The following is a 71897-nucleotide window of genomic DNA, read 5'->3' on the forward strand; positions in this document are numbered from 1 at the left end:
TTTCCCCTATCTTCCCTCCCTTTTATCACACCTCTCCTTTCACTCATCCTCTTCCCATGTATTTTCTTGTAGGTCATGATAGATTCCTATACTCCATTGTGTGTATTTCATTTTCCCAGTTGCATGTAAAAGCGACTTCTAACATGCATTTTTAAAACTTTGAGTTCCTACATCTCTCTCTTTCTCCCTCCCTCCCCATCCTCACTGAGAAGGCAAGCAATTTGATATAGGTATACATGTTTAGTCATGTATAAACACTTTAGTCATGCAAAACACTTTCGTAACAGTCATGAAAGAGTGTATTTTCCTCCATCCTATTCTGCCCCCCACCTTTTTTTCTATTCTCGCTTTTGACCCTGTCTCTCCTCAAAGGTATTTACTTCCATTTATCCCTTCCTCCCATTTGCCCTCCCTTATATCATTACCCCATTCTCTATTTATCCCATTTCCCCCTACTTTCTTCTAGTTTAAGATATGTTTGCATACACATTTTGAGTATGCGTGTTATTCACTCCTTACGACATATCTGAAGAGAGTAAGGTGCATTCTTTTCCACTCACCTCTCCCCTATTCCCTTCCACTGAAAAAACTATTTCTTGCCTATTTCATGAGAGATAATTTTCTCCACTCTATTTCTCCCTTTCTCTCTCAAATATATCCCTATCTCAACTCTTCATTTTATTTATTTTAGATATTACCCTTCATATCCAAGTCACTTTGTGCCCTCTGTCTATATGTGCACAATCCCTCAAACTACCCTAAAACTGAGAAAAATCTCAAGCATGACAAATATTATCTTTTCATATAGGAATGCTAACAGTTCAACTTTAGTTATTCCCTTATGATTTATCTTTCCTATTTACCTTTTCATCCTTCTCTTGAGTCTTGTATTTGAAAGTCAAATTTTCTCGTCAGCTTTGTTCTTTTCATCACGACTGTTTGAAAGTTCTCTCCTTCATTGAATGACCATTTTTTCCCTAAAGTACGATACTCTGTTTTGCTTAGTATGTGATTCGGGGTTTTAATCCTATCTCCTTTGGCATCTAGAATACCACATTCCAAGCCCTCTGATCCCTTAATGCAAAACTGTTAGATCTTGTGTTAACCTGAATGTTTTTCCGTAATACTCAAATTCTTTCTTTCTAGCTGCCTGCAATATTTTCTTCTTGATCCGAGAACTCAGGAATTTGGCTACCATATTACTAGGAGTTTTCCTTTTGGAATTTCTGTCAGCAAGTGATTGCTGGATTCTTTCAATATCTATTTTACTGTTTGGTTCTGGAATACCAGCACAGTTTTCCTTGATAATTCTGTGAAAGATGGTGTCTGGGCTCTTTTTTTTTTTGATGATGGTTTTCAGCTAGTCCAGTAATTTTTAAATTTTCTCTCCTGGATCTCTTTCCCAGATCATTCCCCCTCCCCCCCCAATGATATATTTCACATTGTCTGCTATTTTTTTTCATTCTTTAGGTTTTGTTTTGTAATTATTTTTGATCTTTCATAAAGTAATTAGCTTCCATGTGCTCCATTCTAATTTTTATAGAATTATTTACTTGAGTGAGCTTTTAGAACTCCTTTTCCATCTGGCCAATTCTACTTTTAAAGGCATGTTTTTCCTCATTGGCTTTTTCTATCTCTTTTGCCATTTGACATAGTCTGTTTTTAATATGGTATTTTCTTAAGCATTTCTGAAGTTCCTTTAAAAAACAATTGACTCATTTTTAATTATTTTCTTGCTTCAATCTCATTTCTCTTCCCAATTTTTGCTGTACTTCTCCTACTTGATTTTCAAAATCCTTTTTGAGTTCCTCCATAGCCTGTGATCAATTCATATTTTTCTTGAAGGCTTTGAATGTATGAGTTTTAACTTTCTTACCTTCTGTTTCTATATTTTGGTCTTCCTTGTCATGAAAGTAAAATTCTACAGTCTGATTCTTTTTCCATTTTTTGCTCATTTCCATAGTCACTTACTTGACCTTTGAGCCTTTTCTCACAGTAGTTCTCTGGTTGCTATGGGGGTGGAGGGTGGTGTACTCTCAGCCACTCAATCATCCCACAATCTGTAGGCCTAGAGCTCCAGAAACAGCCACTGTCCTTTCTGCTTCTGTGGCTGATGCAGCCTCTAACCTTCCCACTACCCTTTTACTGTGCCTGGAGCACTCTGTTCTAACAGTTCCAACAGGTTTTTCCTACTGATTTTCGAATCTGTCCTTGGCATTTTGGGGGTTGTGAAATCTGGAAACGGCCCCATGTTACAGAAGAGTCAATCCCCCACCTCCTTCGAGACCTGATTGTGTCCCTTCTGTGCCGCCATAGACTACTTTGGACTTTCCTCTGTTCCCAGTGCAGCGTGATAAACATTCTGTCAACCTTTCAGGCTATCTTGGGCTGGAGATTTGCTTCTGTGCATTCGGTAGCTCCAAAATTTGTCTAGAGTCATTTTCTACAAGTATTTGGCTGGATATGGGGGGAGAATTCTACCAAGCCTCTGCTTCTACTCTGCCACCTTGGCTCCACAGCCATACTTGGATTGCTGTATCACCCAGGTAATATTCGCAGCACTGGTTGTTACTGTGAATATGCACTGATGGAGACTATGAATATGCCAGCATAGTTCTCAAATACAAAATATAAAAGACTCTTCATATAGAAGGTCGATGAAAAACATTTATTTAAACACCACAAAACCAGATCCTAGAATCAGAAAGTAAAATACATCATGGTGACCAAGAAGTTAATAAACATGATCACGACATAGGGCTAAATCATTCTCAAACCTCCTCTCCCTCAGTCAGGACCTTCTTACTATCAATTGTCATAATATTTCACTCTCAAACTTCCTCTCCCTCAGCGAGGGTCATCTCACCATCAATTGTAACAATGTGTCAGTTGGGCCTGTGTCAGGTGGCCTGTAGTATTTCCCCTCTTACTTGACCCCATTCATTCACTTCTTCCCAGTTCCACTCCATCCTTCCTGTTTTGCTTTTTCAGCAAGATCCTCCCACCACACATGACCCAGGCTTCCAGATCATATGAGCCTATTAATGAGAAAGATTTTTCCATTTAAATTACTATTACAATTGTTTCTTCCTGTCTGCTTGCAGTATTTTCTACTTGATCTGATAGCTCTGGAATTTGACAGAAATATTGCTTGGCATTTTCAATTTGATCTCTTTCAGGAGGTGATTGGTGAATTCTTTAAATGACTGTTTTGTTCTCTGGATCAAGGACAAAAGGGCAGTTTTCCGTGTTGATTTCTTTTTGGATGATATTGTCCAGGCTCTTTGTTTCCTCTTGGCTTTCCTGTAGACCAGTCAATCTTAGATTTTCTCTCCTGGATCTATTTTTCAGGTGAATTGTTGTTACAATGAGATATTTTACATTTTCTTTTATTTTTTTTCATTCTTTAGATTTTGTTTAACTGATTCTTGATGTCTCATAGAGTCATTAGCTTCTACTTACCAATTCTAATTTTGAAGAAATTGCTTTCTTCAGTTATTTTTTATGCTTCTTTTTTTCATTTATCCAGTTTTCCCAGTTAAGTTTTGTACTTCGTTATTCATTTGTCCAATTTTACTTTTTAAGTAGCTGTTCTCTTTAGTGAATTCTTTTCATTTTGTCATTTTGTCAACTGTATTTGTAAAATCATTGGACAATTTTTCTTCTACCCCTCTAACTTGGCTTTTAAAATCCTTCTTGAACTCTTTCAGGAATGCTTTTTGGGTTTGAGGTCACTTCATATTCCATTTTGAGGTTTCAGATGTGGATATATTGTCAGTGCTGTCCTGTTCTGAATTCTTGTTTTTATCTCCCCTGTTCCCTAGTAAGATTCTATGGTCTTTACTTTTCTGATTTGCTTCTTACTCATGGTGATTGACTTTTTCCTGGCTTTTAAAATGGATCTCTCCTTCTGGGGCACAGGGGTATCTGTCTCACTTTTTTTATGCAGTGAGTTTGTGGTCTAGTTTTGTGTGTTGTGTCCTCTGATTCTTTCAGCTACAAGCTTTGTAATGCTGCAGTTTACCTGGTGCTGAGCTGACTGGTGTGTGCCAAGACCAAGGCCAGATAAAATCTCTTTGAGTTACTCCTAGGGTTACACTGAAGCTCCAGGAGTTAGGTGTGGGGGAATGGTCAGTCGTCTGCCCATGGGAGGTCTCCTTCTCCACTAAAACTGAGCTGGGGCATAGGCAGGCTGCACAGCTGCCGAACCCTCTCTGTGCTGGTGTCTGGTCCATTCTCCTGGCTGTCCTAAGACACTTGGGACATCCTAGTGTTGGTACTTAACAGCTCCACACCCCACCCCGCCCTTGGGTTCAACCTCTTCTGCTCATCCACTGAGGTATTGTTTGTTAGGATGCTTTTGGTCCTGCACTGGCCCCTTTCAATCACAGCAAGACCTTCCCATCCATCTCTCTAGCCTCCCAAGCTGAAATACTGCTATTCTACTTTTGCTGGTTCCACTTTTCCAAGATTTTTCCTGGAGAAATATTTTCCAGGTTTTTCAAGGTCAACAAGGGGAGGATGAGAGCACTTATTCCAACCATCTTGGATCTTGGAAGTTAAAGTAACTTCTCTTTCTTTAGATGAAAGTTAACAAGGTGAAATTTCTTAAGGTCATAAATGTGAACGTTGATGTAAAATTTCTTGAGGCTTAATCTGTCTCCCTTAAGAATCACTGTTTGTTGATTCAGTGGAGCCAGTCTGGAGGTATCTGCACTTCACTCAGGCCAAACCTCGAGTCATGGACTCTTTCTGAGGTCCTCTTTTAGTAGGAGGACTATGTCTTTACCTATTTGTTTTTGCTGGTTTACATTCATTTTTTGGTAATATTTTATCTGTTTGTGGAGGAAATCTGGAGAGCCTTGACACTTCTGACATACTCCACTATTTTCAAAGAATTTTTACACCATTTTCTACAATTATTAAGGTTACCAAAGCCAACCACTAAGAGTAACAGATTTTTTCAGCAATATGGGATTAATGAGATCTATAGGTCTTATATAGAACTGCTTATATTCCTTCTTTCAAGGTTTTTTTTAGTATGTTCATTCTCCTCTAGACCTGTTCACAGGGGTAAAAAGTATGACCAAGGGTTTATGAGTCTCATCATATTTTCCTGAAGAAAGGATACATTTTGTTCTTGTAATTCTCATATCTGTTTTAATTCTCTAAATAATAGTGTGCTATGGCTACATGTTCTCCTCACATCCCACATGGTACTCTGTCTCATCAGATATTGGATTAATTTCCCATCTTTTGCAATATTCTAGATGCTTATACTTTCCCCTAGATCTGGAGGTCTTTTTCTTTCTGCTGTTAATGTTCACCTTTTGGTTATGTGCTTGTATTCATGGTCTTCAAGATTTCTTTTTGCGATCTTTGGAGATTTTAAATTTTTCCATTTATTCCCTCCTATTATTAATTGTTTAACTTCATCTCCTCTTATCATGGTTTCCTAGAAAGCTGGATCTCCAAGCATGTCGACCTCCTTGCATCCTGGGCAGCTCATGTATCACCAGCATAGATTTTTACCTTAAATGACTTTTGGGTGAACAGAATTGACCTCAGCATCATGCTGAGCTCTTTACTTCAGCTGTTGTGGATTTCTATTCATCTTCCCTGTGCCCCTCCATCCACAGTAGTCTGTTGACATATTTTGTCCTTCTCCCAGTGTTCCTCAATTTTCTGACCCTGCACCATCAGGCAGAGAGCTGCTGCCTCAAATGTTATGGAGTTTATTTCTGTAATTTGATTCTCCAAGGCTCTGGGAAGAGGTGAGGAGTGCAATGTGGCACTGAGTTCTATTTAAAGCCCAGACCAGTATCTTGCCTCTTTCTGGTTCTCCTGAAGAGATCTTTTGCATCCCTAGGGAGATTCGACTCCTGAAATGCATGTGTGACCCTGACTTTGTGGTATCAAAACACTCTGTCCCTGGAAAACATTCTATAGCGGCCTGAGCAAATGTTCATAGCTTGGAAACAGGATCTCCATAGCACTGGAAAGAGGGGTGGGGAATGGGGTGTGTGGTTGGATTTTGTTGTGAATGTTTGTGTCAAGTCCTTGGGTCAGATTCTTGGGTTGGCTCAGTAGGTAATCTCACTGCCTGTAGCATGGGATATGGGGAAAGAAAATGAATGAACTTCGGATAGAAATCAGTTAAGGTTATTTTTGTTGTTTGTTTGTTTTAGACTTTTTTTACCATAAGTTTCCTGAGTCATGGAAACTCCTGAACCTGCTTTTATCTCTGATTTATAATTTTTATTTTTGGGAGATTTGAGTGGATGAAAGTGTTAGGAAAAATATCCAATCTTCTATGTTGTTGGTCACGTGACCCATAGTATTATAATTTCATTATTTTTGTTTTTGTCTTCTTCTAGTGACTGCAGGTCATTCCTGCTTTTCTTTAGGTTATTTAGTAAATGTTCGGTATTTAAGAGAAGATGGTGTCAGCAACACTTTTTGTAGTAGTGAAGAATTGTAAACAAAGCAGGTGTCCATCATTTAGGAAATGGCTGAAAAAATCAGGGTTCATGGAAATAATGGAATTTTACAGTGGTTAAGAAAAAATGAAGGTGATGAATTTGGAGAAAAATGGTAACATTCACACAGTCCCATACACAGTGAAGTAACCCAAATCAAAGGAACACTCTATTAACCGAATAAAAGAATGCGCAATGAAAGAACACTCAGAAAAGAAAATAATGAAGACAGTGTCTCTGATAAAAGCTTCGTTTCTAAAACACATGAAAAACTGAATCCAATTTTAAGAATAAAAGTCATTCCCCTATGAATAAATAGTCAAATGATATGAAGAGAAAGTTTTCAGATAAAGAAATTGAAGGTTAGTCATGTTAAAAATGGTTCAAGTCACTACTGATTAGAGACATGTAAATGAAAACAATTCTGAGGCACCAAGTAGTATCTAACAGATTGAATCGTATGACAAAAAAAGGAAAATGATAAATGTTGGAGAAATTGTGGAAAAACTGGAACACTAATGCATTGTTGGCGGAGTTGTGAAAAGATCCAAACATTCTGGAGAGCAATTTGGAACTATCCCCAGAAGGCAGCCAAATTGCGCCTACTCTTTGATACACCAATAACATTACTAGGTGTGTATCCCAAAGAGATTGTTTAAAGAAAGGCAAAAGGATCCATATATGCGAAAATATTTATAGTATATCTTTTTGTGTTGAAAAAGAATGGGAAATTGAGAGGATACTCTTTAACTGGGGAAAGGTTGAACAAGATGTGTATTTGAATGTAATGGATTACCATTGTTCTGTAAGTAGTGATGATGGGGATTTCAGAAAAAACCTGGAAATACTCACATGAAATGATGCTCATTGAAGTGAGTAGAATCAGGAGAACATTGCATACAATAACAGCAGTATTGTACAATGATTAGCTAGGAATGACTTAACTCTTCTCAGCAATACAATGATCTAAGATCATTCCACAAGATTTATGATGCAAATGCTTTCCACATAAAGAGAAAGATTATGTGTTCACTTGCTCTATTCAGCAATACAAACAACTAACTTCTTCCTCACAAAAATAATTTTTCCCATCCTTTGCTCACTGAGTGAAAATCTATTGATAAAGATGATAATTATATTAATGGTAATCCCATACTATAACATACATATGGTAATTTACAGTGTCAAAAAACTGTGCATATATTACCTCATTTAATCCTCACATCACTTCTGGGGGGCAGATGATATAATTATGTCCAAGGACGTCATAATACCTAGAAACCTGGGCTGCTTTGAATGTTGCCAACATAGTCCTAACTGTCTACATTGCCATAACTGTACAAAATCTCTCTCCTGTGCAGAGTGATTTGGGAGTCAGTGGTGTGGAAGTAATATCTGACTTCCCTTAAACCTCTTTCACTAGGTTACCTGCCAAATACTGGGTCTTCTCTTCTTTACATTTTCTCTATGTTGTTAATATGCAAATCTACCTGCCTATTCCAATATCAATCCTGGGATAGTGAGTCCTACACAACTTTGATGACAATGACTTTTTGACAAATGAACTGGGTAACAAATGGGCATCTGAAACTCAACATGTCTAAACTTGAGATCTTCCCCAAATCCGTACCTTTTCTGAAATTTCCATTTCTTCCTCAGGCATCTCCATGCTTCTAATCACCCAGGTTCAAGCCTCTGAAGTCATCCTTGACTCTTCTCTCTATCAATCCCCCCACCAATCCAATGGTTCACCAAATCTCATTGCTTCTAAATCCATAAGAAATTCTAACATCTAGACCTTTATATGTTAAACAGGGAAACAATTTAGTTTTGGCTTTCACTCTCTTATCTTAACCACTGCAGTGACCTCCTTAACTCTTGATTTCCTCTCCATCACTCCATCCTCCCCACAACCACCAAAGAGATTTTCTAAAAGTACCGAACTTGGCAGACCAGCACGATGAGTGCAGACCAGCACAATGAGCACAGATCAGCACGGAGCAACAGGGACAGGATGCAGAAGAGTATTGAATATTGGGAACTGGCAGCAGTTCCCAAATTCCTCAACCCACAAATACCACAGACAGCTTCAAAGGTCATTGGGAGGGCTCCAGCAGCTGCCATTTTCCAAGCCCTCCACCTAGAGTCCCTGGGGGAATTGAAGGAATGATATAATCAGCCCTGAGCTCCACTCAGGGGTGAGGAGGAACACTACTTGTGGAGCTGGAGGCTGCTGTGATGAGGAAATTCAATTGAAAATTCTGGGAAGAAAAGTTTTTGGTTGCTCCCAGACCAGTGTGCAGGTCAGGAGAGGAAAAAACACCTGTCCCTTGATTGTGCCACTTGGAGGAACTCTTGAAATAGGATTCAAAAATCAAGTAACTGGCAGGGAAAATGCCCCCCAAAAAGAGAGGAAAAATTAAGACTACAGAATGTCACTTTCTTGGTGAACAGGTATCTTCTTCCACCCTTTCCAAAGAAGAAGAACAAAGTATAACATCAGAGGAAATCAAGGCTTTTGCCTTCAAAACCTCCAAAATAAATATGCTATGGTCTCAGGCCATGGAAGAGCCCAAAAAGGATTTTGAAAATCAAGTAAGAGAGGTGGAGGAAAAAGTGGGAAGAGAAATGAGAGTGATGCAAGAAAATCATGAAAAGTAAGTCAACAGCCTGCTGAAAGAGACCCAAAAAATGCTGAAGAAAATAATACATATGAAATTAGGCTAGCCCAATTGGCAGAAGAGGTCCAAAAAGCCAATGAGGAGAAGAATGCTTTAAAAAGCAAAATTAGCCAAGTGGAAAAGGATATTCAAAAGCTCCTTGAAGAAAATAGTCGTTTAAAAATTAGAATAGAACAGATGGAAGCTAGTGACTTTATGAGGAATCAAGAAATTAAAAAACAAAACCAAAATGTGAAAAAATAAAAGATAATGTGAAATATCACATTGAAAAAGCAACTGATCTGGAAATAAATCCAAGAGAGACGATTTAAAAATTATGGAACAACCTGAAGGCCATGATGAAAAAAAGAGCCTGGACATCATCTTTCATGAAATTATCAAGGAAAACTGCCCTGATATTCTAGAACTAGAGGGCAAAATAAATATTGAAAGAATCCACCAATCACTTCCTGAAAGAGATTCAAAAAGAGAAACTCTTAGGAATATTGTAGCCAAATTCCAAAGTTCTCAAATCATGGAGAAAATATTGCAAGCAGATAGAAAGAAACAGTTTGAATATTGTGAAAATACAATCAGGATAACACAATATCTGACAGCTTCTACATTAAGGGCTTGAAGGACTTGGAATATGACATCCCAGAAATCAAAGGAACTGGGATTAAAACCCAGCAAAACTAAGTATAATTCTTCAGTGGAAAGAATGGTCATTCAGTGATATAGAGAACTTTCAAGCATTCATGATGACAAGACCAGAACTGAATAAAAAATTTGACTTTCAAACACTAGAATAAAGAGAAGCATGAAAAGGTAAACAGGAAAGAGAAAATATAAAGGACCTTCTAAAGTCGAATTGTATACATTCCTACATGGAAAGATGATATTTGTAACTCTTGAGACTTTTTTGAATACTTGAGTAGTTGGAGGGATTATACACCCCCCACACACACACACACACAGAACACAGGGTAAGTTGAATAAGAAGGGATGATACCTACAATAAAATAAAATTGAGGGGTGAGAGAGGAATATATTAAGAAGAGAAAGAGAGAAATGAAATGGAATAAATTAACATGCATCATGGAGGCAAGAAAAAGCTTCATCAGTGGAGGAGAAAAGAGAGGATGTGAGAGGGCAAAAGGGAACCTTACTCTCTTCATATTTGGCTTGAGGGAATGGCATGCTCACTCAGTTTGTCATGAAAGTATATGTTGCACTACAGAAGTGAAAGGGAGAAAGGGACAAGTGAGGTGAGGGGGATGATAGAAGGGAGGGCAAATGGGAGAAGGGAGCAATCACAAGTTAACACTTTTGGGGAGTGAAAAGATCAAAAAAGAGAACAGAATAAAAGAGGGGCAAGTTAGGATGGAAGGAAAGACAGTTAGTCTTACACAATATAACTATTATGGAAGTCTTTTGTAAAACTGCAATTGCATAGACTATACTGAATTGCTTGCCTTCCAGGTGGGAATGGATGGGGAGGGAGGAAGGAGAAGTTGGAATTCAAAGTACTTGGAATGGATGTTGAGAATTGTTTTTGCATACAATTGTGAAATAAGAAATACAGGTAATGGGGTATAGAAACCTATCTTGCCCTACAAGAAAATAGAGAAGAAGGGGATAAGGGAAGGGAGGGGGGTGATAGAAGGGAGGGCTTATTGAAGGAAGGGGTAATCAGAATGAAAGGCAATATGGGATGGGGGAGGGGAGAGACAAGGAAAAATTTGGGACTCAAAATTTTATGGAAATGGAAATTGAAAATTAAAAATAAATAAATAAACATAAAATAAAATAAAAAAGTACTGGTTTTGAAAATCTACTTGCCAATAAACTGCAATAGCTCTCCATGAGGGGAATCAAATACAACTTCCTCCACTTAGCATTTAAAGCCCTTAATTATCCTGATTCCAACCTTCCTTTCTAGCTTTGTGGGGATTAAGTATGAATTCTAGGTACTCTGTGGCAGAAGTGAAATAGCTACCTTGTTCTTCCTTCCACCTGAGATATGTGTTATCTCCATTTTCTAACATTTTTTACCAGCTGCTTGCCGTCCTTGGAATATGCTTCTCCTCACCTCTAACTCTGTGTGTGTGTGTGTGTGTGTGTGTGTGTGTGTGTGTGTGTGTATGTATGTATGTACTTCAAATCTGACCTGGGCTTGATTCTCCGTACTTAATTCCTTTCTTTTCTCTCTCTCCCTGCTTTTCTTTGTCTGTCTCTTTTCTTTTCCATGTAACTATCTCTATCTTATTCATAAAATGGCATGTCCTCAGGGACTGGAGAAGAGGAATAAGGCAAAAAATAGCTTTGGCCCTAGTTACATGAAGGCTAGAGACAAGTCTGAAGATTGGCGACCTGAGTGTGAGTCCCAGCTATAGCCTGTTTTTTGAGACTGTGTGATGTTGGCCAAATCACTTCCCCTCCATGTTCCTTAATTTCCCATTCCTAGAACTCAAGTCTGATCATTCACTCCCCCACCTACTCAGTAAACTCTAGTGCTTCTTTGTAGTTTCCAGAATTAAAAACAGAATGTTCTGTTTGGCATTCCAAGCCCTTCACAAATTGGCCCCCTCTAATCTGTCCAATTTTACTTTTCTGACACACACTCTTTGATCCAGGGACATTGGCCTCCTGGTTGCTCCACAAGCAACACATTCCATCTCTTTTCTTTGAGTATTTTATCTAACCATCCCCCATGCCTGGAATGTTCTCCCTCCTCCACACTGACCACTGTCCTCCTAACTACTGGGGGTTCTTTCTTCTTGAGGGGCACCAGTTACTTACATTGACACCCTTCAACTTACTGATGTTCATGAATAAATCTGTGAGTCCTATCAAGCTAACCTTCCAACTCCATTAAACCATTCCTAACAAAAACAACTAAAGCTAGATAATTCATGTTGCAGAAACATAGCTCTCTTGCTTATTTACTAGTCAGCCAATTAAGTGCTTTTATCTTAGTACAAACAATTTTGTATCTGATCAAATTTCTAATGTTACTTATTATCTGAGATATTATAAAAATTCCTTCATATACAGTTCTTTGAACCTCAGATATACAGGTAACCTTAACCCTGGGAAGTAGAGATAAAAGAAGAAATTCGGGGACCCTGAGTGAGACTAAGCAGGGATGATCACCTCACTCACAATTGCAAGAAGGCACAGAGCCTGGCCTGACCCAGAGTCTTAAGTCAGCAAATCATGTAGGAGACATCAGCAAACCAAAAAAGCCACTGATGAATATTACAAACACACACATATGCATATATGTATATATATACATATACATATATGCACTCATATTGTTTATGTAGATATGTGTGCATATATATGTATGTATATATATATGTATGTATATATATATATGTATGTGTATATATATATATGTATGTGTATATATATATATATATACACATAGATAAATAAATCCGTGTGTGTGTGTCTGAATGTAACAGTAATAGAGACCACCAAAGAAAACTTTTCTTTAACTACTATAAGGAAAGTATCAGAAGAAAATTTGGATTTCCTAAAAATATTCAGCTAAAATATATGGAATAGAAATCAGTGATTCAATAGCACAGCAAGAAATTTTAAAGAAAAACAACTGAAAAAAGAAATAGAATATCTGATATGGAAGAGAATGTATATGGACAAAAGTTCAAGAAGAGCCACTTTAAAAATGTCTGCGTTTCTTCAAATCCATCACCAAAAAATTCCCTGGTACCCTTTGTGTGAAGAAATCATAAAAATGATCCGCTTGTATTAGAACCAGAGGGCAAAATTAATTTCAAAAGAACACACCAACCATTTATGAAAGAGACACCCAAAAGAAAATCAGAGGAATTTCATACCCAAAATTCCTGATCTCTCACAGTAAAGAACAATAATCTGGCAAGCCTTTGAAAGAAGAATTTCAAATACCAAGGAGTTATTGTCAGGGTCACAAAAGACTTTGGAGCCTTACCTCTAAATTAGTGTAGATTTTGGAATAAAATATTCAGAAAGTGTGAACTCAGAATTACTTACAATGTAAAGTTGAGCAAATGCCTATAAAGGAGCAATAACAGAAAACTTTCAAGTGTTTCTGACAGATTGATTAACAAGAGGAACAAAATAACAGTTGAGTAGCAAAAAAAAAAAAAGTTCAGAGAATACTGGAAAGGTTAATTTACTTGAATAAATGGTAATGGGCTGTATGATGGTGAAGTGCTAACATTTCATGCTTCCTGTATAAAAAAAAAAAATGACTCACTGTGACTTTTTCTTGGTTTTTCTTCTCGGAAATCGCTTTGACACATTTTCTAGGTGAAGGAGGTTTTGGAGGAGCTGAGGCAAAGTTTCTGCCTCTCACTCTGGCATCTTGAATCTTTCTTTGCTGACATTTAATAAAGAGGAAAGAAAGAAGTTCCCTCTCAGAAGCTTAGAACTTCAATATCAGATGAACCTCACCTTTATATAAAATGTACTGAGAAAAGTTAAATACACACATACAAGTAATTTGGTGTAGAAATAAATCAAACTCAATAAGAAAATAAGCAGGAATTGGGGTAACATGGTTAGGGGGAAAGATGATAGTAAGAAGGGAATATTTGTTAGTAAATCTACCTTTACTAATGTTGAAGAAGTAATGATAAAGGGGAAAAGGAAAAGAAGACCCAAGTGAATATTCTTGTTTGCCCTCCAAAAATTGAGGAATAGATGCACCAGCAGGAAATGAAAATGAAGGAGTAACATTGCACCACGTGAAAGTGAAAATGACATGATTTAAGAGAACCTTGGGTAATAGGAACTGAGTATAATTTATGCAAGGACAATAATATTGAAAAGGGAGAAAACTTTGAGAGGTTGAAGAGTTCTGAAAAATGCAAACAGTATCTATGCCTGCCAGGACTAGAGGCCTGAGGGCTACCCGAGTCTTACCTTACCTATCACAGGTCTTCGGCTGGCCAAACCGGATAAACGTATGAGAGAAGAGACTTTCCGGAGTCGAACATGGGTTAGGCTTTATTCAGGGTCCTGGTTACATGTGCAGGGGGAGCTCTTCCTTAGGAGGGAGAGAGAAGTCTCCCAAGGAGGCAAAGATCTTGCAGTAAGAGATTGGAAGTAGAAGTGGAAGTGGGAAGAGAGGGGGAAGGGAGAGCGGAGAGAGGAAAAAGGGAAGAGGCGCCTTCTGTCTTGTAAGGGCCCCTCCCGCGCTAAGAGCGCCTTCAGGCTTTCTTGACCCTAATTAAGCTCTCCGGCCGCATAGTTTGCACCTGAATACCATGCCTGTTAGATAACAATAGGTGTGCCCAGATCCGGGTCAGTCTCAAGGGCAGGGATGCTCCTCCCATCACGTTTCTCACGGGAAGAGGCGGAAATACACCAGATAGCTCGGTCTCACTCCTCTATTCCCTGCTGTTTTCTGGGGGGCCTCATGAGAACTCTAAGATTTAGAAGTTCCCACCTTTACCCGCTCGAGACTGTCCACATGGAATTGAGCTTCCACCCCCAACATATGCCTCTAGAGGACCTCTGATGAAGCGTGTTGTCCAACACTTGACTGAAAGTGATACACACAGATCACAAAAATATATGTTTTCGCTAGGAGCATTAATCATCTGGATTAATTTTACTTAACTCTCTTTATTTGTCATAAGGATTTTTTCCTTTATAAAAATAATTGAGAATTTTTTTCTATTCTAGTTAGGGTTAACAAAAGGAATGCCAAAAAACAGAAAGCATTTATACATTTAAAAAAAGGAGTTGAGAATAGAAGAAAATGTAATAGGATGATTTTGAAGCAACACATTTAAGTTATGTGTGTATGTGTGTGTATGAAACAGAAATTCAGAGACACATGTGCTGTCTGCTTTTATGTTTCATTGGACATGAAGAAATGCTTTGGTTTTTCGTTCATCTTAAATTTAAAATAATTCAAAAGTGCAAAGAATCTTGCCTTGAAGCCATAATAAAACAAACAGGTAACAGCACAAAGGAAACCACTTAGTACCCAGCAGGGAAGTATGTGAAAAGTTATAGGCAGTATAAAATTGAAAGGGACGCCAGATGATTCTCAGCAATCTGCCCATTTGTATACAAGAACTGAGGTGAACTTGGAAGTTCTTTTTTTTGTCTGTGCCCCATTATTCCTTGATCCCTCGCTGACTTCTCCATCTAGCCTCTACTCTAAAAGAGTTCTACTTTTGTATGAGTCTCTAATCTTTCACTTCAATTTAACTCAATTTGTAAAAGACTTCCAACCTCTGAGGAGAGCATATGTAAAAGTTCCTTCAGATCTGAAATCTGTCTTCATAAACTGTCTGGGCCTGGTCTGACAAAGTTTGTTCCCAATACAATTCTACAATAATCTATAAAGCACTCCCTCTGCATGAGACGTTGTAGATAATGATAATAAAAATATGAGTGGAATACAAGAGGGCTGATCATGGAAATTCCCAGATTAATTTTATGGACTTTGTTGGGGATTTTGATTGTCTAGGCCACCAAGATTCTGTGAGAATACATTAGGTGTAAAGCAACTTGAAAGGTCTTGGGGAAGATACATTCAAAACAAATGAGTTTTAAATGACATCGGATTTTATTTTTAATCCTAGAACTGATAGGGAGCAAATGGAGATTATGAACTAGAAGGCTGACATAGTCACACCTGCACCTTACAAACATGAATTTGATGGCTGATTGCATGGTGGATTGGAGGGGAGAGACTGGTGGTAGGCAGACCCACCAGGAGGTGATTGCAATAATCTAGATGTGAGGTGAGTTCCAGGGAAGTCGTTGGGTGATTGGAGAGAAGGGGGCATGTATGACATGGAATCATGATGGAAAACATGAGACTTGATACCAGACGTGAATATATTGGATGAGAACGTGAGATCAATGAAGAGTGGCAGTGAGTGGATGAGACTTAGTGGCTGACTCCTTTTCCAATCTTCTTGCACATGATTTCCCTCTAATCACTCTATAAGCTATTTTTTTTTTCCTGGCACATAATAGTCTACTAACTTCATGTCTCCCCGGTGGCTGTCCTTTATATATGGTTTTTAATCCTTCCTTCCTTAGTTTGCCTGGTTTCCATTAAAGCTGAGCTCCAATTCCAGCTAGTGAAGAAAGTCCTTCCTGGTCCCCAGGGCTGGTATTGACTTCTCCCCTGAGGTGTTCACCCCGCTTTTACTGTGTGTGTATCTGTGTGTGTATCATCATTGTAGACCAATGCCCAACTCTAGATCCCAGTGGATATGCCTAATAGCTATCCTGGTTCCAGTAATGGGAACCTGTGGAACATTCCTGGAGAGCAGATGAAATGAGGGTAAGAGGAGAGGAGATGGGAGAAGAGAAGGGAAAGAATTCTTCTAGGAAATTTGCCAAAATCATTACTTCAAGGCCAAAGTGGCATAGAGGGTGGGCTCTCTGTGTGTCTCTTTGGGATTGGCTTTCCTCTTATTCAAGTTTCTTACGTTCAGCTGAGTGTAGGTTACTCTCTGTAGGTCTTCAGCCAAGGTAACCTGAAGGGAAATAGAAGGTAAAGGGGACAATGAGTGATTTTGGAGCAGCCTTTCTGGTGAAAACAATGGATACGTATTTAGAATTATTGCTTTAATTGTATGAAATAAACTCCATAGGATTAAAAGAAGATCAATGATTCTGAAGTACAGTTATTGAAATAGGAAAAAAAAAAAAAAACAACAACAATTTCAGGAAAGCCCAGGTCAAATGTATGCTATTTGAGAGGAGAAGAAAGAATATGTAAGTGACTAAGAATTGGTTCAACCTTTGGTAAAAGCCTATCAGGAAAAGTTAAGGTAAAGGATGAAACAGGCTTGTCCAGGGGAAGGACAGGATGGAACTAACTCACCGATGGTTCCCTTGGTCTCTCTGTGGCCATTCCTGTATCTGAGAAGACAGAAGTTTTTATCATCCTCCAATTTTTAGGAACAGAGATCCCCTTCACCTGTTCTCTCCCTGTCCCAGGATCATGCACCTTTCTGCTCAGATAATGTACATAGGATTTCTCCTCTGGAGGCCTCAGGGTGATGTGAAAGGTAGGTGCTCCAAGGACGACAAGGGCAGCAGAAGCATCTGTTGGTAGAGAGAGGTAAGAAGTAGGACATAGGCCACATGTTCATGATGGGCGGCTCTATGAGTATCCTATCCCCACCAAGGCCTCTTTCCTATGCAGTGGATCTGTGGTTGCCTGAGGAGGAAGGAACAAGGGACAATGGGAAGAAATGATGAGATTCCTTACCTCCTTGGGCTCTCAACTTCTAAAGACCCTGGTAAAAAAGACATGGGAAGGGAATAAGTAAGGTCAGGGAAGTCTCAAATGAGGTGACAAAAGTTCCAGTCCTGACCCACTTCTTTATTCCTTTAGACACTGAGGGGCTTCACTATGTCTTTGCCACACTCACCCACAGGGATGGATCCTTGGCAGAGGACTGCCAGTAAGAGAAGGCAGAGAAGGAGCAGGATGAAGGAAACACAGCTCAGGATGATGAGGAGGGTGTTACTGAACTCCGAACCTGTGGTGGAGGAAGAGAGAAGAATCTTCATCTATCACTGCTCTAAGGCATCTTTGCTCCTGAAATTGTCCCTGTATTTTCTGTCCTTATCCCCCTGCACAGCACCACATTACAAGAATCCAGCACTTAAACAGAAACCCTGCTGAGAGAGGTCTTATCCCTTGGAATGAGAAACTCAGAAATCAGGATAAAGATGTGTGGGTCACCAGGAAGTACAACACGGGGAAGCCTTATGACCCATGTCACATCCTTGGTCTGCAAAGTCTTGAAATTGAGCAAAGTGTCAGTCTCTGTTTTCTCTTATACTGTATCTCTTGGCCAGAACCAATAACTAGGATTCATTTCTTTGTAGGAGCAGAGGGAGAGAGTGGTGATTGATTACCTTCAGTGCTCCTGTGGTCTTATTTGTCTCACCTGTCACTATGAGCTGCAAAGAGTCACTGTGTTGTGTCCAGAGACTTCCATTGATGCTGAGTTGGTATGTGCAACTGTAATTGCCAGAGTAATTGGGGGTCACATGATTCAGGAAGTACAGGGCTCCATGCTGAGTGGTATTCATGCTTAACAGGTTTTTCTCATCTTCCTCCTTGTACAGAACAAACCTAGTACCTCTTGAGGGGCCCCAGCAGAAGAAGGTCACATCAGATCCTGAGGCCACTTCAGCGCCAGGCCAGGCTGAGAGGGAAGGCTTAGAAAGTGCATCTGGAAACACAAATAAAGATCAGAGAATTTTAGGGTAATTTCCACAGTTTAAATGGGGGAAGAAAAAGCTTCCACGGATAAGGGTGGATACTAAGCCTCTCATGTTCTCTTGGGCTGCTAGGAACAGAAAGGTTTTTTCCTCCTTCCATCCCTGTCTCTAGAGTTTGGAGTAGCACGTAAGCTGGCCCATTCTTCCACTTTGCTTTACCCTTCCATAGACAGCAGCAGCTCTTATACAAACCTCTACTCTGTGATGCTCAAAACAGCCCTCTGATCAATGTGCCTTTTGAGACTTCCTGGGATACCTCTTAAGCTTGGATACTTCCAATTTTTTATTTCACTCTCTGGAAATCTGAAAAAAAAGCTCACCTATCACCCAGATCTCTAGGACCTCACTGGGCTGAGACACCTGGTATGGAGCTGTCCTCTCCTGGTAGACACAGCTGTAGTTGCCAGCATCCTGGGCACTCACAGAGAGGAGGGGGAAGATAGCCAAGGTCCCAGTTGGGCTCTGGCTCTTCAAGGGCTGAGAAGTCCCCATCTTCAGCAGAGTGAATGTTACCCCTCGAAGGGATATGTGAGGGGGCTTTCGGCACTGGAGAGTCACATGCATCCCAGGCTTCACCACAAGGCCTGGCAGAACTGAGAGGGAAGGCTTGGGGAGAGATCCTGTGAGAGGGAGAACACGGGGTGGAAGTCAGTACACCTGGGTCAAGGCATGCTCTGCACATCAGTCCCTATGTAACCTTGGCCCAGTCATTGACCCTGTCCAATCCTCAGTTTTCTTCTCTGTAAATGAGGGGCTTGAACAGAAGATCATTCGTATATTTCTAGCTGCAGATTGCTTAGTATCTAGGGAACTTTCACACTTGAGGAAGGTCATCCAACCTATGGACTGAGGTACCTGATGACTCACAAGAGGGAAGGTCATGACCCTTGGCCTTTCATCTTGGCTGTCAGAGACAGACCCAGGGCTCACTTTCAAACAGAGCTCAGATCATGGTCCTGAACTGGGAAGGCTCACGTTCATTTCTCAGCTCAGTCACTCACTTGCTGTGCAACATTGGACAAGTCCTTCCCTCTCTCTGAGTCATATTTGCTAATTTCCAAGGCCTCCTTCAGCTCTGGATCTCTGTAACTTTTCTTCTAAGCCTCAAATCAGTGCTCACCAAGATCTTTCTTCCCCAGATTCCAGATCACAAGAAAAATGCCTCATGTCTTGCAGGGACTCTGAAACCTGTCAGACCCCAGGGCAGAGTTGGCTGTGTAGACACCAGGCCTTTTCTCTGTGAGTTCCCTCTCTGAGCAGAGAGCAGAGGGATCCTCAGAGTTAATCTGGGGCCCACATCCCCCCACCCCCATTCCTCACCTGGTACTATCAGCTGCAGGGCCTCACTGGCCTCTGATTCTCTACCAGGTTCCTTCTGTTCCCTGTAAGTACAGCTGTGGCGCCCATGGTCCTCAGGTTGCACAGAAGGGAGGGAGAAGCTAGTCCACAGATGTGCTGAGATCTGCTGCTGCAAAAGTTTTTGGGTTCCAACATTCCTCAGAGTGAAAGTTACTTCTTCATGGGAAGACAGCTTAGGCCTTGAGCACCAGAGAGTGATATTGTCCCCTGGGGCCACCAAAAGTCCAGGTTGTGGCCACAATGTGGGCCTGGGGAGTTTTCCTGAGGGTAAAGGGAAATATCAAATGTCAGATTTAGAAGGTGATTAAAGGCCTCCTTCCCTATCCCTTCAGTGAGAGGAAAAATAACAATCTTACTTCAGTTCTCACTTTCTAATCTTGAGTTGTGAACACCCCATTATCCTGGGGCCCAAAGCTGAGTCCATGTAGGACAGAACAGTGTTTCAGGATCTCTTCCTGCCTCCCCCCAAACCATCCCTTCAGAATTCCCTGGATTTTGTGATGTCTCCATAGCTCTGTGGGCTCCTAAGTGTCAGATGTATTTGGGTGTTTGAGGGGTATCCATCTCCAATCACCAGAAACAGTCAGCTCCAGCGTCTTGCTGAGATACGACCCCACATAGGGGACTGTCTTCCTGTAGTAAATACAGCTGTAACTCCCGGTGTCCTCAGGTCTCACAGACAAAAGTGAGAAATCAACCCAGCTCCTTCCAGGGTTCTGTAGCTGTAAGGGCTCCAGGCTCTTTGTCTCTAGCAGGGCAAAACTGTAATCTAGATTTGATTTCTCTTCTGACATGCTACACCTGAAGGTGCATGTTGTCCCTGGGGATAATGTGGAGCCAGACAAAGCTGAAATGTGGGGTCTGGGGAGTTTTCCTGTGAAAGGGGGAAAGAAGAAAGTAAGCGACCAATCTCTCCTCCCAATCCCCACAAATCATTCCCTGAACCAGAGCTGAGGATGGGGAGGGTTGGCTGAGGGTTCCTGTCCAGACCCTTTTGTCAGTTCTCACTAGGCCTATTCATGGCTCAATTACTTGTTCCTGGGCCCCAGATATTCTAGTCTCACAAAAATTCTTTTTTTTTTTTTTTATTTTTTTTTTATTTTTTATTTTTTTTTATTTTTTTAATGTTTAACAATCACTGCCATACAATTGCGATTTTATCCCTCCCCACCCACCCCGCACTACCTCCCTCCCTCCCCACGACTGCATACAATTCTGTATAGATTCTACATATACTTTCCTATTGAGTATATTTTCACTATAGTCATGCTATGTAGTCAGACTAAGATAGATGAAAGAATCCGTATAACAAATCAGAACATGATACACAAACAGATACACATACACAAACATGATCTGCTACATTATGTGAGTGACTTCCATATTTCTCTCTCTGAGTGTGGAAGGCATTTTGCCTTGAGGTCCACCACTGGGATTTTTTTTTTTTCAGAAGTTCTTGTGTTATTACAAAAATCTAAGTCTACCAGAAAAAACTCTCACACACTGTGGTTGTTGCTGTGCATAAAGTTCTCCTGGTTCTGCTCCTTTCACTGAGCATCAGGTCATATAAGTCCTTCCAGGTCTCTCTGAAGTCTTCTTGTTCATCATTTCTTATGGCACAATAGTACTCCATTACATTCATATACCATAATTTATTCAGCCATTCCCCAATTGATGGACACCCCCCTGACTTCCAGTTTTTCGCAACTACATAGAGTGCTGCTATAAATATTTTTGTACATGTGGGACCCTTTCCCATTTTTATGATCTCTTGGGGATATAGTCCTAGTAGCGATATTGCTGGGTCAAAGGGTATGCACATTTTTGTAGCCCTTTGGGCATAGTTCCAAATTGCTCTCCAGAATGGTTGGATGCGCTCACAGCTCCACCAACAATGAATTAGTGTTCCAACTCTCCCACATCCTCTCCAGCATTTATCATTTTCTTGTTCTGTCATGTTTGCCAATCTTATAGGTGTGATGTGGTACCTCAGAGTTGTTTTGATTTGCATCTCTCTAACCAATAGTGATTTAGAGCATTTTTTCATATGATTATAGATAGCTTTAATTTCTTCCTCTGAAAATTGCCTGTTCATATCCTTTGACCATTTATCAATTGGGGAATGACTTGTATGATTATACATTTGGGTCAGTTCTCTGTATATTCTAGAAATGAGGCCTTTATCCCTGAGCTTAGCTGTAAAAATTTTTTCCCAATTTACTACATCCCTCCGGATTTTGGTTGCATTGGGTTTGGTTGTGCAAAAACTTCTCAGTTTAATGTACTCAAAGTTATCCATTTTGCATTTCATAATGCATTCTATCAATCCTTTAGTAAAGAATTCTTCCCTTCTCCATAGATCTGATAAATACACTATTCCTTGCTTCTCCAGTTTATTCATGGTATCAATCTTTATACCTAAATCATGTACCCATTTGGACTTTATTCTTGTGTACGGTGTCAGGTATGGGTCTATGCCTAATTTCTGCCACACTGTTATCCAGTTTTCCCAGCAATTTTTATCAAACAATGAGTTCTTATCCCAGAAGCTGGGGTCCTTGGGTTTATCAAACAGAAGGTTGCTATATTCCTTGCCTACTGCATCTTGAGTGCCAAGTCTATTCCACTTGTCTACCTCTCTGTTTCTTAGCCAATACCAAGTGGTTTTGATAATTGCTGCTTTATAGTACAGTTTAAGGTCTGGTAGCGCTAGGCCACCTTCCCAGGCATTTCTTTTCATTAGTCCCTTTGATATTCTGGACCTTTTGTTTTTCCAAATGAATTTTGATATTATTTTATCCAGCTCTACAAAATAATTGTCTGATAGTTTAATTGGTATGGCACTAAATAAGTATATTAATTTGGGTAGAATTGTCATTTTTATTATATTAGCACGGCCTACCCATGAGCAACTAATGTTTTTCCACTTACTTAAATCTGACTTTATTTGTGCAAAAAGTGTCTTGTAATTGTGTTCATATAGTCCCTGGGTTTGTTTTGGCAGGTAGACTCCTAAGTATTTTATACTGTCTACCCTAACTTTAAATGGGATTTCTCTTTCTATCTCTTGCTGTTGAACTTTGTTGCTAATATATAGGAATGCAGAAGATTTGTGTGGGTTTATTTTGTACCCTGCAACTTTGCCAAAGTTGTTTATTAATTCAAGTAATTTTTTACTTGAATCTCTGGGATTCTCTAGGTAAATCATCATATCATCTGCAAAGAGTGATAACTTAGTTTCTTCTTTGGCTATTCTAATGCCTTGAATATCTTTATCTTGTCTAATTGCTACAGCTAACATTTCTAGTACCATATTGAATAATAGTGGTGATAATGGACAACCTTGTTTCACCCCTGATCTTATTGGGAATGCATCTAGCTTATCCCCATTGCATATAATGCTTGCTGAAGGTTTTAGATAGATACTGCTTATTATTTTATGGAAAGTTCCCTTTATTCCTACGTTCTCCAATGTTTTTAGTAGGAATGGATGTTGTATTTTGTCAAAAGCTTTTTCTGCATCTATTGAGATAATCATGTGGTTTTTGTTAGCTTTGTTGTTGATGTGATCGATAATGCTAATAGTTTTCCTAATATTGAACCAGCCCTGTAGTCCTGGTATGAATCCTACCTGATCATAATGTATTAATCTCGTGATAAGATGCTGTATTCGTTTTGCTAAAATCTTATTTAAAATTTTTGCATCTATATTCATTAGGGAAATTGGTCTATAATTTTCTTTCTCTGTTTTGTCTCTTCCTGGTTTGGGTATCAAAACCATATTTGTATCATAGAAAGAATTTGGGAGGACTCCTTCTTCCCCAATTTTCAAGAATAGTGTATGTAGTATTGGAATTAACTGTTCTTTAAATGTTTGATAGAATTCACTTGTGAATCCATCTGGCCCTGGAGATTTTTTCCTAGGGAGTTCATTGATGGCTTGTTCAATTTCTTTTTCTGAGATGGGGTTGTTTAAGTATTCAACTTCCTCTTCTGTTAATCTGGGCAATTTGTATTTTTTAAAATATTCATCCATCTCGTTTAGATTGTCGAATTTGTGGGCATAAAGTTGGGCAAAGTAGTTTCTAATTATTGTTTTAATTTCCTCCTCATTGGAGGTGAGTTCACCCCTTTCATTTTTAATGTTAGTAATTTGGTTTTCTTCTTTCTTTTTTTTGATCAGATTAACCAAAGGTTTATCAATTTTATTAGTTTTTTCATAAAACCAACTATTGGTTTTATTTATTAATTCAATAGTTTTCTTTATTTCAATTTTATTAATCTCTCCTTTGGTTTTCAGTATTTCTAATTTGGTGTTTACTTGGGGATTTTCAATTTGTTCTTTTTCTAGCTTTTTCAACTGCAAGCCTAAGTCATTGATCTCCTCTTTCTCTATTTTATTTATGTAAGCATTCAGAGATATAAAACTTCCCCTAATAACTGCTTTTGCAGTATCCCATAAGTTTTGGTATGTTGTCTCACTATTGTCATTCTCTTGAATGAAGTTGTTGATTGTTTCTATGATTTCTTCTTTGACCCAATCCTTCTTTAGAATTAGATTATTTAGTTTCCAATTGATTTTTGGTTTCTCTTTCCATTTCCTTTTATTACATGTAATTTTTAATGCATTATGATCTGAAAAGGATGCATTGATTATCTCTACCTTTCTGCACTGGATTGTGAGATTTTTATGTCCTAGTACATGGTCAATTTTTGTAAATGTTCCATCTACCGCTGAGAAAAAGGTATATTCCTTTCTATTCCCATTTAATTTTCTCCAAAGATCTATCATATCTACCTTATCCAGAGTTTTATTTACCTCCTTAACCTCTTTCTTGTTTATTTTGAGGTTGGATTTATCTAGTTCAGAGAGGGGGAGGTTGAGGTCCCCCACTAGTATAGTTTTGCTATCAATTTCTTCCTTCAACTCCCCCAACCTCTCCTCTAAGAATCTGGATGCTATACCACTTGGAGCATACATGTTTAGTAATGATATTGCTTCATTGTCTATGGTGCCTTTTAGTAGGATATAGTTTCCATCCTTATCCCTTTTTATTAGATCTATTTCTGTTTTTGCTTTGTCTGAGATTAGGATTGCTACTCCTGCCTTTCTTACATGAGCTGAGGCACAATATATTCTGCTCCATCCTTTGACCTTTATCCTATGTGTATCCCCCCGTTTCAAATGTGTTTCTTGTAAGCAGCATATCGTTGGATTATGGCTTTTAATCCATTCTGCTATCCGTCTCCGTTTTATGGGAGAGTTCATCCCATTCACATTCACAGTTATGATTACAATCTGTGTATTTCCCTCCACCCTCTTTCCCACCATTTGTGCTTTTAACTCTCCCGTCTCCCTTCCCCTCCTCAATAGTATTCACTTTTCTCCCCCTCCTCCTGCAGCCTTCCCCTCCTTCTTTTAGCCCCCCTCCCTTTTAGTCCCCTTTACTCTTATTGCTTCTTTCCTCCCTTTTAGCCTCCCTCCCCTTTCTTCCCCCTTCCCCTCCTACTACCTATAGAGCTAGTTAGGATTATCTGCTTAAGATTATTGTTCCCTCCTTTGAACAAATCAGATGAGAGTACCTCTCAAACAATGCTCATCTCCCTCCCCTCCTTCCCTCTACTATAGTTTTGTACTTCTTCCTGCGATATAATTTGCCATTTTCTGCTTCCCCCTTTCCACACCTCCTATTACATTCCCTTCTCATACTTAAATCATATTTTTGACATGACATCATTTACTTTATGCCCGTTCCCTCTACATATATCCCTTTTATCATAATAGCTGCACAGTTCTCAAGATTGACAGGTATCATCTTCCCTTATAAGGAGGTAAACAGATTGCCCTAATTGAGTTGCAAGTTTTTGTTTTTGTTTTTTCCCCTCTGTTTACCTTTTTATGATTCTCTGGAGACCTGCATTTGAAGATCAAATTGTCTATTGAGTTCTGGTGTTTTGGTAAGGAAGCTCTGGAAATCCCTTATTTCGTTGAATGACTTTCTCCTTGCCTGAAATGTTATGCTGAACTTTGCTGGGTAGTTGATCCTTGGTTGGAGTCCCAACTCCTTTGCCTTACGGAATATTGGGTTCCAATTCTTTCGATCTTTTAATGTAGAAGCTGCAAGGTCCTGTGTGATCCTGACTGTGTGACCTTGATATTTAAATTGTTTCTTTCTGGCTGCTTGTAGTATTTTCTCCTTCACTTGATAGCTCTGGAATTTGGCAACTATATTTCTTGGGGTTTTGAGTTTGGGATCCCTTTCCGGTGGGGAACGGTGGATTCTTTCGATGACTATTTTGCCCTCTGAGTCTAGTACTTCTGGGCAGTTTTCCTTGATGATTTCCTGGAAGATATTGTCCAGACTCTTTTCTTCATCATGGGTTTCTGGCAGGCCAATAATTCTTAGATTTTCTCTCCTGGATCTATTTTCCAGGTCAGTTGTTTTTCCAATTAAATATTTTAGATTTTCTTCTATCTTTTCATTCTTTAGATTTTGTTTGACTGATTTTTGTTGCCTCATTGAGTCATTAGTTTCTACTTGCCCAATTCTAATCTTGATCGTATTGTTTTCTTCAGTTAGCTTTCGCATCTCCTTTTCCATCTGGCCAATTTTTCCCTTTAAGGAGCTATTTTCTCCATTTAATTTTTGTACTTCTTTTTCCATTCGACCAATTTTCCCAGTTAGGTTTTGGGTTTCCTTTTCCATCTGATCAATTTTCCCTATTAGGTTTTGAGTTTCCTTTTCCGTTTGATTAACTCTTCCTTTTAGGGAATTATTCTCTCCAGTTAATTTTTGAACTTCCTTTTCCATTTCTTCAATTTTCTTTTTCAGATTGATGTTCTCATCAGTGAATTCTTTTTTTATAGTTTTAAAATCATTGGTCAGTTTTTCTTTTATATCCTTCTTCAGACGTTCCAGGTAATCTAGTTGTGCTTGCGAGAAATTCATAGTCCCCTCTGAGGTTTCAGATGGAAGTACAGTCTCAGCTCTGACCTCTTTGGTGTTTGTGTTTTGGTCCTTATCCCCATAGAAAGATTCTATGGTTTTTTCACTTTTTGTCTGCTTTTTCCGAATCATGATGTTGGCTGAGTGTTGTAGCTTTTGGTTCTTTCAGTCAGAAGGTAGAGATCTTTTAAGTTGAGTTGATGTTTGTCTAGGCTAAAAGCAGGCTTTTTTTTTTTTTTGTTGTTGTTGTTGTTGTTGTTTCCCAGGTCAACCCTGGAGTTAGCTTGATAGGTGTGTGGGAGGTGTGGTCTGTTCTCAGGATATCTCCTCAGCTGGCCTGAGGCAAAGGCAAGGTCCGGGGATGGTGATCTCAGCTTCCCTATTGTCTTCCCTTTCCCCTGTAGGGCTGGGGCACGCCTAGAGGCTAATGCGTGTTCCCGCCCCTCCTGGGGCTCGTCTCCCGGGCTGAGGCTTGCTTGGGTCTCAGTGTGAATTTTCTCTGCCCTGGGTCGTCTGTCCCTCCAGATAGCCTCCACCACGGTGGGAAGAATCCCCCTTTGCCACTTTTCCAGCCTCTGGTGTTATGAGACCACCCGCCCCCTTCTGCTGTTCCCACTGATCCAGGATTAATCTGGGGAAGAATTTTATGGTTCCCTCACGGTCATGGGGGGGGGGGAGGGGAGAGCACTTACTGATCACTCCGGCATCTCAGCTCCTGGATGTTCAAGTAGTGACCCACTGAAGTCCCGTCTTTAGGCTGAAGATTTCAAAGGCTGTTGCGCTGATATCGTTGGCTCGGCCTGGCTTATCTCCTGCTCCGCTGGTCTCGCCCGCCACTCTCGGGCCCCTCGGGTCGCCTCCGCCCTGCCGCGCCGACCGCGCTGCGCTGTGCGCCGGGGTCTTACCCCCGCGGAACAGATCCCTCCCGTGGACCTTCCAGTCCAGCCTGGGCTCCGAATCTGTCAAAGTCCGTCTCCCACTGGATTCTACACCTCCAAAGTCTGGTCAGACTCTCCCCCCAGAAATATCCAAAGGAGTTTTTCCAGGAGCTTAGGTGAGTCGTTGCTTTCACTCCGCCATCTTGGCTCCGCCTCTCTCACAAAAATTCTTAAAGAACAGATTGATGGGAGGACAGATGAAGTCACTCTCCCCTCCTGACCTCTTTTCTCCTCTTCCAAGTCACCAGGTCTGTGCCTATAGACTGAACTAACTGGACCAAAGCAGTATCCTAAGGCAAACTTGGTTTTAAACTTTAAACTTTGATGTTTGAAAAACTCTTTCTTATGTTAAACCTTATGTGTGGGGGATTAGACAGGCACTTTATTTGGGCCCAGGGCCCTGCCCACTGCTCTACATTGCCATGTGGTGCCAAGTACCTGGCCGGCCATCTTAGCCCACCCATCACTGAAGCCAGAGCTGGCCTGGCAGAATTGTCTCCCTAGGTGGACATAGACTGGCAGAAGAGGATGTGGGCTGCCTCTGGCCACTTCTTTGAAGGATTAAATGTTTATCTGTTTCTCTAGCTCTCATTCACCACCCACCTATCAGGTAACTCCTGCTCAGTGATGGGGAAGCCCCAAAGGTTTAGGGAAAAAAACAACCCTACAGTACTCAGAGATCACAGGAGTTTGAGAATGAATGTGTCATTTAATTGGATAATTGGATAATTATTTGATTATTGGATAATTCAACTCATGTGCTTCATGAAGGGAAAAGTGAGGTACATAGAAGGAAGAGGCTTGCCCAGCGTCACCCAAGGAGGACCTATGGAGGGAGGTATTTGATTTCCCCCCACCCCCACCCCCACCACATCCCATTTCATTCCTCAGGACCTGTTCCTTTCCCATCAGGGATGGTTCCAGACTAGCAGCCCCTTTCATGTCACCGTTAGGGCCAGGGGTTCCCAGGGTCCAGAGAAATGAGGATATAAAGGGGAGACAGGGAGTCAAACCTGAGGGTTTGTCCCTCATGTAGATGACTCTCCAGAGAAGGATCTGGGCTCCTCTTTCAGGGCTGGCCTCTTTTCCACAAGGGATGGTTGTAGACCAGCACCCCCTCACCTGTCACCACCAGGGCCAGGGTTTCACTGAGCTCTGACCACAGGAGCTCCTGCCCAGAGTGGCAGCTGTAGGTTCTTGCATCTCTTAAGTCATCCACGTTCCTTAGCATGAAATCTGCCTGCTGCGAGGAGGCATTTCTCTCTTCTCTGAGCTCTCCATCCTTCCACAGCTGGAATCGGTCACTCCCCAGGTGGCCCTGGCACCTGAGGGTCACATCTGATGTCCTGGGGACCACATGACTTGTTACAGCCCAGAGCCTAGGTCTTGGAAGGGTGTCTGGTAGGAAACAGAATTCAAATTCCTAGTGCTTTCTGTAATTCCCATGTTTCCTTCACCAGTAGATTCTGAAGCCCCACTCTGAGTCACCCCATTGATTCACTTCAATGTCCCCCATTTCCCTCTGTGATCGTCCTAGATATACATATGTCTAAATTAATTGGGTACAAGGAAGGGAAAGAGAACAGTAGGATGTAGGGGGCAGGACTCACCGTTCTGTGCCCTCACCACCCAGTCTAGACACAGACCTGTAAGAGAAGCTCAGGTCAGAGATGCCTCCACTCCAGCCCACACTGTCCTGTCCTCAGCTCTCACCAAAGACCCTTAACCTCTAATTGTACTTTGAATATGAAGAAAGAGCCCTTTGAGCAGAGACTGGGCTCCTTCTCTGGCCCAAGTGGTTCTGTCTCTTCCTTAGGTTCCCTACGTGTCCTTCAGTTAGCAAACCAAGAGCCTTATCAAAATGTCCTTCCCTCCCCAGGTCTAACACTCACCAGTGAACATCAGGAAAGCAATGGTGAGGCCCATGGTGGGTCTTTACCTCTGTCCTGGGATGCCCAGCCTCAATTGTGCAGAGAGGAAAATGCAGACAGATTAGAGGCTGCCCCAGGATGTGGTAGCCAGCCTTGTTGCCTCCCCCAAAACCAGGTCCCACAATTTCCGCTCTTGTACTGATTAATGAGGGACAATGGTCGTTTAGCTCAGGGTATCAGTGTGTCTTAAGTTTAGTTAAGGCAATGGTTAAAGACCTCTAATGGGTATCAAGTATTGATGACCACCACTGACGATGAGATCAGGCCCAAAATTTTTCGACTTGCCTTGCAATGCCTAAGATATACCATAGGAACCTTATCCTGAAAAGATTAAGATTGGACACAAAGGTCGAATGCCATGACCCCAGAAGACCTTGCCTAAACCTTGTGTTCAGCTGGTTATTGAGCACACGGTCGATGTTTGATAACCTTTCTGGGGAAGTCTCAAGTTCTGTTCCCTTTAATGAGATCATCACCATCAACAATGGTTACCACTTATCTAGCACTTTCAGGCTTTCAAATTATTTTACAATTTTTTTCTCCTTTCATTATCAAAGCTATGTTGGGGGATACATTCTGTATTATCCCCATTTTATTGATGAAAAATGGAGGAAGAAAAGGATAAGTTACTTGCTCACATTCTCACAGTTGAAAAGAGTCTAAGGAATGATTTTTATCTTCAGTTTTTCTGACTCCAAATCAGTTGAAGTGATGAATGTGCCACCAAGTGCTATAGGATTGTGATACATTCTGGGTGAAACTGACCCATAGGTATTTAAAAACCTTACTTGCTGCCTCTCCTTTAGGACCTTACAACAGCAGCACCTTCAGTCTAGGAATGGCCAGCAATGGTGTTGGTTGCTCTGAGGACTGTTTGGTTAGGCAACGCCCCTCCCCATAAATCTGTCCCTCGACCAAGTAGTCTTAGGAGGTCATCATGGCCACAGTTGCCAGTTGTGGGCTGCCTTGCACATCATGGTATTTCCTCTCACAGAGCCCCCTGAAGCAGGTAGTTTCCCACCTAAACAAGATGCAAATCAGACTCATTTACCATTTATTAAGCTTCTGCTCAATGGTTTGTGCAGTAGTAGGTGCTGGAATGCAAAGACAAAATAAATAGAATTGTCTGAAATGGAGCCGACACTCTATTGATGAGGACAAAAGTATATATGTTAACCTCAAAGACTGAGGTAGGAAGCAGAGTCCTTTTTTGAACAGAAGATTATTAATGGCAGAAAAATGCATCCAGTTGGCACAAAGGCAGAGCACAGTAGTGTGGGCTGGGAAAAAGGAGGGAATTAAGTTGAAATGGATGAATCTGATAGAAGAGAGTCTGGTGTTAAGAGAGATAGCCTTGACCTGGGTACACCATGGCTCAGAATCATGAGTGGAGGTTGTGAAGAGCAGGTAATCTTCCTTTCATTTCAGGAAAAGATAGGGAGATTGAGTAAATCATTCACTTTGAATAGAAAAGGGAGTTGAGCACAAGTGTGTGATACCAGCTGAGATGGTCACTGGTCCTGTCCTATGTAAAATCAATTATGAATCTTTGTTTAGCCTCCAGTGTTGCCTGGCTTTAAGACAACTGCTGAGCATTCAAAGTCAAAAAGTTTCTCAGAGTGTTTTGGTTCTTTCAAGTGAGACAGCATGTGCAAAGGTGAATGTTTGTATAGAATGAATACGTGCAGTGTCCATATAAAATAAATATGTGCATATGGATTGATACATATTCATGGGAGAGGGAAGGCACTAGCAGTATGGGAATCAGTTCTAATATTAGGTTGAAGATAACATGTGGGTAGTGTCTTAAATGAATACCAAGAGCCTGTGAGGAAATGATTGGGGGGAGGGTGTAAAAAAGATATAACCAATAGTCAAAGCAATTCTGTGTTTCTGAATTGTTTATTGTTGTAGGCTATATATATATATATGTATTTAAATATACATACCCAGGAGCACTCACACACGTGTATATGCGCACACACCCAAACACACACACATACACACACAGATCTTCATTGGTAGTTTGCCTTCATTCTTGAAGAGGACCAAAATGACATAAATATGTTAAAATCAAGTTTCACTGTGTCTGAATGTAGCTGATCAGATCAATATGAGCTCAGCATTGTCTATCACAGGTCAGGCACAAATAACCCGAGTGAATATTTGAGGTGGATACTCAATAGGTGCTCCTCCTGCATTTCACTTGAGTGCTTTCAATTCTGCCTTGGTCATAGAGCACCGTACCTTCTGCGATTTGGGTACACCATACTGACAAGTCATGTGCCACTGTCTCCCATGTTACACAATCAATTCCAAAATTCTTAAGAAAGACTTTGAGCACTTCCTCGTATCGTTTCTTCTGAAGATCATGTGAACACTTGCCCTGTGTGTGTTCTCCGTAAAACTAAAAGAGAGAGAGAGAGAGAGAGAGAGAGAGAGAGAGAGAGAGAGAGAGAGAGAGAGAGAGAGAGAGAGAGAGAGAGAATTTAATATACATATCTACTACTATAGTGGAAATATAACCTTCAGTTTTTCACCTAATGATCAGATGGTTTTAGTGAATGGAAAGTGTCAGATGTAAACAATGTGGTGAAACAGCAACCCCAAACACTTCTGAGATTATCACCTGCATTTAGAGAAGTCATGTTGGGAACTTGGACTGTGACTGTGCTATTGTGGATTGTCCAAGTCAGACCACATTCAGAGAATTGTGTCCAATGGGGCATGTGATCCTGTCAGAGGAACATGGCCAGGAGAACATCGAGTGCAAAGACAATCTGACTTAATCCTAACATCATGGATCTCCTGATAGAAGGGAGCTCAGTGGTGATCTAGTCCAATTCCTCAGTTTACAGATGATGAAGGTGTGTCCCAGTGAATTTAAGACATATTCAATATTAGAAACTAGAAGACTATTCCATATGAGGATAGGCTAAAAATTGTTTATATTTATCCTGGATAATAAAAGGCTGAAGGCATCATAGGGATCTTAGTATTTAAAATAGATTTTCATTAACATCTTACAGTTTCAAGTTTCTAGGAATTTCTTGCTGTAAGTCTATGGTATTTCTTCTGCCCACATCATCTTCACATAAAACTAACTATATTTTTAAATGAAAAAAAGAAAAAGAGGAAAAAAAAGTAGCAAGTGAAGCCAATACTACAGTAGTTAATGTACAGATGTACCAAGTAGTAGAGTAGTAGACAATATGTGCAATGTAACAAGGTCTTAAATCTGTCCTCTGCAGAGGAGTGGAATGGAGGTTTCTTCTCATTTTCTTACCATTTTATTCACTTCTGGAAAGTATTTCTTTGATGTTTGATCTGACTGTATTAAAATAGAAATTAACTTTCATACTATTCATATTTTTATTATGTTGAAATCTCTCTGACCTGAACACTAAATATTTTTCTACCTACTTAAATACTTCCCTATTTCTTTAAAGAACCCTTTGTGTAAGTCTTCAACTGTAAATCCATGCTGTGTTGGGAATACAGTGTCCCCTGACTCATAGTGTCAATTTAATTTCCTCTACCTTGAAATATATAATAAAATGTTTGAATTCACTTCAGTGATCAAGAAAATCATCTTCCTTTTACTTTCAAATGTTTTTTCAATAATTTTTTCAGATTTATTATCAAGGTTTTTGACTTCCCCATTTTCTTCCTTTTGAGTGCTGTGACATTGTAAACTTTTCCCATAAATTCTCGTATTGCTCTCTTGCTATGCCCTTCCCGTTTAATGGTATAACCTGTGAGGGCTGCACCTCAAAACTGTCTTTTTTGTCTTCCCATGCAGAAGTTTTCACTTTTCTCTGGTACTGATAAAGGGCAATCTTCATAGTTTCATCATTTCTTCCTTTTCTTTTAAGTTTCCCATTCAGGGAAGTGGGATCATATGGTATGAGTAATCCATACTTCAGTTAGGCCAAGTGTGATAATTGATAAGACAAGAAGTTTAGGGATTCAAGAATAATGGATAGTAAAAAAAGAAATGGTTTACTAATGATTCAGGGAAAATAGTATTACCAATATAGGGGTGAGGATGGCCTGAGAAAGATTGTTAGAATGGAGGGCATGAGTAGGATAAAGGACAAGTTTAAAATCCTTAGGGTAGAGTGGAAGATGGCATGATAAATGATGATCATCATATGAAGGCATTTGAGAGTTCAACAACATAGAAATGGAACAATTGAAGGTGAGAGTCAGATCACAGTTATGACTGTCTTTATGTATCTGAGATGGAGAAGTGGAATAAGTCATGAAAATTGAGTGAATTAAGATACCTGGAATGAGTGTTTGAAAGAATTTTAAAATATATGGTGCACTTCCAAATGAAGAGGGGAAACAAGGGGAAAGAGATGATCTCTCTCAGGACAAAACTTCCTGAGGCAAGTTAGTTTTGGTAATTTGGTAAGTAGTATATAAGGACAAACACGTTTGGAAAGGGTAAAAGATTTGGATACTTTGAATTTCAGAGGAAAAGACTTGCTGAGTGATGATGTTCAAGAAAATGTAGAAGTAGTGAAAGAGAGCAAGGTATAGTCCAACTCCCTAAACTTTTAACAAAAAATTGAGGGAAGCAAGTGGAGGCAAGATGGTGGAGAAAAAACAGAGGTTCATTTGAGCTCTCCACCAATCTCTTTCAAATACTTCTAAAAAATGACTCAAAACTAATTCTATGGCAGCAGAAGCCACAGAACGACAGACTGAAGCAAATTTTCAGCCCCAGACAACCTGGAAGGACAACAGGAAAGGTCTATTGCACTAGTTGAATAGAAGAACATAGTCCAATGTGGGCCACACTGGCACAGATAGTGCCAGAACAAGCCTCAGGGGACTAAATAACTCACAGCAGTGATGATTTGCAGACTTCTCAAACCACAAGTTCCACTAAAAAACTTAGAAAGTCAGTAGGAAAGATCTGTCAAACCTCGGTGAAAAAGGATAAACATGTCACTGTAGCCCCAAGGTGGTGGCTGCAGCAGTGACTGCAGGTGCAGTGATTGCTTCTGGAGCTCTCAACCTATAGACAGAGGGAAATCAAATGGCTGATCATAAACAAATTGTAGAGATCTCTTTGGTGACATGGAAGAAAGATTGTCTTGCTTTGCCCATCCTTCCATCTGAGTCCCAGGCCTAGGTGGTGGCCCTGGGGCCAGGCGACGTGCTGGCATGGTGAAGCTTGGGGCAGCAGTGAAAAAGAATTCCTTCTCACAGTTCTTAGGTGGAGAAGAGTAGATGTGCTGATGCACAGACCAGAGCACAAGGAAGAAGTGTAAAGACCTTTCCTTCGATCATATCACCTTGGGAAAACTGGAAATTTTCACTTCCCTAGAAACTTGAGTGAAAATAGCTGCACAAAATCCCTGCAAGTTGGCAGAATTTGCCCTCCTCCATGAAAGCAGATCCTTACCCCAAAGGTTTAGGGAAGAAAGCAATGCTGCGGTGCCAGGCCTAGAGGCCTGTATTGGGCTACCCGAGTCTTTCTTACCTCACCTCCGAGGTTTTCGGTTGGCCAAACCGGATAAACGTATGAGAGAAAGGACGTTCCAGAGTCAAACAAGGGTTGAGCTTTATTTCAGGGTCTAGTTACAAGTGCAGGGGGGTCTTACTTAGGAGGAAGAGGGGGAGATTTCCTAAGGAGGCTAAGCTTAAGGGATTGGAAGTAGAAGTACAAGCGGGGAGAGAGGGGGAGGGGAGAGAGGAGAGGAGAGAAGCGGAGCCTACTGTCCTCTTGGCTCCTTACGTGCTAAGAGCGCTTTCAGCCTTCCTCAATCCTACTCAACCTTCAGCCGCACAGTTTGCATCTCAATACCGTGCTGTTAGGTAACTAGGTGTGCTCCAATCCGGGACAATCTCGAGGGCAGGGAGACTCCACCCATCACGTATCTCCCGGGGAAAGGCGGAAATACCCGAGCTAGCCGAGCTAGCTCAGTCTGACCTTCTCGAATCCCCGCTGTTCATGGAGGGCCTCGTAAGACTCTAAGATTTGGAAGTCCCACTTTTACCCGCCCGAGACCGTCCACACGGAATTGAGCTTCCAATCCCAACATATCCCCTTCTTTGTTATGCGCGGAGCACACCTGGCTCTAGAGCAAACAGTGGCTGGAGGCTGAGTGGATTAGGAAGGCCTTTAGCACTGCAGTACTCAGAGATCACAAGAATTTGAGAATGAATGTGTCATTTAATTGGATAATTATTTGATTATTGGATAATTCAACCCATGAGCTTCATGTCATGGAAGGGAAAAGTGAGGTTCATAGATGGAAGGGGCTTGCCCAGCATCATTCAAGGAGGACCTATGGAGGCAGGTATTTGATTTCCCCCCACCCCCACCACATCCCATTTCATTCCTCAGGACTGGCTCCTTTCCCATCAGGGATATACATGTCTGGATTAATTGGGTACAAGGAAGGGAAAGAGAACAATAGGATGTAAAGGGCAGGACTCACCAATCTGTGCCCTCACCACCCAGTCTAGACACAGACCTGTAAGAGAAGCTCAGGTCAGAGATGCCTCCACTCCAGCCCATACTGACCTATCCCTAGCTCTCAGCAAAGATCGTGTACTTCTACTTCTACTTTGGCCAGAACATGAAGGAAGAGTCCTTTGAGCTGAGCCTGGGCTCCTGCTCTGGCCCAAGTGGTTCTGTTTCTTCCTTAGGTTCCTTCCTTGTCCTTCAGTGAGCAAATCAAGAGCCTTACCACAATATGCTTCCTTCCCCAGGCCTGACCCAGGACACTCACCAGTGGACATCAAGAAAGCAATAGTGAGGCTCATGTTGGATCTTCAGCTCTGTCCTGGGCTACCCAGCCTCAACTGTGCAGTGGGAAAATGTAGACAGATTAGAAGCTGCTCCAGGATGTGGTGGCCAGCCCTGTTACCTCCCCCAAAACCAGGCCCCACAATTTCTGCTCCTATACTGATTAATGAGGAAGAATGGTCGCTTACCTCAGGGTGTCATTGTGTCTTAAGTTTAGTTAAGGCAGTGGACAAAGACATCTAATGGGTATCTAGTACTGATTACCACCACTGATGATGAGATCACGGCTGAAATTTTTCGACTTGCCTGGCAATCCCTGGGATACACCATAGAAACTTAATCCTGAAAAGATTAAGATTGGACACAAAGGTCTAATGCCATGTCCGTAGAAGACCTTGCCTTACACTCATGTTTATCTGGTTATTGAGCACATGGTGTATGTTTGGTAACGTTTCTGGCACAGTCTCATTTTCCTTTCTCTTGAGATTAATGAGACCATCATCAACAGTAATGGTTTCTGTTATTTGGACTTTCAGGCTTTCAAATTATTTTACAGTTTTTTCCTCCTTTCATTCTCAGAGCTATGTGGGGGGGGTACATTCTATATTATCCCCATTTTATTGATGAAAAATGGAGGAAGAAAAGGTTAAGTCACTTGCTCAGGTTCTCATAGCTAAAAAGAATCTAAGGCAGGATTTGATCTCCAGTTCTCCTGACTCCAAATGAGTTGAAGTGATGAATATGACACCAGGTGCTGTAGGGATGTGATGCATTCTAGGAGATGCATTAAAAGCCTCACTTGCTGCCTCCCCTTTAGGACCCTACAACAGCAGCACCTTCAGTCTAGGAATGGCCAGCAATGGTGTTGGTTGCTCTGATGACTGTTTGGTTAGGCAAATACCTCCCCATAAATTTGTCCCTCTACCAAGAAGTCTCAGGAGGCCATCATGGCCACAGCTGCCAGTCCTGTTCTGCCTTGCACATCATCACTCAGTATTTCCTCTCACAGAGCCCCCTGAAGCAGGCAGCTACCCACCTACACAAGATCCAAATCAGACTCAATTACCATTTATTAAGCTTCTGCTGTATGGTTTGTGCAGTAGTAGGTGCTGGAAGGCAAAGACAACATAAATATAACTGTCTGAAATGGAGATGACACTATATTGATGAGGACAAAAGTATACATGTTACCCTGAAATATTGAGATAGCAGGTGGAGTCCTTTTCTGAACAGGAGATTACTAATGGCAAAAAAATGCATCCAGGAGGCACAAAGGCAGAGTACAGTAGGGTGGGATGGGAAACAGGAAGGAATTAAGTTCAGATAGATGAACCTGATAGAAGAGAGTGTGGTGGTCAGAGAGACAGCTTTGACCTGGGTACACCATGGCTCAGAATCGTGAGTGGAGGCTCTGAGGAGTAGGTACTCGTCCTTTCACTTCAGAAAAAAAAGTGAAATTGAATAAATATCATTCATTTTGAATGGAAAAGGGAGTTCAGTACAAGTGTGTGATGCCAGCTGAGATGGTCACTAGTCCTGTCCTATGTAAAATCAATTATGAATCTTTGTTTATCCTCCAGTACTGCCTGGCTTTAAGATAACTGCTGAACATTCAGAGTCAAAAAGTTTCTCAGAGAGTTTTGGTTCTTTCAGGTGAGACAGCATGTGCACAGGTGGATGTTTGTACGGAATGAATATATACAGCAACAATATAAAATAAATATGTACATATGGATTGATACAAGTTCATGGGAGAGGGAAGGCACTAGCAGCATGGGAATCAGTACCAACATTAGGTTCAAGATAACATGTGAGTAATGTCTTCAATGAATACCAAAAGCCTGTGAGGAGATGATTGGGGGGTGTAATAAAGATATAAACAACAGTGGCAGCAATTCTGTTTTTCTATATTGTTTATTGTTGAAGTGTGTGTGTGTGTGTGTATAAATATACATACCCAGTAGCATATGCACACGTGTGTACACACACACACACACGCACAGATCTTCACTGGTAGTTTGCCTTCATTCTTGAAGAGGATGAAAATGACATCAATATGATAAAGTCAAGTTTCTATGTGTCTGAATGTGACTGATCAGATCACTATGAGCTCAGCATTGTCTATCACTGGTCAGGCACAAATTGCCCCAGTGAATATTTGGGGTGGATAGTCTAAATGTGTTCATCTTCCAGTTCTTTCAATTCTGCTTTGGTCATAGAGCACCACACCTTCTGTGATGTGTGTACACCATGCTGACAAGCTCTGTGCCACTGTCTCCCATGTTGTGCAATCAATTCCAAAATTCTTAAAAAAGACTTTGAGTACTTCCTCGTTTTGCTTCTTCTGCAGATCATGTGAATGCTTGCCCTGTGTGAGTTCTCCATAAAATTTAAAAAAAGAGAGAGAGAGAGACTTTTATATACATATCTACCACTATAGTAGAAATACCACCTTCAGTTTTTCATCTAGTGATCTGGTAGTTTTATTGAATAGAAAGTGTTAGGTGTAAACAATGTGGTGAAACAGCAACCCCAAGCACTTCTGAGATTCTCACCTGCATGAAGAGATGTCATGTTGAGAACTTGGACAGTGACTGTGCTATTATGGAATGTCCAAGTCAGACCACATTCAGAGAGTTGTATCTAATGGGACATGTGATCCTGTTAGAGGAACATGAATAGACTGGAGAACATCCAGTCCTAGGAAAATCTGACTGAATCCTAGCATCATAGATCTCTTGATAGAAAGGAGCTCAGTAGTGATCTAGTCCAGTTCCTTAGTTTACAGATGATAAAGGTGTCTCCCAGTGAATTTAAGACATATTCAATGTTAGGGACTGGAAGACTATTCCATATGAGCATAGGCTGGAAAAATGTTTATATTTAGCCTGGGTAATAAAAGACTGAAGGCATCATAGGGATCTGTGTATTTAAAATAAACTTTCATTAACATCTTACAGTTTTAATTTTCTTGGAATTTCTACCTGTAAGTCCCTGATATTTCTTCTGCCCAGATCGTCTTGACATAAAACTAACTGTATTCTAAATGAAAAAAAAAATGGGAGAAAGAGTAACAAGTGTACGCAGTACTACAGTAGTTAATGTACAGATGTAGTAAGTAGTAGAGTAGTAGAAAATACGTGCAATGTAACCAGGTGATAGATTTGTCCTCTGTAGAGCAGTGGAGTGGAGGTTTCTTCTCACTTTCTTACCAATGTTTTTCACTTCTGGAAAGTATTCCTTTGATGTTTGATGTGATTGTATTAAAACATAAATTACCTTTCATACTATTCGTATTTTTATTATGTTGACATCTCCCTGACCTGAACACTAAATGTTTTTCTACCTACTTAAATCCTTTCTTATTTCTTTAAAGAAACCTTTGTGAAAGTCTTCAATTATGAATCCATGATCTCTTGGGAATCCAGTGTCCCCTGACTCATAGTGTCAATTTAATTTTCTCTAGCTTGAAATATATAATAAAATGTTTAGATTCACTTCAGTGATCAGGAAAATCATCTTCCCATTTCTTTCAAATATTTTTTCAATACTTTTTCACATTTATTATCAATGTTTTTGACTTTACCATTTTCTTCCTTCTGAGAGCTCTGACATTTTAAACTTTTCTCATGAATTCTAGTATTTCTCTCTTGCTATGCCCCTCACTTTAATGGTATAATCTGTGAGGGCTGCACCTCAAAACTGTCTTTTTTGTCTTCCCTCGCAGAAGTTTTCACTTTTGGCTGGTACTGATAAAAGGCAATCTTCATAGTTTCATAATTTCTTCCTTCTATTTTAATTTTCCCATTAATGGAAGTAGGGTCATATGGTGTGAGTAATCCATGCTTTAGTTAGGCAAAGTATGATGAGTGATAAGGCAAGAAGGTTATAGATTCAAAAATAATGGATAGTGAAAAAGGAAATGGTTCACCAATGATTGAGGAAAAATAGTATTACAAATATAGGGTTGAGGATGCTCTGAGAAAGATTATTGGAATGGAGGGCATTAGTAGGATAAAGGACAAGTTTAAAATCCATAAGGTAGAGTGGAAGATGACATGATAAGTGATGATCATCATATAAAGGCATTTGAGAGTTCAACAACATAGAAATGGAACACCTGAAGATGAGAGCCAGATCATACATCTGACTGTCTTTATATATCTGAGAAGAAGAAGTGGAACAAGTCATGAAAACTGAGTGGATTAAGATACCAGGAATGAGTGTTTGAAAGAATTTTTAAAATATATGGTGCACTTCGACATTAAAAGGGGCAACACTGGGGAAGAGATGACATTTCTCAGGACTAAACTTCTTGAAGAACGTTAGTTTTGGTAATTCGGTAAGTAGTATATAAGGACAAACACATTTGGAAAGGCTGAAAGATTTGGATATTTTGAACTTCAGAGGAGGAGATTTGCTGAGTGATCATAGGAGAGAAAATGTAGAAGTAGTGAAAGGGAGCAAGGTGTAGTCCAACTCCAAAATCGTTTAACAAAAAGTTTAGGAGAGCACGTGGAGGCAAGATGGTGGAGAAAAAGCAGGGGTTCATTTGAGCTCTCCCCCAAACTCTTGCAAATACTTCTAATAAATGACTCTAAACAAATTCTATAGCAGCAGAAGCCACAAAACTACAGACTGAAACAAATTCTCAGACAACGACAACCTGGACGGTCAACAGAAAAGGTCTATTGCACTAGGTGAAAAGAAGAACATAGTCCAGTGTGGGCCACACTGTCACAGATAGTGCGAGAACAAGCCTCAGTAAACTAAATAACTCACAGAAGAGGTGATTTCAAGACTTCTCAAACCACAAGTTCCAACGACAACTTAGAAGGTCAGTAGGAAAGGTCTGTCAAACCTCAGTGAGAAAGAAAACCATGCAGCCCTACCGCAGGGTGGTGACTATAGCAGTGGCTGCAGGTGCAGTGACTGCTTCTGGAGCTCTCAATCTATAGACAGTGAGGGATCAAACGGTTGATCGTAAACAAATTATAGAGATCTCTTTGCTGGAATGGAACAAAGATTCTCTTGCTTTGCCCATACTTGGATCTGGGTCCCAGGCCTGAGTGGTGGCCCTGGGGCCAGGTGAAGTGCTGGCATGGTGGAGCTTAGGGCAGCAGTGGAAAAGGATTCCTCCTCACAGTTCTGAGACAGAAAAGAGCAGATGTGGTGACTCACAGACCACAGCACAGGTCACAAGAGTAAAGATCTCTCCTTGGATCATATCATCTTGGAAATGCTGGGTATTTTCAGTTCCCTGGAAGCATGAGTGCAAAAAGCTGCACAAAATCCCTGAAGCTTGGCACAATTTGCCATCCTCCATGAAAGCATATCCCTACTTTACCAAACAACTAAAAAAGTCAAGTAATTGGCTAGGAAAATGAGTAAACAGAGCAAAAAAAATCAGAATCTAGATTCTTTCTTTGGTGACAAGGAAGATCAAAGCACACAACCAGAAGAAGGCAACAAAATCAATGCTCCTACATCCAAAGGCTTCAAGAAAATACATGAATTGGTCACAGACCATGGAAGAGCTCAAAGGGGATTTTCAAAATCAAGTAAGAGAAGTAGAGGAAAAATTGGGAAGACAAATATGTGATGCAAGAAAATCATGAAAACTGAGTCAACAGCTTGCAAACGGAGACCTCCAAAATACTGTAACACCTTAAAAAATTGACTAACAAAAATGGCAAAAGAGATCTAAAAAGTTTATAGGAAGAATAATAGCTTACAAAGCAGAATTCACCAAATGGAAAAGGAGGTCCAAAAGCTAACTGAAGAAAACAATTCCTTTAAAAATTAGAATTGAGCAAGTGGAAGCTAATAACATTATGAGAAATCAAAAATCATAAAACAAAAAGAGAAGAATGAAAAAAATAAAAGATAAAGTGAAATATCTAATCTGAAAAACAATAGACCTGTAAAATAAGTCTAGGAGAGATTATGTAAAATTTATTGAATTATATGAAAGCCATGATAAAAAAAAGAACCTAGACATCATCTTTCAAGAAGTTATCAAGGAAAACTGCCCTGATGTTATAGAACCAAAGGGTAAAATAGAAATTGAAAGAATCCACCAATTGCTTCCTCAAAGACATTCCAAAAGCAAAACTTCTGGAAGTGTTGTAGCCAAATTCTAGAGTTCCTGGGTGCAAGTATTTCAATCAGTCAGAAAGAAACCATCCAAATATTACAAAGTCACTATCAAGATAATGCAAGATCTAGCAACTTCCACATTAAAGGATTGGAGGGCTTGGAATGTGATAACCTGGAGGTCAGTGGAGATAAGATTAAAACCAAGAATTCACCTATCAGGAAAAACTGAGTATAACACTTTAGGGAGGTGGGGGGGAGGAATGGATATTCAATGAAATAGAGGAATTTTAAGCATTCTTGGTGAAAAGACCAGAGCAAAATAGAAAAATTGACTTTCAACTACAAGAATCAAGAGAAGCCTGAAAAGGTAAAGATGAAAGAGAAATCATAAGGGATTTATTGAAATTGAAGTGTTTATATTACTATATGGAAAGATGCTATTTATAACTCATGAGAACCTTCTCAGGATTAGGGTAGATGGAGGCTGAGATGAATATGAAGGTATGGCATGAGCCATTTTTGTAGATACTGACAATAAAAATATGATTGGAATACAAGAGTGTTGACTATAGGATTGCTCAGATGAATTTGATGGCCTTTGTGGGGGATGGCCACCAAAATTCTGTGAGAGTACGTTAGGTGTAAAACAACTTGAAAGGTCCTGGGGAAGATACATTCAAAACAAAGGAGTTTTAAATGACATCTGATTTTATTTTTAATCCTAGAGCTGATAGGGAGCAAATGGAGATAATTAACTACAGGGCTGGCATAGTCACACTTGCACCTTCGAACCATCAATTTGATGGCTGATTGGATGGTGGATTGGAGTGGGAGAGACTGGTGGTAGGACTATCCACCAGGAGGTGATTACAATAATGTAGATGTGAGGTGAGTCCCAGGGAAGTCGTAAGGTATTTGGAGAGAAGGGCACGTGTATGAGATGGAATCATGATCGAAAACGTGAGACTTGACACCATATTGAATATATTGGATGAGAATGAGAGATCAGAGGAGGATGGCAGTGAGGGGATGAGACTTAGCAGCTGATTCCCTTTCCAGTCTTCTTGCCCATGATTTCCCTCTAATCACTCTATGAGCTATGTTTTTTCCTGGCACTTCATAGTCTAATCCTTCCTTCCTTAGTTTGCCTGGTTTCCTTTAAAACTCAGCTGCAATTCTAGCTAGTGAAGAAGGTCCTTCCTGGTCTCCAGGGCTGGTATTGATTTGTCCTCTGAGGTGTTCACCCCCTTCAACTGTTCATGTATCTCTGTGTGTATTATCATTTTAGACCAATGCCCAACTCTAGACCCCAGTGGCTAGCCCCAATAGCTCTCCTGCCTCTAGTAATGGGAGCCTGTGGAACATTCCTGGAGAGCAGATGAGATGAGGCTGAAAAAGAGGAGAGGAGATGGGAGAAGAAAAAGGAGAGAAATCTTCTAAGAAAGTTGCCCAAATCTTTACTTCAAGGGCAAAGTGGTATACAGGGTAGGCTCTGGGGTTGTCTCCTTGGGATTGGCTTTCCTCTTATTCAAGTTTCTTGCATTCAGCTGAGCGTACATCACTCCCTGTGGGTCTTCAGCCAAGGGAACCTGCAGGGAAATAGAAGGTAAAGGGAAGGGTGAGTGACTTTGGAGCAGGAGTCTTTAGTCTATTGATGTGTTGTGAATGCTTTGACAACCTGTCTGGTGAAAGTTATGGATACCATTACAGAATCATTCCTTTAATTATATGAAATGAACTTCATAGGATTAAAAGAGAATCAAACTCACCGATGGTTCCTTTGGCCTCGCTGTGGCCATTCCTGTATCTGAGAAGACAGAAGGTTTTATCATCCTCCAACTTTTAGCAACAGAGATCCCCTTCACCTGTTGTCTCCCTGTGCCAGGATCATGCCCCCCCTTCTGCCCAGATAACTTACATAGCACTCCTCCTCTGGAAGCCTCAGGGTGATGTGGAAGGCAGGTGCTCCAAGGAAGACAAAGGAAGCAGAAGCATCTGTTGGTAGAGAGAGGTAAGAAGTAGGACATAGATCATATTCATGATGGGAGGCTCTATGAGTATCCTCTCCCCACCAAGGACTCTTTCCTATGCACTGGGTCTGCAGTTGCCTGGGGAGGAAGGAACAAGGGACCATGGGAAGAGGGAATGAGTTTCCTTACCTCCTTGGGCTCTCAACTTCTAAAGACCCTGGTTAAGGAGACATGAGAAGGGAATAAGTAAGGTCAGGGAAGTCTCAAATGAGATAACAAAGGTCCGAGTCCTGCCCCACTTCTTTATTCCTTTAGGCACTGAGGGGCTTCACTATGTCTTTGCCACACTCACCCACAGGGATGGATCCTTGGCAGAGGATTGCCAGCAAGAGAAAGCAGAGGAGGAGCAGGAAGCAAGAAACACAGCTCAGGACGATGAGGAGAGTGTTACTGAACTCTGAACCTGTGGTGGAGGAAGAGAAAAGAACCTTCATGAATCATTATTCTAAGGCATCTTTGCTCCTGAAATTGTCCCTGTATGTTCCCTTCGTATCCCCCTCCACAGCACCACAACACTATCAGCATTCAACAGTTAAACAGAAACCCTACTGAGAGAGGCCTTGGAATGAGAAACTGAGAAATCAGGATAAAGATGTGTGGGTCACCAAGAAGTATGAGAGGGGGAAGTCTTATGACCCAGGTCACATCCTTGGTCTGTAAAGCCTTGGAACTGAGCAAAATTTTGGGCTTTTTTCTCTTATACTGTATCTCTTGGCCAGAAGCAATAACTAGGATTCATTTCTTTGTAGGAGCAGAGGGAGAGAGTGGTGATTGACAACCTTCAATGCTCCTGTGGTCTTCTTTGTCTCACCCGTCACTATGAGCTGCAAAGAGTCACTGTGTTGTGTCCAGAGACTTCCATTGATGCTGAGTTGGTATGCGCAACTGTAATTGCCAGAGTACTTGGGGGTCACATGATTCAGGAAGTACAGGGCTCCATGCTGAGTGATATTCATGCTCAACAGATTTTTCTCATCTTCCTCCTTGTACAGAAGAAACCTAGCACCTCTTGAGGGCCCCCAGCAGAAGAGAGTCACATCAGACCCTGAGGCCACCTTAGGGCTAGGCCAGGCTGAGAGGGAAGGCCTGGAAAGTACATCTGTAAACATAAGTAAAGACCAGAGAATCTTAGGGTAATTTCCACAGTTGGAAAGGGGGAATAAAGAGCTTCCACTGATAGCGTTGGATACTAAATCGCACATGTTCTCTTGGGCTGCTAGGAACAGGAAAGTTTTTTCCTCCTTCCATCCTTGTCTCTACACTTTGGAGTAGTACCTAAGCTGGTCCTTTCTTCCCCTTCCACAGACATCAGCAACTCTTATGCAAACCTCTACTTTGTGATGCTCAAAACAGCCCTCTGATCAATGTGCCTTTTCAGACTTTCTGGGGTACCTCTTAAGCTTGGATACTTTCAATTTTTTATTTCACTCTCTGGAAATCTGGACAAAAGCTCACCTATCACCCAGATCTGTAGGACCTCACTGGGCTCAGACACCTGGTATGGAGCTGTCGTCTTCTGGTAGATACAGCTGTAGTTGCCAGCATCCTGGGCACTCACAGAGAAGAGGGGGAAGATAGCCAAGGTCCCAGCTGGGCTCTGTCTTTGCAAGGGCTGAGGGCTCCCCACTTTCAGGAGAGTGAATGTCATGCCACTGAATAATGTCTGAGGGGGCTGTCGGCACTGGAGAGTCACGTGCATGCCTGGCTCCACCACAAGACCTGGGAGGGCTGAGAGGGAAGGCTTGGGGAGAGATCCTGTGAGAGAAAGAACATGGGGCTGGGAGTGAGTACACATGGGTCATGTCCCTCCTCTCTCTCTGAATCCCTTTGTGACCATCGACCATTCACTGGCTCTGTCTGAGTCTCACATTGGGTGTTCAGTAGTTTTTCAGTAATTTCCAACTCTCCTTGACCCCATTTGTGTTCTTCTTGGCAGACACTGATGTGGTTTGTCATTTTCTTCTCCAGCTCATTTTACAAATGAAGAAACTGAGGCAATCAAGGTAAGTGAAATGCCCAGGGCCGCAGTGCTAAGTGTCTAGTAAGTGTTCTAAATCCAAACCCAGAACTCGGGCCACTGAGCAACCTAGCTGACCCTGAGCCTCAGTTATGTCCTCTGTAAATGAGGGGTTTGACCACAGGATCCCTCTTACATTTCTAGCTGGAGCTCCCTAGTAATCTAAGGAGACTTTCACATTTGAGGGAGCTCATTCAAACTATTGTTTCAAAACTTTGATGACTCATGGGAGGCAAGGTCCTAGCACATCACTGTCATTTGTGTGATTCTGACATACCCAGGGTTCAACCTGAAACCTGGGCTCGGATCATGGTCCAGGAGTGGGAAGGCTCAATCTTATTTCCAGGTTCTGTCTCTCACAGGTTTTGTGACCTTAAAGTCCTTTCCTCTCTCATGGCCTCACTTTGCTCATTGGTATTGGGGCATATTGACCTCAAGAACCTCCAAAGCCCCTTTCAGCTCTGAGTCTCTGTGATTCTTCTCTTAACACTCAGCTCAGGCCCCACTATTACCTTTCTTCCCCAGATTCTAGATCACAAGACATATGCCTCATGTCTTCCAAGACCCATGGGAACTGCCAGACCCCAGGGTAGAGCTGGATATTTAGCCACCAGACCTTTTCCCTGTGAGACCTCTGTCAAGGAAGAGAGCAGAGAGATTATCCTCAGAGTTCTTCTGGGGCCCACACATCCACTCACCTGGCACCACCAGCTCGAGGGTAGAACTGTGCTCTGATGCTCTAGCAGATGCTGTCCATTCCTTGTAAGTACAACTGTAGTTCCTAGTGTCCTCTGGTGCCACAGATGGGAGGAGGAAGGTAGTCCAGTGATTTGCTGAGGTCTTCTGCTGTAAGGATATCTGGGTTGCAGCCTCCCACAGAGTGAAAGTCACCTTTTCAATGGAAGGCAGCTTGGGCCTTGAGCACCAGAGAGTGATGTTGGCCTGCGGGGCCATCATGAAGCCAGTCTGGGCCCACAATGTGGGCCTGGGGAGCAGTCCTGAGGGGAAAGGGAGACACAAAATGTCAGGGTGAGATGACCCTTCAAGGCCCCCCTCCACAAATTCCTTAACAAGAGGGGCAACAACTGTTTAAATTCTGTTCTCACTTTTTTTCTGGAGTGTCTTTAGCTGGGAACACCCCCACTTTCCTGGGGCCCAAAGCTGAGTCCATGTAGAAAACGATGGTGTCCCAGGCTTTCCTCCAGCCTCCCCCTAAACCATCCCTTCAGAATTCCCTGGATTGTATGCTATCCCCATAGCTTTGTAGGCCCCTACGTGGGGGAAAAGGTGGAACCAGACTTTGTGGCTTCCAGTCTCCACTCACCAGGCACAGTCAGCTCCAAGATCTTGCTGGGATTGGACCCTGTGTGGGGCACTGTCTTCCTGTAGTAAATACAGATGTAGTTCCCAGAGTCCTTAGGTCTCACAGACAGAAGGGTGAAAGTAACATTGGTCCCCAAATAACTCACTCTCTGCAATGGCTCCAGGCTCCTTGCCTCCAGCAGAGCAAAACTGTAGTCCTGAGGATTTTCCTGTGGTGACACATCACACCAGATGGTCACGGTTGTCCCTGGAGATACTGTGGAGCCAGATGAGGCTGAAATGGAGGGTCTGGGGAATATTTCTGTGAAAAGAGGGAGGTAAAAAATTAGGTACCTGATCTTTCTTTCTGATCCCCTCAAATTGTTCCCTGAAGCAGAGCTAAAAAGGGGCAGAGTGGTCTGCAGGTCCCTGGCCAAGTCTTTTTCTCCCTCTTCTGTAGGTTTGTGCATGACTGGGTAACTGGGCACCCAAAGTCACCTTCAGAATAATATTCTGGGTCCAAGAAGGTTGTGAATGTACAGAGAGATGGGATAAGAAGGGACATGGGCAGAGGAGGTTGCACCCTACCATTTGCCCCTCTTACTTCTTCCTAGGGGCCCAGCTCAGGCCTTCCACCCTGGTCCTGCTGGACAAAGGGAGGTTCTTAATGAACCATCACTGGCAAACTATCTTAAGGTCTGAGGTTTGCAAAGCTTTATCTTCCCAATAACTACATGACTGGGGTGGAGGGTTAACCAAAAAAAAATGAATTCCCAGTCCTGGACCCTACCCTCTTCCCCACACTACTACCCAGCCTTTCTCACTCTGCCCCCTCACCACCATCCTCCAATCCTTTCTCAGACTTATCCCTTGTCTTTAGTCTGGTGCTACGCCTGAGTTTTCCATCTTCAAAGCATCTTCTGTATGTCCCCTTTTCTCCAATCACGCAGCAACTTCCTTGGAGCTTACCTCACAGTTAGTCTTTTGCAGTCCCCTGCTGCTGTGTGATCTGTGCCCCTGGGTGGGCAGGGCCTGACAGAGGAGGACAGGGACTCCTTCTGGGCAGTTCCGTGTAGAATTTGCTTTTGTCCACTTCTCCTGCCCTCACTTATTACCTACCTATCAGGCATCTTCTGAAAAGTGATTTGGGAGCCCCACAGGGTTAGGGAAGATGCCATCCCTGCTACCCTCAGGAGCTGACAGTTCCAGGGATCACAGGGGTTTAGCTCATATAAACCCATTATACAACCCTGCCCATGAGTTTCATGTCACATAAGAGGGAACTGAGACCCTCAGGAGGTTGGGGACTGGCCCACATTCAGTCAGCTAGGTCCTGGGAGTCAGTCATTTGAAGCCCCTGCTGCAGCCCTGATCTCAGGTCCCTTCCATTTCACTGCACTGCCTTCTAACAGAGGCCAGAAGAAAATCAGCCTGAGGTGGTGGGAAGGACCTTGATGTTAGAGTGGGTGGACTAGAGGTGTATGCATCATGCTGGGAAAACTAGGGGTCAGGACATTGCTACTGGATGCAATGAGGGAAAGTATCCTGAATTAGCCAGGATCTGAGTTGGGCTCTAAGCATGTGAAAGAAAGTGATGACTGAAGGTGGAAAGGGCTTCTCAGGCAGGGGGGATTATGTGAGCAAAGGCAGAATACTGGGTCATGAAGAGGTGATGTTGTCATTTGTCCAGACTGATGGGGATTGAGTAAAGGCAGATAGGAACAAGGGAGGAACAGGTCAGCATTCTGAGAAGGTAGAGAAGGGATTGGCCCTGATGTAGTTGAAACTCCAGAGAGGGTTCTGGTACTCATCCCTTAGGACTGGCCTCCTTCCCCCAGGTATGGTTGTAGACCAACACCCTCTCACCTGTCACCACCAGTGGGAGGGCTTCACTGAACTCTGACCACAAGGGCCCCTGCCCAGAGCGGCAGCTGTAGCTTCTGGCATCTTCCCAGGCATCCACATTCCTGAGCACAAACTCTGCCTGCTGCCAGAATGCATTTCTCTCATCTTGGAGCTTTCCATCCTTCCAGAGCTGGAATCGTTCACTCCACAGGTGGCCCTGGCATGTGAGGGTCACGTCTGCTCCCATGGGGACCACAGGACTCGGGATGGCCCAGAGGGTGGGCCTGGGAAAGGGGTCTGAGAAAGAAACAGATTTTTAGATATTTATTAGCATTTTCTCTATGTCTCATGCCTCCTTCACTGCCAGTTTCTGAAGTCCTTCACCAATTAACTCTATCCATTTAATACAATGCCCCCTTTCCCTTCCTGCTTATACTAGATCTAGATTTCTGGATTAATCTGGTACAGGGAAGGAAAAGAGAACATGGGGTTTTGGGGTCAGGACTCACCTGTCTGTGCCCTCACAGCCCAGTCCAGACACAGTCCTGTAAGAGAGGCTGAGGTTAGAGTTGCAGCCTCTCCACCCCACATAGTCCCATCCCCAGCTCTCGCCAAATTCCCTGAACCTCTAATTCTTCTTTGATTAGAAAATAAAGGAAGAGCCCTTTGAGCAGACACTGGGCTCTTACTCTCTTCTAAATGTTTCTACCTCCTCCTTAAACTTCTTCCATATACTTCAGTGACAAGAGCTATGACCTTGCCACAATATTCCTACTTCCCCAGAGTCCCTAGAGTCTTACCAACAGAAAGCAGGAATGTGACTGTAGGGCCCATGGTGCGTCTTCAGCTCTGTCCTGGACTGCCCAGTCTCAGCTGTGCAGAGGGGAAGAGATCAGTGTACTAAAGGCTGGCCCAGGATGTGGTGATCAACATTTCTACCTTCCACCCCTTAAACCCAGGCCCCACAATTTCCGCTCTTATACTGACAAATAATGGACCATGGTCCTTCAAGTCTTATATCTGAGGGGATGAAGATATCTTAAGGTTAGTTAAGGACTGCTGACTCTGCTGCCTCTCTAGTACTGAAGACAGCTGAATGGGACCAGAGCAAATATATCAAATTATGTCTGGAAATGACCAGGGCCCCCATAAAAAAAAAAGCAAACAAAAAAAAAAAACATCACCATGGAAGGACCAAGACTGGGCAGAAAGACCAAATTCCATGGCCCCAGAAGATAGCACAGACTCTTGACTGAGCTGGTTGGTGAACACATATTTCATGTACTGTGTGACTTTTGGTTCAGTCATCTTCTGCTCTCTCGGGATGAACAACAGTAATAACAATGGCCATCATTTTTTTACACTTTGAACTTTGCAACATATTTTACAAAACTTTTCTCAATTCTTCCTCCTAGTAACATGGGAAATATGTTCTATATTATCACCATTTTATAGATGAGAAAACTGAGATTGACAGTAGTTAAGTTACTTACTAAGTAACTTACAACTAATAAGTCTTTAAGGAAGGTTTTGACCTCAGATTTTCCTGACTTCAAATCGGTTAAACTCATGATTCTAACCGCAAATATTGTGGGAATCTGTTGCTCCTGACCTCCAGCTATCTCCTGTAAGACTTCACAAGGGCAACATCTTTCAGTCCAGGAATGGCAAGCCAGGGTAACTCTGCCAACAGTGCATTAGTGTCCCAGTTTTCCAACATCCAACATTTCCCTTTCTTGTCATATTAGCAACTCTCCTGTGTGTGAGGTTGTATTTAAGACTTCTTTTAATTGATATTTTTCTAACCAAGCATGTTTTAGGGCATTTTTTTTTTCTTATTAGGATGGAGTGCTTTGATTTCTCTGTCAAACAATTGCCTGGTGATATTCCTTTGAAAATTTATCATTTATCAAATGACTTGGACTTCTACAAATTTGACTCAGTTTTCTATATATTTGAGAAATGAGGCCTTTAGCAGAAGTACTCAGAATTTTTTCTCCCTTTTTCTGCCTTCCAATTGGAATTTTCATTGCATTGGTTTTGTTTGTGAAAAAACTTTTGAATTTCATAGAATTAAAATTTTCTATTTTACATTTTAAGGTGATCTAAGTCTTCTTTCGTTCTAACTTGCTCTCTTATCCATAAATCTGGAAGATAAACTATTCTCTTCTCACTTATTTTGTTTATGGTATCACTCTTTATACAAAAATCATGTGCTTATTTTGACCTTATCTTGGTACAGAGTGTGAGATACTGGTCTAGACCTAGCTTCTGTAAGTATTGTCCAGTTTGCTCTGCATATTTTTTAAATGAGTTTTTGTTCCAAAAACTTGGATTTAAGGGTTTGTCATATACTAGGTTACTATTACCATTTCCTATGATGTAATTTGTACCTAATCTTTATAGATTATATAGATCTAACAACATAATTCTTATCCAGTATTAGATAATTTTGATTATTACCACTTTACAATATAGTTTGAGATCTGGTACAACTAGACCACCTTTTCTTCATATTTTTTTAATTGATTCACATGGTATTATTGAGCTTTAGCTTTTCTATGTGAATATTGCTATCATTTTTCTAGTTCTGTAGAATATTTTAATAGTTTGATTGATATGGCCCTGAATAAATTGATTAATTTCGGGAGAATGATCATTTTTATTACATTGGCTCAGCCAACTCATGAGCAATTTACAGTTTTGTAATTGTTTAGATCTGACTTTATTTGAATGAAAGTGTTTTATATTTGTGTTCACATAGTTCCTGCTTTTATTTTGACAAGTAGTCTCTGAAGTATTTTATATTGCCTTAGAGTTATTTTAATTTTAAATTGTCTATGTTTTGTAGCTGGACTGTGTTAGTAATATATAGAAATGCTGCTGACTTTTGTGGGTTTGTTTTATATCCTGCAACTTTTCTAAAGTCACGAGTAATTTCAAGTAGATTTCTTAGCTGATAATATATAGAAATGCTTTTGACGCATGTGGGTCTATTTTGTATTCTGCAACTTTGTTAAAATTGCTGAAAATTTCAAGGAGTTTTATTCATTGATTTTCTAGAATTTTGCGGTATAACTTATTATTTGCTAAAAGTGATCATTTAGTTTCATCGTTGCTTATTCTAAGTCCTATAATTTCTTTTCCCCCCTCTCATTGCTGTAGACAAAGGGTAATCTATATTTTTGTGAATATCTATCCATTGCATGTAGATTGTCAAATTTATTGGCATGTAATTTGGCAAAATAACTTCTGCCAATTGTCTTAATTTCCTTTTCCTTTTTGGTGAGTGCATCCATTTCATATCTGATACCAGTAACTGTTTTCTTCTTTTTTTTTAAATCAACCACCAACATTTTATCTATTTTATTATTTTTTTCATAAAGTAAACTACTAGTTTTATTTATTAGTTAAATGATTTTCTTACTTTCAATTTTATTAATCTCTCCTTGATTTTCAGGATCTTCAATTTGGTACTTAACTGAGGATTTTTAATTTGTTCTTTTTGTAGTTTTTTTAGTTGTGTATCCAATTTATTGAACTGATTTTCTCTATTTTATTTATGCAAGCAATTAGAGATATAAATATTCCTCTAAATACCACTTTATCTACATCCCACAAATTTTCACATGTTGCCTCCTTGTTGTTTCTTTAATGAAATTGTTAATTCTCCCTATGATCTGTTCTTTGAACCATTTATTTGTTATGATATAATTATTTAATTTCCAAGTAATTTTAATCTCTTTTTCCATTGTCCATTATTAACATCTTTCTAATTGAATTTTGATCTGAAATCAATGTGTGTAATATTTATGATTTTCTGCACTTGGTTGTCAGGTTGTCATGTCATAATACCTCCTTTGTTATTGTATAGGTACCATGAACTGATGAGAAAAAAAAATAAATGTATGCTTCTATTCCTATTCAATTTTCTTCACAGATCTACCATGTCTAACTTTTCCAGGATTTCATTTACCTGCTTAACGTCCTTCTTGTTTATAGTTATCTACTGCTGAGAAGGGAAATTTGAGTTCCCCCGGTGGTATTGTTTTATTGTCGATTTCCTACTGTAACTCATTTAACTTATTGAAAAACTTAGATGCTAAACCATTTGGGGCAGATATATTTAGTACTGCTATGACATAATTGTCTGTTACTTTTCAGCAAGATGAGCTTTCCTTCTTTATCTCTTTTAGTTCAGTCATTATGTTTGCTATCCCTGCCTTTTTACTTCATCTGAAGAACACTAGATTTTTCTCCAGCCCCTTCCCTTTATTCTGTGTATATCTCTTTGCTTCAAATGTGCTTCTTGTATACAACATATTGTAGGATTCTGTTCTTTAATCCATGAAGCTATCTGCTTTTCTTTTATTAGTGCATTACATTTACATTTATTGTTATGTTAATTAACTCTATGTTTCCATTCACGCTTTTTTTTAAAATTTACTCACCATCCCTTTCTTATGGCCCGTATTTTCCCCCCTCACAAGTGTTTTACTTCTGATTACTGCCTTCCGCAATAACTCTATATTTTATCATTCCCCTCTCCCTTTTTTATTATCTCTACTATTTTATAGCTCCTCATAGGGAAGAAATTTTTGCTCCAAACTAGTTATTTATTCATTCTTTGATCCAATTTTGATGAGAGAAAGGTTTCAGCTTTGTCTGCCACCCTTCCTATTTTCCCCTTCGTTATAATACACACTTTACACCCGTGTTTATTTTTTAAAAATGCCCATTTTAATCTTACCCTCCTTCTTCAGTCTACTGATTCTAATTGCTCTTATAGTAATAAAGATAAGAGATACACATGTCATCTTGTTGTATAGAAATATAAACAATTTAGCATTATTAAATCTCTTATTTTCCCTTCTTGCTTCTTTTCCTTTTTTGTACCTTTTTTGTTTCTCTTGAGTCTTGTGTTCGAAAAACATTTTTTAAATTAATCTCTGATTATTAATTATGAATGCTTGAAAGTCCTCTATTTTGTTAAACATCCATTTCCTTCCAGAAAGTTTACATTCAATTTTAGGGGTAATTGATTTTTGATTGTAATTCTAACTAATTTGTCTGCTGGTGTATTTTATTCTAAACCTTCTTATACTTTAATGTGGAAACTGAAAAGTTCTTTGTAATCCTGACTTTAACTCCATGATATCTGATGTTTTTTTTCTGCTTTCAACACATTTTTTCTTGGTCTATGAGCTGTGGAACTAGCATATGATGTTCCTAGGAATTTTCATTTTTAGATTGCTTTTGGGCAGTCATTGGTGGAGTCCTTTAACTTCTATTTTGTCCTCTGTTTCTAACATATCAGGACAGGGTCACTGGGGTGCTAAACTTCCCAGACTGCTCACTTATGTATGGCCCTGATAGTCTGTAGGAACGTAGGTCCTTACTGGTGGATTGATACAGGCATTGAGCTATGCTGTAGGCCTCCTGTTGTGAGGTTGGCTGCTTCTGCTGCTCTTGTCCCTAACTACGTGCCACCTGGGTGAGATTAACCTTTCCTTCTGGTAAGCTGCTTCCCTGATCCTAGATCAATTCTAAGGCAGTTTTCTAATTATTTGGAGGATAATTTGGGAGCACTTCGGAGAATTTCTTCTTTACTCCACAATCTTGGCACTGGAAGAACCCAGGAAAGGTTTTATCTTGAATATGTTATGTAAGCAGAGTCTTTAACGAATGGAAGGATCCTGTGAAGAAAAGGTCAGGGGGGGAGGGCATTAAAAATATGATGGACAGCCCAAATAAAGATAAATACCTGTAAAGATATAAACATGTATGTATAATTACACTCTGTGTAGTGTACATAGATGTGATGGTATAGTGAAAATATCAACCTCAGCTTTTCATCTTATGATGTGGTGGTTTTAGTGAATGGAAAGATTGACATACAAACAACGCAGTGGGACAACCACAGCCACTGCAAAGGTCATCATCTGAATTTCAAAAAGTGGTACTGAGAACACATATTGTAAAGTGGTAATATATCATGCCTATGTCAGACCACATCCAATAAAGTGTGGTCAGTGGTGAGTGTGATCCTGTAAGTATAAACTGCACAAAATCCTCTGTGGGGTGACATGAATGATCATACCAGTACTGTTAAAAAGGAGCTCAGCAACTACCTACTCCAATCCAGTCATTTTTTAGATGACAAGCTGAGGAAATTTTTCTGATAAACTCAGTGTTAGAAAATGGAAAACAATTCTATATGAGGGTATGTAAATAGAACTGAAATATATATTATTCTAGTTAATAAAACACTGGAGAACATTATTAGTATATTTTTTAAAAACAGATTTTTTTATTAATATCTTTGAATTTTCCTTCCTCGTTATTTCTTCCAGTATATCATTGGCATTTCTCCTTAACAGAACATCTTTCCATAAAATGGATGATATTTTTAAGAAGAAAAAGAAGAGGAAAAATAACAAATCCAGTCAGCATATTATAGACGTGTAAAATATGTGCAATGTACCAAACTCATGAAGTTGCCCTTTGTTGAGGAGTGGAATAAGAGTGTTTTCTCATCTTTAACTTTCAATTTTTGACTGGGGAAATATGGCTAAGAAGGAAGACTGTATTTAATTAATAGAAGAATATTGTTTTGATAATTTGTAGAGAAGGTTAACCAGGACTGAGCTGAAAAAATGTTTTAACCTTATGAGTCTAAGAGGAGGAGCAGGAGAATCTAGGAATGAAAAAGAGAGCGAGGAATATTCCAAGTCTCTAAATCTTAAGCACGTAATTCAGGGGACATAAGCAGTACAGAAGTGTAGTTTGGGGAGATAGGATCCTACTACTGTTGCCAATGTGTCCCCGTCACTGTGCCTCCATACTATTAAATGATAACAAATAGGTAAATGTAATTAGCTTTCTGAAAAGTGTATTTATTCAAGTGAAAGTGTGTAAACATTTGGAATAAAACATTGTAACACACCTGAATGTCTTCAACAAACCATCTAATTAATATACACAAAATCCAAAGGAAAGTGGGCTCCATGCTAGAGAGAGTATATACCAAAATAAGTACTACAGTTCCCAGTGATCAGTTCTTTTTTTGTCTTTTGAGGAAAATTCGTATTGGTCGCACTAGGTATTACATATTTCTTCAGGGATCTACTCTTACTCTATGTGTCTAATCACTGTCACTTATCACTAATATCCCAGGGATATTGATAGGAAGCAAATGAAAATGTCCAAACCTGATATTATGGTTTCCTGTGACCAAAATTAAGAGACAGAAAATATAGTAAAATCCTGAAGAAAATGAGAAAAATTATAGTGTTTTACAGAAATCTACCAAAAATAAGATTTCACATGAGGAAAAAAGTTGGAAGTCAATAAAGGAAATCAGTTACACCTCAATAACTTAGCTGAGTGGAGAAGAGAAGGGAGAAATTAAATAATTAGAAAAAAGAAAGGTAGAAAAGGGAAATAATAAGCAAACTGTAAAATCAGGGAAAGATTAATATTTGTAAAAAGTAATGGGGAAAGTATTGAGGCTAAGCAGAAGGGAGTTAATAAAAAAACGGAATAATAAAAGTGAAAGAACTGAACATAAATAATGCTGGATTAATTTGTGAAAAGGTTAAAACTCCTTTTGGGGATAATATTAAAGAGAAATGGAGTAAAGTATACACCAAATTTCCAAATTTTAAAAAGAAAAGTTGTAATATTTTAAGAAAATGAAGAGATTTTGCATCTGTAGACATACATCCACAATTTGTTGCTCAGAAGAAACATGTAAAAAATAATAAATAGAATAAAAGTGAAGGGATGAAAAAATTATTTTCCAATAAGTGAGTCCAAAAAAGGCAGGAGTTGTTGAAAGGTGCAGACCATAGGGTTGTTTCTAATCACAAGTCACAGTGGGACATGGCAGCCCTCTGGGTGTCTGAGCAGTCTTTTAAGGGTCGCACTGCTCACCTCCTGGTGTGAGGAAGAGGGCTAAAAAAAGTGCCCTAAACCTTGCCTCCTTACACAACTTTGGCCTGATCACAGTAGCGGGCAGGGAATTCCACTTTGTCTTTTGTTTGTTTCTTTTTGTTTGCTTGTTTGCTTTTGAGATTTCCTGAAACAATGTATTGGGGGACAGAGTCAAGATGGCAGAATAGAAAAACGCACAGACTCTAGGTCTGCCCCCACAGCCCATAAAATACCTGTAAAAAATGACTTTCAACAAATTCTAGAGCAGCCGAAGCCAGAAAACGACAGAGTGAAGGAGATTTCCAGTCAAAGATAACCTGGAAGGCCTATAAGGAAAGTCTATCCCATGGGACATTGAGTGGAGCTGAGCCCAGCAACCTGGGACTACCTGAAAGCCATGATCCAAAAAAATAGCCTAGATATCATCTTTCATGAAATTATCAAGGAAAATTTCCCTGGTATTCAAGAACCAGAGGGCAAAATAAATTTTGAAAGAATTCACCAAACACCTCCTGAAAGAAATCTGAAAAGAGAAACTCCTAGGAATATTGTGGCCAAATTTCAGAGTTGCCAAGTCCAGAAGAAACTACTTCAACCAGCTAGAAAGAAACAGTTTGCTTATTGTAGAAATACAATCATGATTACATAGGATCTGACAGCTTCTACATTAAGGGAGCAAAGGGCTTGTAATAGGAAATTCCAGGAGTCAAATGAACTGGGACTGAAACCAAGAATCACCCATCCAGGAAAAGTGAGTATAATATTTCAGCTGAAAAATGATCATGCAATACTATAGAGGACTTTCAAGCATTCCTGATGAAAAAACCAGAACTGAAGAGAAAATTTGACTTTCAGATATAAGAATCAAGAGAAGTATGAAAAGGTAGACAGGAAAGAGAAATCATAAAGGACTTTCTAAGGCTGAACTGTTGACATCCTTACAGGGAAAGATAATATTTGTAACTCTTGAGACTTTTCTCAATATTTGGGTAGGTGGAGGGATTACACACATACACACAAACACAAAGCTTAAGTTGAGTTGAATCAGAAGGGACAATATCTATAAAAATAATATTAAGGGATGGGAAAGGAATATATTGGGAGGAAAAAGGGAGAAATGAAATGGGACAAATTATCACGCAGAAAAAAAGATTAGAAAAATCTTTTTCAATGGAGGAAACAAGCGAAGAGGTGAGAGGGGAAAAGTGAAGCTTGCTCTCTTCACATATAGCTTAAGAAGGGAATAACATGGTCACTCAATTTGATATGAAAATCTAGCTTATACTATATGAAAGTAGGGGCGAAGGGGACAAGTGAGGTGAGGGGGATGATAGAAGGGAGGGCAAATGGGAAAAGGGAGTAATTAGAAGTAAACACTTTGGGGAGGGACAAGGTCAAATGAAAGAATAGATTAAACTGGGGACAGTGTAGGATGGAAGGCAATATAGTTAGTCTTACACAACATGACTATAATGGAAGTCTATTGCAAAATAACACATATACAGCCTGTATCCAATTGCTTGCCTTGTCAGTGGGAATGGGTGGGGAGGGAGGGAGGGAAAGACATTAGCTCTCATTTCAGTTCCAATTTTTCCTCTAGCATTCTTATTTCATTGACTAGAAAAAAAAAACGTTTTAATTTCTTTGTTTAACTCTTGCTTTCGTTCTTTCAGGAATTCTAGCTGAGTGTTTGTCCAAGCTGTGTTTTTCATTGAGGTTTTTTAGTAGATGTTTTGAAGTCATTCTTTTCTTCATTTATGGCTTAAGAATTCTTGCCATCTTTTTATTTGTTTTTCTGCTCATTCTTCCATTTTACATTCTGGCTTAGAACTTTTAGTGGTAGATACAGTCTCTGTACTTCTTTAAAGAAGATCTGGCTTGTACCAGTTGCTGTTTACTGGGGTTTTGAAAGCTGTATTGTTGCAGCATCTCAGGGACAGTTCAAGCACAAGACCTGAATGCTTTCAGTACTTCCAAAGTACTTTGATGCAGAGAAAATTCACATTATTAATAATCTTAGAACAAACTCTGCATGTTCCTAACCTGGGTTTGAGTCAGAGCAACAGTACACCGTTGGTGGACTTAGTCATTGTCAACCATCTGGAAAGCTCTACTGTTTCAGGCTGACAGAAATGCAGAATCCCCTTTGATCTGGGATTCGTGCTTTGGTTTTCTTCTGAAAATTGCATACTAAGCTTGAAGCTGGAATCCTCCTCTCCACTTTCTGTGTTCTCAAGGAGATGGTTGTTGGTGATTGCAGTTATTTGCTGAAAGAAAATCTTGCATAATGTCCAGGGTAATAATTCTGAATGTCATTGAACATTTTCCTGCAGGCCACTGGATAAAGACAGAGAAGGCTTAGACTAGAGTGTGTGCAGCCAAAATTCAACACATTGCATAGAAGCTGATTTTTTTAGTATTGTCATTTTTTTCATCATTTTCCTTATTTCTTTAAAGTATGCCTCCCCTGTAGTCTTCTCACTTGCACATGTTGCTTTCTGTTGTTCTGCTTCATATTTGCAAGGTGAGGGTGAATTACTGCTCCAACTTTCCCAACTTCATTCTAAACCACTCAAATGCAGGGAGCTGTGTTTTCTTGTGGATCACTGCGATAGTGTTTAGTACTGGGCTAGGTAACACATAATAAATGCTCAGTAATTATAAGATTTAGGGGTGGAAGAAACCTAACAGATCATCTAGTCCAATACTCTGACTTTACAGAAGTGAAAAATAAAGCCTAGAAAGAATCAATGGCTTATTCAAAGTCACACATACAAATTGGTTGTATAGTGTCTTTAGGGAAGCTGAGTCCCGCTAGTGAGAAGGCTTGCAGTGTCCTTTTCAGGGCTGCTCATCTACCTTTGTTATCTAGCTGGAACTCAACTCTCACCTGTGACTTCTGAAACTGTAGCACGTGAAGCAGTCACACTCTGACAAAATCATCTCAGGAGTGAGGCTAACCTAGGTTGAACATAACCAAAAGGCCTCAGACCTGTCAGTGAGTCAGGGGGATGTACACCTCAAGCAATTGAAGACTTCCTTCAGTAGAATGGGAGGATAAGAACAATTGTTTTCCAATGGCTATGAAGTTGGCCAAAGTGCCTAGAGCACTGTCAGATATTGAAGATGACAAGGCCATCTGCTGCATCCTGGACCATCGTCAGTCATCCCAACTTTGGTCCTACCACTAGACTTTGATGTCTCTGGAAGAGGAAGATGGAGATTGCTGATTTGGTCCAGTCTTGCCTCACTTAAATTCAATTCACCCACAAGTAAAGACATCATTCCGGGATACCATTGGTCTTCTTTGTAAACAAAGGACAAACTACCCCAAGCCACAGGGTAAGAATGAAAACAAAAGTACTCCAAATCCAAACCCAGGGCTCTGAATCAAAATCTCAGAAAAGAGCCTTCAGGGCCATTTAGCCAAGACCGTATCTGTCCAGGAATAATCAGTACAGCATTCCTGATGGGTAGCTATTCATACTTTGGTCTAAAGACTTGAAGTGAAAATAAACCCAAGACCTGCCAAGGTAGTCCACTCCACTTTTGGACAGCTATGAATGTCATTATGTTTTTTCTTCCATCAAGTCTAACATGGCTTCTCTGCAACTTCCCATCACTCAATGCTCTTAATTCTGCCCTCTGGGACCAAGACGAACTCATATAATTCTTCCACATGCGGGCCCTTCTAATATTTGAAAACAATCAATATGACTTCCCCGTGCTCCACCACCACCACCCAGTCTCAGTTCTCCAGGATCCAATTCTCTCTTTAAAGTGTTCAGTATCTCCATTTCTTTCAGCTGATCCTCATATGGCATAGTAATCTTTCTGCTAACCTTCCCCTGGATGCTCCTGGACTTGTGAGTCTTGTTCTGGAAATTTCTTGATCATATCTTTTGACCATTTATCAATTGAGGAATGGTGAATATTTTTATAGATTTGACTCAGTTCTCTATATGTTTGAATAATGAGGCCATCAGAGAAGCTTGTTTAACATTTTCATGTTATTGCTAAGTTTTTTCATCCATTCTATCACCAATTTATTCTATTCTCTCTCTTCACCCAGTACCTCTTCAGAAGTGTTTTGCTTCTGAATACTCCCTCCACCAATCTGCACTTCCTTGTATCACCTCCCCCAATCAGCCCTCCCTTCTGTCACCTCCACCCTAGTTCTCTTATCCCCATCTCCTGCTACTTTCCTGTAAGGTTAGAGAGATTTTATGTCCAATTATATGTATATGTTATTTCCTTTTTGTGTCATTTCTGATGAAAGTAAAGTTCACTTGATCCCCCTCACCTCCTCTCTCTTCCCTTCCACTGTAAAAGCTTATTCTTGCCTCTTTTATATAAATATTTTACCCCATTCTACCTCCCCCTTTCTCTTTCTTCCAGTACATTCCTCTCATCACTTAATATTATTTTTAGATATACTCACTTTATGATCAAGTCACTCCTTCTAAGTATCCTTAAAACGAGAAAGGTGTTATGATTTAAAAATCATCTTCCCAGTTACAAATGTAAACAGTTTATGCTAATTAAGTCTCTCACGATTTCCCTTTTTCTGTTTCCATTTCTGTGGTTCTCTTCTATCTTGTATTTGAAAGTCAAATTTTCTATCTAGCTCTGGTCTTTACATAAAGAATGCACAAAAGTTCTCCTTTTCATTGAATGACTATATTTTCCCCTAAAGGATTATACAGTTTTCTAGGTAGGTGATTCTTGGTTGTAATCCTAGTTCCTTTACTCTCCAGAATATCATATCTTTGGCTTTTCACTCCTTTTTTGTAGAAGTTGTAAAACCTTGTGTTATCTGAACTGTGCCTCATTCACACTTGATTTTTCTCCCTGACAATCATCAACATTTTCCCTTTTACCTGAGAAGTCTGGAATTTAGCTATAATATTCCTGGCATTATTCATTTTGGCATATCTTTCAGGAGGTGATTGGTAGAGTCTTTTAATTTCTATTTTATCTTTTTTCTCAAGAATATCAGGAAGTTTTCCTTATAATTGCTTTTTTTTTTAAATTTTAGACTGAGACAACAGAATTCAAATATACAATAAAGAAAAAATATTATAAAGTGTAAGAATCTTAAATGCAAAGTAAGAAAAGAAATTGACAAAAAATTTCTACATGCACAGCAGAACATAAGAAAGTATTCAAAACATGTGGCAATGAATTTTCATTTCAAGAGAATATCTAGACTAAAATACTAGATGAAAACACTACACATTATGTTGAAAGCTGGCCGTCTTTTCTTTGCTTCCTTGTAAGTTTCATTCTCTTCTCTGATGTGCACTTGTACTTTTTTCTTTCTGCTCTCCCATCCAAAAGGCTACATTTAAGTGTGAACATATATGTATATAGATATGGATGTATACATACATACATACACGTGCACATACATACGTATGTTCATTTATAGGTATATATTTTCCCTAATGAATTCTTTTACTGATCATTGCTTTTTATGTTTGTGCATATCTCTTATCTTCTATCTCTCCTTTCTCCTCTACAGCTACATAATATCTTGTCCTCCTATTGGTTAGCCTATCTGTCTTCAACCATGCGTCCCTTATTGTCCCATCCCCATATATACTGACAACCTTCTAAAACCTCCTACAACCTATTCCCTCACCTTCCCCTCTAGAGAGCCTTCCCTTATTTTCTTCCCACTTCACTTATCCCCTTACCCTTTTATTTCCTCTGAAATTGGACGAATTACTAAATACACACACACATATGTATATATGTTTACATGCATATATGTACGCATATATATGTAGGTATGTATTGTTCCTTCTTGAACTCATTCACAAAGAAAGTAAGTTAGCAGAGAAATCAGCCCTGATCCTCCATATAATTACTCTGTGTTTTTTCTTCTGCCTCTGCTTCATTTGTATAAAAAAAAAATCATTTTTTGGTTGTTCCGGCATGGTTTTTACCTTTTAAAGTCATTTCATACTCAGGTCTACCCCAATATAGCTTATAAATTATCCATTCACAAATGACAATCTTAGACGTACATTTTTCATTTTCCATATATAAAAAATAAATAGCTTGTCATTAAATTCCTCATTATCAGTCTTTAGTATGTACCTTATATTTCACTTGGCTGTTGTATGTGAAATAAATTAAGTTTATTTTTTTTAACAAAGTACTGAAAGTTTTGCTGGTGATCAAATGTCCATTTGTTTTTCATTCAGGATTATGTTTAACTTTACTTGGTAGGATATTTTCAGACAGAATCCAAGTTGTTTTCCTCTTCAATATATATTGTTACAAGACTTAGAGTCCTTTAGTGTCTCTGTTGCTACGATTTGTGTGATTCTAATTATGTTACCATCATAGATAAATTACTATCTCTTCACCACTGAGAATCTATGGGACTTGCTGTCCAGGCTCATATTCCAACAACAGTTCCCCATTCCAAATTCTCCAATTACTGTCTCCTAAAGAAGGCTCTTGGTGTCATTAAAATGCCTATGCTACTGAAAGATTGAGTCTATCATTACAAAATTTGGGCTTCTATGGATGTTAGGTATTTGGAGATTTTCTTTAGATCAGATTTCTTCCTGCTCTACTCAACCTAACTGATGATACGAACATGTGGGGATTGAAGTAAGGACAAGGGTAGTAAGGAGGAGGTGTATGGGATGAAGGCTGGTGGAGTAGGCACTAACCATTATTTGAATTTATCTCAGATTCACGGGCCTTCAGAGTCCCAAGCATCTAATCCCACCTGTTCTTCTCTCCCTAAGAACTGCTATCATTTGCTATAGGACCTTTTGATTTCTCCATACAAATAGAAACACATCTTAATCTGGGAGGCAACTTGAGTGCCCCGATACCACAGTAAAATTATCCTCTCATTCATCTGTAGTTCTTGTCATGGTTTTAATTTGGTTTTACCTGATGGTATTTGGGAAGATAACTCTTCTTTGATCAATTAGAATCCAAACCCGAAAGAGCTCCAGCTGGCCTGCACTAGATTTGCTGATTCACATATGGAAAACTTGTGTGTGGGCTTGAGAATTCCAAACTAGAAACTGGAAAAACTGATGTAAATCTAAATTGTGCCCATAGCTGGGATGTCTGCCTATGTAGGAATGGGAAAAGTCCTAGGAGGAATAGAAAGCATTGTTCAGAATCTACATTACTGGAAAAGTAGGACAATGAAAAGACAAATGGGAAAGAATAGAGAGGGAACGTTGTCACTTGATAGTTATAATATCACTATTATTAGATATTGATCTGGAAATACTAAGTATAACAATAAAAGAAAATGAAATTAAAGATAAACATTTTAGCAAAGATTCATCTTTATTTGTAGATGACATGATAGTATACTAAGAAAATCCCAGAGAATCTATGAAGAAACTACTTGAAAATAAGATAATAGATTTAAAGAAGGAAAGAACTATACAGTCTAACTCTCTGATTTTACAGATGAAAAGTCAGACTCACTGACATGCAGAGGCTTGTCGAAGATCATATAAGTAGAATTTAACCAAGGTCATTTGATTCCAAAACCAGTACACTTTTGTACTGCTGCAAAATTTATACCTTTACACCTAATGAACACATCATAGATTTCCGTAGAATGCAAATAAACGCCAGGAAGGAAAGATGAGAAAAGATCTATATATCCAACTTGGGTCTCTCTCTTGAGCTCTTGCCCTATGTCACCAATTATTTGTTGGACACTTCAAACTGGATATCTCTTAGACAACTCAGATGCAAAGTGCATGCGTGAGTCACTGAACTTCATTTCAGGAAGATCTGGGTTCAATTTTTACCTAAAACAGAACTCTACAAAAGTCACTTAACCTCCCTGTGCTTCAGTTTCCTTTATCTGAAAAATTGCGAGGATGAAATCCAAGGTCTCTTTCTGCTCAATATTAATTGAAAATTACAGAATTTGCAGAGATCCCTTAGTATTCACTCATCTTCCCATAATCTACTTTTCTGTTAAGGAAACCACCTTTGTTACAGATACACAGGTTTGTCATCTTTGAGACGCTTTAGTTCTTCATCTTTCCTCATCCCCATATCCAATCAATTACTAGGTCTTATTGATTCTACTTTCACAATGTCTCTCATATCTCTCCCTTTTTCTCCACCTACATGTCTACAATTCTAATTCAAACACTTGTCACCTCTCACTTCAGTTAGTGCAATTGCTTCCAAGTTGGTCTCCCTGCTTGCATATATGGGTGTGCATGCATATGTGTGTGTGTGTTTGTGTGTGTATATGTATGTATGTATGAGTGTGTATGTATATACAATAGGATTTTAGAATATTCTATCTAAAATCTATGTGTGTGCATCCACACACACACTTATAAATGTATATATATATACATATAAATATACACACACAAATGAGTATATATTTGTGTGAATATTTATCATACTCGCTCTCTCTATATATACACACACATATATGTAAGCACATACAAATGCACAGTTTTTCTGCTTTTCACTTTTTGAATTAAATTTTGATCAATCCACATTTGTGACCTACTTTGTACCAGACATTGATCAAGTTGATGAAGTTTATCAAGAGATGAAATAATGAGAATGAGTCAGTGCCTTTAAAGAGTTTATTTTCTATCCATATAAAGTATACAAGGGTACAGATACACTATTAGATCTTTAAGGGCAAGAAATATTTCATTTTTGTTTTTTATATCCTTAACATTTAGCAGTGTACCTGGTTCTTAATGAAGGCTTGTTAAATGATCAAAATTCACTCAAAATGACAAAAGAAAAAAAAAACAATCATCTCATAATGAAAGAACAAGGTGGACAGAGGATTTATATAAATAAAACAACTTACAGAACTAAAGGAAGACATAAAGAACTGGAGAGAAATTCAAACGACATTGCTTTTGTATTTATGGGTTTAGTGTTATGCCAACTAAAGAGTATTTTATAGAATCAGATAAAATAATAACGAAATTAATTTGGATAACCAAACTGTCCATTCTGAAAGGAAATAATAGGAAAAACTACAAAAGAACGGCATTTGCAGAACTCAAACTCAATAATATAGCAGTAGACATCAAATCAATGTGGTAGGGATTACACCAGAAGAATTTTGAAAACAGTATCCCACTGCTGAATAAACCCAAGAGTTCAATTTACAAAATGAGGGATTCCATTTTTGACAAATCCACTAATGAAAACTAGAAAATAGTTTGGTAGAAGTTTGGTTTTGATTCTCATACCATATACCATAGTAAGCTCAAAATGGATTAGGTGAACTAAGTATAAAAATTCACATCATAAATATAATTTGGTGAGAACACGATTAGTTATCTTTTGTAACTGAGTAGGCGGACTTCTTAAATAGATAAAGAAAAGACATTAAAATGTAAAACAAACAGTACTGGTTATATAGTTCACTTCTACTCCCTCTTTCCCAACTCTCTGGAAAACTGAATTCTATTCCTGGAATTCTCTTTGGATTTTGGTAGACCACCTCTGATCTTATTTTTGCTCTGTCCCAGGCCTACTTCTCTACTTCACTTCTCACATATCTCCACCTGTGCTCCTCTGCCTCACCCCCTATAATTGTATTCCAACTCTTCCCATCTTCTCCTTTATGTGCTGTTTTCCTCTATGAAAATGTAAGATCCTTAAAGGAAGTAGTAAGTTTGTGTGTGTGTGTGTGTGTGTGTGTGTCTGTCTGTCTGTCTGTCTGTCTGTCTGTCTCTGTGTGTGTGTTTGTGACCTTAGTAGTTACTACAGCTTTGGAAATCTAATGAATCCTTAAATATTTTGTGAATCTGTCAACCTGTCTATCAAAAGTAAAAGGAAGAAAAGTGAAACAGGAAATATTTCATCAAATTTTAATGACAAATGTCTGATATCCTACATTTAGGTGGTAATTATACACAGGTTTGGAGAAATAAATACAAACAAATGAATTGCAAAGAATAAATATTCACATGAAAGTCATGATCAAGTTACTAATAATAAGAGAAATAAAAATTAAAACCACTCAGTTTTTACTTTATCCTACGCAAATTGATAAAGATGACAAAAAAATGACAACTATCAGTTTTGGAGATACTGTGTGAATATAAGACCACTAGTACTCTGTTCAAGTACCCTTGGTATGCATTTAGAATTATGCTTAAAGTCTAGAAATTGTTCACATATAATAGAAGCTATTTTACCTAATTATATGCTAACAAACTAATAATTTAGAGGTAAAGTAGGAATATTTTCAAAAATACAAAATGCCCAGTTTAATAAAAAAATAAATAAACAATTCAATAATCCCTTAGCAGTAAAAGAAATTCCACAAGCCATAAATATACTTCAAAAGTAAAACTTAACTTCATGGACAAATGGATACAAAATTGAAATTCATCATTCATTCAAAGAACAATTAAATCCAGTAATGCATAAAACATTTGCAATAAGAAATGACACAGTTCCAATCTCTTTCTGTGATTTAATTCAGGCCTTGAAAATTAAAACAGGGAGGAAAAAAAACCAAGGAAATTAATGTAATAACCATTAGCCCTAATGAACATGGACACAAACATGACAGATAAAACATTCAGAAGGCTATAACCATATACTATGAGATCATAATGCTCTGACCATGGTTGGTGCAACATATGGATAATATATATATATATATATATATATATATATATATATATATATATATATATATATATATATATATATATATATATATATATAAAATCTGTGTAAATAATGCAAATAGTAAAAAAATTATATGATAAAATGAATAGATGGTGAAAATTCTTTTGAATAATCAGGTAATCCATTTTTATTAAAAATCCTAGAAATTCTAAGAATTCATGGACTTTCCCTTAATATAGTTGATTGTTGTTCTTCATCTTTGAAGAGGACCAAAATGACATCACCATTTTAAAGTGAAATTTCAGTGTGTTGGACTGTGGCTGATCAGACCAATATGAGCTCGGAAAGCTCTAGCACAGATTGGACACAAATAGTCCATGTGAATATTTGGGGTGGATATCCCAAATTTGTGCATCTTATGTTTACTTTGTGCTGTCTCAATTCTGCTTTGCTCAAAGAGCACAGCACCTTTTCTAATGTGGGCACACCATACTGAGAGGTCCTGTGCCAGTGTCTCTCATGTTGCACAGTCATATTCACAGTACTTGAGAAAGACCTTCAGAGTGTCCTTTTATCATTTCTTCTGGCCACCATGTGATCACCTGCCCCATGCAGATTCTCCATAAAATAGTCTTTTTTGGTAAGTGTACATTTTGCATTTGAAGCTCTTGTCCAACCCATTAGAGTTGCACTCTCTGAAGCACAGTTTGAAACCGGGCAGTTCAGCTCAAGGAAGGCCTTCAGTGTCTGGTACCTTATCCTGCAAGGTGATCTTCACAATCTTCCTAAGACAGTTCAAGTGGAAGCGATTCAGTTTCCTGACATGGTGCTTTTAGACTGCTGTATTTCCCAAGCATATAACAATGAGATCAGAACAACGGCTCTGTAGACCTTCAGTTTGTTAGTCAGTCTAATATCTCTTCTCTCCCAAACTTTTCTTCAGAGCCTCTCAAACACTGAGCTAGCTCTGGCAATGTGTGCATCAACCTCATTGTCAATATGTGCATCCCTGGAAAATACACTACCAGGGTAACTGAATTTATCCACAACATTCAAAACTTCTCCACTTGTTGTAATCGATGGTTCCACTTATGGATGGTGTGGTGGTGGCTGATGGAGCACCTGTATTTTCTTGGTGTTAATTATTAGGCCAGAATTAGCCCAGAAGCAGAGAATTGATTCATACATTGTTGTGTCTCAGAATCAGAGGCTTCATTGACTGTACAGTCTTCTGCAAATAGAAGATCATGTACCATCACTCTCTCCATTTTGGTCTTGGCTTATAGCCTTTTCAAATTGAAGAACTTACCATCCTTATGGTAAATGAACATGACTTGATGCCATGTTCATCCTCATTGAAAGCATTTGACAACATGGCTGAAAACACCATGCTTAAAAGCAAGGGTGCCAGTACGCAGCTCTGTTTCTCTCCATGGGTGACTGAGAAGGTACAAGAGCATTGTCCATTATCCAGAACCTGGGGAAACATGCCATTATGAAATTGTCATGCAATATTGATGAACTTCTCTGGAGAACCAAATTTTGACATAATTTTCCATAAGCCCTCATGACTAACAGTGTCAAAGGCCTTGGAATATTGTAAACTGTTTCTAAATCAAAAAGTAAAATTACATACATTGAAGATTCCTTTCCAGCAAGATGGGGGTAAAACAAGGATGTCCCTTATCCATATTTTACTGTGTGTTAGAAATGATAGCCAGAGTAATAAGAAATGAGATAGAGAGAAAGAGCATGGTTAAAGAGAAAATGAAATTATTCCTTATGCGAATGAAATGATAGTGTACTTGTAGAATTCTAGAGAGTTAATTTATCTCTAAAGTCAAAATTTAATGGAAAAAAATTACTTCAGCAAGGTTGCACATAATAAAATAAAATCAGATAAGCTACCATTTCTCTATATTACCAACAAAATTAACAAGAAAAACTAATATATAGTAATTCAAATAACTACAGAAGCTAAAATATATTTGAAAGTATAACTATGATGAGCCATCTAGAAACCCTCTGAATTTCATTATAAAACACTGTTGAGTAAATGGCAGACACAAATAGTTGGAGAAATATTGATATTACTCGTTGGTGGATCAGAACAATATATAAAAATGGAAATATTGTGTTAATAACCTTCTTATTCAGTGTCATACAATTCAAATTTCTAAAAGAATATTTTTAGACATGTGGGGGAGGGGAGTACAAATGGAAGAATAAAAGATAATGAATGTTGTGAGTAATAGAGAAAAGAGGTTAGAAGGAGGATATCTTATGGGGTCATTTCTCAAGGAGTATTACAAAGCAGTAACTACAAAAATAATTTGGAGGGACATCAGTCTATGTAGCAGATCAGGTACACAAAATAAAGAGTGAAGAAACTCAATCATATAGTGTTTGGTAATCCCTGCCCACTTGGAGTTGTGTTTACTGGAATTGGGCTGAAGCACAAGCAGATTGGCTGCTGGAGGATTCCTGACCCTTGGTGCACATTGTGATTTTCCTAGGTAGACTCTACAAATGGCAAGTTTCTCTGCATGTGCCAAGAAAATTGAGGGGTCCTGGTGCTGGAGCTTGCCTGCTGCTCTATCCTGGGGCTGAGGATCTCCCATAGGTTTGCTGAGGTAGAGTTTGTTGCAGGTTTCTTGTAATACATCCCGTTCTATACCACTTTCCTTCCACCAGAGTAAGAGGGACTTTTCCCATGGATTCCCACAAGTTTTCTGGGCTGCAAGACTGCTGCATGATGGAGGAAGAATTAAAATGGCAGACTAACCACACAGACATTCCAGAGCGCTCCCACCAAGCCCAGCAAAATAATCATAAAAGTGGCTCTAAACAAATTTGTAGTTGCAAAATTACACAGCATGATTAAGTGAAGAAACTCTCCAGCTAAAGACAGCTTGGAAGGTCAACATGAAGTATGCATCATGCCAAGCTAGGAGCAAAATATAGTCTAGCATGGGCCACGAGTGCACAGAGGGAACTTGAACAGGCCTTGGGGGGACTGAATTTGTCACACCTGTGGTGGCTTCCAGACTTCATGACCCCAAAACACTGAGGATAAATTCGAAGGTCACTGGGAAAAACCTGTGGGGGGGGCGGAGCCAAGATGGCGGAGTGAAAGCAACGACTCACCTAAGCTCCTGGAAAAACTCCTTTGGATATCTCTGGGGGGAGAGTCTGACCAGACTTTGGAGGTGTAGAATCCAGTGGGAGACAGACTTTGACAGATTCGGAGCCCAGGCTGGACTGGAAGGTCCACGGGAGGGATCTGTTCCGCAGGGGTAAGACCCCGGCGCACAGCGCAGCGTGGTCGGCGCGGCAGGGCAGAGGCGACCCGAGGGGCCCGAGAGTGGCGGGCGAGACCAGCGGAGCAGGAGATAAGCCAGGCCGAGCCAACGATATCAGCGCAACAGCCTTTGAAATCTTCAGCCTAAAGACGGGACTTCAGTGGGTCACTACTTGAACATCCAGGAGCTGGGATGCCGGAGTGATCAGTAAGTGCTCTCCCCTCCCCACCGATGACCGTGAGGGAACCATAAAATTCTTCCCCAGATTGATCCTGGATCAGTGGGAGCAGCAGAAGGGGGTGGGTGGTCTCATAACACCAGAGGCTGGAGAGGTGGCAAAGGGGGATTCTTCCTACCGTGG

The 71897-nt window shown here is 39.9% G+C and overlaps 2 protein-coding genes and 1 long non-coding RNA gene across 4 annotated transcripts; all 3 read right to left on the bottom strand.

Annotated features, from left to right (window-relative positions):
- Window positions 1-16461: 16461 nt before the first annotated feature.
- On the bottom strand, window positions 16462-17244 carry LOC140508486 (uncharacterized). Its single transcript, XR_011968456.1, has 3 exons — window positions 17139-17244; window positions 17013-17050; window positions 16462-16662 (listed from the first exon to the last, which is right to left on the bottom strand). It is a non-coding gene; the product is annotated as an uncharacterized lncRNA (long non-coding RNA).
- A 466-nt stretch (window positions 17245-17710) lies between these two features.
- Window positions 17711-29597, bottom strand: LOC140507354 (immunoglobulin superfamily member 1-like). Its single transcript, XM_072615465.1, has 7 exons — window positions 29564-29597; window positions 28794-29069; window positions 20361-20660; window positions 19748-20047; window positions 18748-19047; window positions 18059-18378; window positions 17711-17770 (listed from the first exon to the last, which is right to left on the bottom strand). The coding sequence occupies exons 1-7, from the start codon at window positions 29595-29597 to the stop codon at window positions 17711-17713; spliced, it is 1590 nt and encodes a 529-aa protein (XP_072471566.1).
- Window positions 29598-43102: 13505 nt separating this feature from the next.
- Window positions 43103-50642, bottom strand: LOC140503504 (immunoglobulin superfamily member 1-like). Of its 2 annotated transcripts, XM_072607543.1 has the most exons (12): window positions 50465-50642; window positions 50174-50209; window positions 49686-49961; window positions 47842-48141; window positions 47216-47515; window positions 45956-46255; window positions 45312-45599; window positions 44793-44903; window positions 44630-44657; window positions 44389-44465; window positions 44240-44277; window positions 43103-44059 (listed from the first exon to the last, which is right to left on the bottom strand). In XM_072607543.1, exons 1-12 carry the CDS (start codon window positions 50496-50498, stop codon window positions 43928-43930), a joined length of 1920 nt encoding a protein of 639 aa, XP_072463644.1. In that variant the 5' UTR covers window positions 50499-50642; the 3' UTR covers window positions 43103-43927. The 2 variants fall into 2 exon arrangements, with proteins under 2 accessions (XP_072463644.1, XP_072463645.1); XM_072607544.1 differs by lacking the exon at window positions 50174-50209.
- Window positions 50643-71897: the final 21255 nt, after the last annotated feature.

This window comes from Notamacropus eugenii, chromosome 5 (assembly GCF_028372415.1).
Source record: "Notamacropus eugenii isolate mMacEug1 chromosome 5, mMacEug1.pri_v2, whole genome shotgun sequence".
Classification (NCBI taxonomy): Eukaryota; Metazoa; Chordata; class Mammalia; order Diprotodontia; family Macropodidae; genus Notamacropus; species Notamacropus eugenii.

Excerpts from the sequence above, each read along its gene's own strand:
- LOC140507354 (XM_072615465.1), bottom strand. The coding sequence starts at position 29,597 with ATGGGCCTCACCATTGCTTTCCTGATGTTCACTG. Across the intron at positions 20,661-28,793 it reads CCTGGCCCTGGTGGTGACAG|GAAAACTCCCCAGACCCCAC; the intron begins GTGAGGGGGTGC and ends CCCCTTTCACAG. Across the intron at positions 19,048-19,747 it reads CCTGCAGCTGATAGTACCAG|GATCTCTCCCCAAGCCTTCC; the intron begins GTGAGGAATGGG and ends TCCCTCTCACAG.
- LOC140503504 (XM_072607543.1), bottom strand. The coding sequence starts at position 50,498 with ATGGGCCCTACAGTCACATTCCTGCTTTCTGTTG. Across the intron at positions 44,904-45,311 it reads TTTGCAGCTCATAGTGACGG|GTTCAGAGTTCAGTAACACT; the intron begins GTGAGACAAAGA and ends CCTCCACCACAG. Across the intron at positions 44,278-44,388 it reads TTCCAGAGGAGGAGTGCTAT|ATACAGGAATGGCCACAGCG; the intron begins GTAAGTTATCTG and ends CTGTCTTCTCAG.